We start from the raw sequence: 72089 nt of genomic DNA on the forward strand, positions 1-72089 counted from the left end.
AGCTGGATGCGTGAGGGAGAACCAGAGCGGACAGTGTGTCATTTCCTCCAACACAAATAGATCCCCTTCTGCCTGGCCAAACTCCCTCCTATGGGTAGAGCCTCCATTCCCTGGGCCTCAGCCCCTGTCTCAACAGGATGTCTGCTCCCTGATTGAGTTGCCCGGGGATGTAGACTGCTCTGAAAGACAGGGAACTTTCCCTGAGCCCACAGGAGGATCAGGTGCAGCAGCCTGCAAAGGGGGCACTCAAAACTGCTCCCCAGCCCATGAGGGCAATGACAAGGAGCCCCCAATATCGGGCCTTGAGACAGGAACCAAGGTTTCTTTCGCATGTCTAAGGCACGTAAACATCGCCATGTGACCTTGATCATGCAAATCAGGTTCCCCCTCTTTAGAGGAGAAAGCACACTTTTCTTGGCATTGAGCCATAACCCCATCTCCTTCATATGGGCGAGGATGACATCTCAATGCCAAGCTGCCATTTGCTCTGACTGAGCTAATATCAACCAATCGTCAATGTAATTCAGTATGCAGATGCCCTGGAGTCGCAACGGCGCCAGGGCAGCATCCACACACTTGGTGAAAGTGTGGGGTGAGACTGACAGGCCGAACGGAAGAACCTGATACTGGCAAGCTTCACCCTCGAAAGCAAACCTTAGGAACCCCCTGTGTTGAGAAAGGATGGATACATGGAAGTATGCATCCTTGAGATCTATCGTAACAAACCAGTTAACAAATCAGACCTGATATCAGACACAATCTGTTTGATAGTGAGCATCTTGAACCAAAACTCTTTAATAGCGTGGTTCAACCCATTGTGAGACATTTGGCAGAAGTTTCCATGCTGTCAGAAAGTCTACTAAGGGAACAAGTCTCTCAAGACTGGCCTCTGGTTTGGTTAGAGGAGCCACTTTAGATCCCTGAAGTGGATGACTGTCAGGGAACGACCAACATGACCACTCTAGCGTCCTCACTTGAGGGGACGAGCTTCCCTGTGCCGTACCATCGCCGATCAGCAGCTGTGAAATTCGCTCCTCGGGGCTCACTGATCGGTGGCAGGGGTAACAGTGAAGCTCCCTGAGGGCACTGAGGAGGATTGGGTACCGTATCCCGAGGTGTGTACCTCTCCTCCCCTGGGTGGGCTGCCCTCGGGGTCCTGACGATGGAATTGTCAGGACCGTTTGGCCGAGGTCCTCTTTGACAGAATAATGGTCTGCAGATCTGCTTTCTGCTTTGAGGACCCCGATCAAGAGCGCCACCCTGCCCGCCCCCTGCTCTTTCTGCTGCTTGGGGGGTGTAAAGGTTGCGACTCTCTGTTTCTGGGTCTGGCAATATGAGGAGCAGGGAGGCTGGGACTGCTCCTGCTCAGCAGAAGCCTGCTTCTTCACCTCCTGAAACCTCTCAACGACAGTATCTACTGTGCTGCCAAAGAATCTCAATCAGCCAGTGGGTCTGAAGAGTCGGGACAAATATGGTTTCTCTCATGATCTTGATATCTCAGCATGGAGACCAGGAAAAAATGGAAGGCCCCGTCATGAAGGCTGTGATTTTGCTTTAAGGAAACACTCGTCCAGTTTGCTTTTGGGACAAGAGTCCTGTTTCTCGGCTGGCCACTTGATATTAAATTTGGCTACAGTGAGAGTCACAACCTCCATGAGCTCCTCACACACGAGGGACTGTGGTGGCGAGTCCACAGTCTCCTCCCTGTCGATGCTCATCATGTAAAACTCTTCAGAGAAAGACAGATGAAGCATCTGGCTCTTTCTCCGGGGGGGGATGGGGGGGCTTCTGATCCTTGAGAGGGAGCCGTAGATCTAGGATCGCGAACCTGTCCACTTTCATCGAAGGCGGCCAGGTGGGAGCACGTGGAGTGGGAGAAGCTCACAATCATGAAAGTCAGCCCCATCGAAAGTTGACTGTGCATGCGCTACTCCCAAACAGATGGCGCACAATGCATGTGTATCCCCACCCGAGATATAGCATGGGAACACACGACTTGAAATGCTGTCTGCTCGCTACATATTTGGATTTACACTTTGACATTTTCTCATTTTCTAACAGAGATATATCTGACTGAGTGCTTTGCATACACACACATACACAGATGCGCTTGCTCAAGAGCAGAAGCTAACGTGCACTTGCTGGATGCACTTTTATGCTTCCTGGTTTCTCACGTCACCCCGCTCGTGACATCACGCTTCTCTATTGGACTAATTTCATACATGCTTCAGAACATGGTATCGCCGGGTCATTCTCGAATCATTTCGACGCAGCTTGAGTTCCTGAAGGGAAACTATATATTGTCAAGTGGTACTCACTGCAGAGTCCAATGACTGCCAGCTCCTCCTTTCTAGATGTCATAATAAGAAAGCAATTAAGACATAACATATTTGCATAATGTGCATGAGTGTGCCCTCCGGCTTCCAGTATGAATAAAAAAACATACACTGCATGGGAGTGTTTAGCTCTCCATAATGTTCACATCACCTCAAGGTTTTTTCACAAAAAATGTCAATTTAATTAATTTGTTTGTTTGTCTAATTGGCAGGTTTTATTAATTGTAGTTTTTTCTTATCTATTATTTTTAAATTTGCTAAGGAATCAAATACATTGCTGGACAATAAACAATCATTTATATTCTATAATATTTTTCATATATTTTCCTAATGACAACTTTATGATTGGTTTATACACTACAAACATTTTTTTCCCTTTTTTATCACAGAATATGGTAGAAAATATATTTTAGAGTTTCTATAGTATGCTATAGAATGCTGTTGGAAATATAGTGATTTCTAGCACATAATGAATTATTACTTATATGAGTCCATTTTGGACTTTCAGTGCAAGTGCACCCTCCAGCTTCGAGTATGAATGAAACACACACTGCATGAAAGTGTTTCTAGCACATCATAATGCTCACATTGCCTCATTTTGCATACAAATGAAGACATGCCTGGTCCTCATTCACAGACATATAGGCACAGAGTCTGGTGTTGGGTGAGGGGGTTTGTGATTGTTTGTTAATCTAATGAATAATTGATTTGTTAAATCTAATTAACAGTTGTGTGTCTGATTGGTCCAAATGCTACATAATCAACACATTTCTAGACAATAGCGGCCCCACAGCTGATTAGCAGAACTGTAACGTGAGTTAGCTGGAGACCTGCAGTTGCTCTGATTTTATACACAACAAAACTACATATGTTGCATGCTCAAGAGAACATTAAAGCAACAATTATATATCATAGTTACAGGTTGTAATTCGGAAGAGCAAGCTGATCCAAACAAACTGGCACTGACTCATCTTTCAAGGACAACCGTTTTACGAATCCCGCATTAAATTCGCAGAGATTGGGAAAACAGCCGTCAGTGAAATGACAGGAACACAGCAAAAATTTGGGATTATGCTGCTATGGTATTGTGGTAAAGATTTATTTTAACCACTGATTCTTCACAGCCTCGTCCTTTGGAAGTGAAAATAAACAAAAAAAATTGTCACAGTACAGAGCACATTGTCTTGTTGGCATGTTTTCCACACAAATGAGCTACAGCGTTTGAGGGGGGTTCAAGTTTTCATGGGATGTCCACACAGAACGTAGGCGGGCATTATGCAAATATAGTAATTTATGATGTGTGAACTTTGCAGAAATGGGATTCAAATTTAAAACAACTCGTTTAAGCAATTCAGAGTCGACTCATTCTTTTGAAAGACAATAATTTTATTTATGATGCACTTTCATCTTACATTCATATACAACTACATTACACACTGCATGAAAGGTGATTTTTAAAAATCCATAATAGGGGCACTTTAAAATGAGCATGTCACCCAAATTGTAGTAAGTGTTACCAAGACTTCCAATCTTTTTGCCAAAGTTCTTCTTTCAATCAGTTAACAGGCTGCTGTCGTCTTTTATATGGGCAGGTAAAACAAGGATGGAGGCCTTACTTTCCAGATTTTAATAAATTATTATTGGGCAGCAAACTTACAAAAAAGTAATTTGGTTCCTCCACACACAGACTGGTGTGCAGCAGAGGCCAAATCATGTAATTCAATATCACTTGCTTGTGCTGATTACAATGAATTTACCATTCTCGACTTCACAATTTTCAAAACAGTCCAGTGGTAATCTGTCACGGTTGATGGATTCATTGACTCGCCCTCGCTATGTGAGTGCACGTGGGTTGAATGGGTGCGGCTCAGTGTCCCGCTGATGAGCTGATCAGCGCCAGCTGTGTTGAATGAGAACGTCCTATATATTGTGTGTCACTTCGTCTTGTCTTTGTCAGATGGTTGTGGAGGTTCTCGGGGCGATACTCACCGTCATTTCTCCTCGCTCCAGTTCCTGGGTTCCGTTGGGATTTCCGCCTTGTTCAGAGGATCGTGTTTCTGTTCTCCAGCTTGCTGTCTGCCCCCTGAGTCCTGCGTTGCCGAGCCTGGTATTCATCTGCCTGCTGTTATTGGACCTACACTACCTCTATGCTATTTTGTGTCAATAAACACATGTTCACTTGCTATTAAATCCTTGACTGTTCTTTCGAGCCATGACAGAACCATCTGACCAAACCATGGATTCAGTGAGTGCAGCCTGTTTCGAACAGATGTTCACCGCTAACCACGCCCGCATGGATCATGCGGCGGCGGGCTTTGTGTTTACATCAATGACGCGTGGTGCCTCGATGCTGTTGTGATCTGCAAACACTGCTCACCCCTGGTGGAGTTTATGATTATTAAGTGCCGGCTGTTCTATCTGCCGAGGGAATATACTGCCATACTGCTCGTTTCGGTTTACATTCCCCCGAACAACAACAACAGCAACAGGAACGATGCACTAAATGAACTGCACCAGCACATCAGTGAGCAACAGACAGCACACCCTGATGCTTTTCTCATCATAGCTGGGGATTTCAACCATGCTTACTTAACCCTCTGGAGTCTAAGGGTATTTTTGGGGCCTGGAGAAGTTTTGTCATGCCCTGACATTTGTGCTTTTTTCAGTTTCTTATAAATATCTAAATGGGTAAAGTCTAATCTCACTGTAATCAGCACAAACTGGGCTATAATAATATGTAAGCAGCATGTATGTACATGATTGTGATTTTGAGAAAAAAAAAAGTTATGCGTGGTTAGTGAAAAACCAAAAATGTTAAATCACTTGAATAAGGCAATAAAACACATACAGAAAATTGGTTCCCGTGACTTTTGAGAACTGGAGCTTGTAGTATAGAATTTTTTTTTTCTAAATGATGTGAAAATCATCTTGTTTATTCACTTACAGAAAACAATATATTGATTTAAATTTTCTAAGACACTTTTTGTTGGTAAAAGTCATTTGCGAGTAGGCGTCAACTATCATGAATTCACACCTGAGAAGACAAAGGCCTGCATAATGAGCTGCATAATGAGCCATTCAGTCAGCTGTGTGACTGAGAGGGATGAGTTACAAGAAAGAATGTGAGGACAAAATAAATGTATATAATTTTATGTTTGTAGTTTATTTAGAATATATTTAATTATCCCACAGCATAATTTAATATTCACTTGTGAGTGCAGTTAAACAGTTTATTAGGAACAATCAAAGCTGACTTTCAAACTGAAATTTTTTTGCATCATTACTCGTCACACAATCCTTCAGAAATCCTTTTAACAATCTTATTTTCTACAAAAAAACATTTATTGTTATTATTATCATTATTATTATTATTATTATTATTATTATTATTAATGTTGAAAAGAGCTGAGAATATTTTTTTCAGGTTTTTTAGGGGGGATAAATTGAAAGAACAGCATTGTTTATTACATTTGTTACAGTTACATTTATTGGTACATTTATATTTATTTACATCAAGCTTTTGAATGGTATAGTAGTGTATATTGTTATTGAAATTTCATAATATTTCACTTGATTATACATTTAGTCTGGAATTATAGTTTGGAAAATGTCTTTGGAAAAAGTCTAACTAGTAAAATGTTTACACGTGATGTGAAAACTAGTACAAGTATATAAATAAATAAGAGACTTACTCATGTTTATGATATCTGCTGGATAAAGTGCTTCATTCTTTTTTTCTGAGGAAATCCAAATCTCAAATCCTCAACCACATCACATCTTTTTGGGGTGAATTATGTCTTATTCCTCTCATCGCGAAGCAAACGGTAAAATAAAAAATACTTGAAGAATAATCTCGCTGCGTTGTCTTCTGTTGTGTGGGCGTATTCAAGCCGCGCGCTTCAGTGAAGCATTTGAATCTCAAAAGCGCGTTCAGCGCGGGGGCGTGGTCGCATTAGACGATAATGAAGGGAGACGTGAAAAACGGACATCGCGTTGTTTTCCTATGGATTACTTTATCACAGAATATTTGTTTTCGGCAGCACTTGTTTAGATTAAAAGTAGACATGTCAGGCTTTCTATAGATATATCTCTCATGTCTCTGTGTTGAGTATTCACTGAGTTACAGTTCATTTTAATGACACGTTTGTAATTGAAGATAAGCGCAGACAAAGGCTGCAGACAGCACTCCTTGTTTGTTATCTTTATTTTATAAGTGCACAAAGTTTTGTTGTTATTATGTCTGTATACAAAAAAAAAGTAGACCCTTTACAGATTCGATTGATGTATTGCTCTTATCAGTACGATCAAAACTGAAAGTGTAATTTAAGTTATTTTCGGTTATAACAAGAAAAAACCCCAAAAAAACTATAATACTCAATAAACTACATAAGATTAAAAAATATTTTTCCAAAAAAAATACACCAACACATTAACTTTCCAACAAGAGGTAATAACATTTTAGACTTTGTTTACACCACACAGAGAGGAGCTTACAAAAGAGGATGTAACAGTGAGGATGTAACAGTCACAAAAACCATCACTGTCCGGGCCAACCAGAAGCCGTGGATGACAGGGGAGGTCTACAGACTCCTGGAGACGCGGAACGCTGCCTTCAGAGCTGGAGATAAGGTGGGCCTGAGAACAGCCAGGGCCAACCTATCCCGAGGCATCAGAGAGGCTAAGAGACAGTACTCCAGGAGGATAGCCCATCAATTCAGTGACAGCAGAGACACTCGGAGCCTGTGGCAGGGGATTCAGACCATTATGGACTACAAGCCCCCACAGCGGACCTGTGACAGCAACATCTCTCGGCTGAACGAGCTGAACACCTTCTTCGCTCGCTTTGAGGCACAAAACAGCACAACTGCACAGAAGACTCCACCTCCTCCCAGTGACCAGGTGATGATGCTGACCCTGGACAGCGTGAGGAGATCCTTCAGCAGGATCAATGCATGCAAAGCTCCGGGTCCTGACAACATTCCTGGGCGTGTACTGAGAAACTGTGCAGCAGAACTCACTGATGTCTTCACAGACATTTTCAACATCTCACTTAGTCAGGCTGTTGTTCCCACCTGCTTCAAAGCTACCACCATCATTCCAGTCCCGAAGAAGCCATCTCCATCCTGCTTCAATGACTACCGTCCTGTTGCACTTACTCCCATCCTCATGAAGTGCTTCGAACGGCTAGTCATGCACCACATCAAGTCTGCCCTCCCCCCCTCCCCCCCTCCCTGGACCCATTCCAGTTTGCATATCGTTCCAAACGGTCGACCAATGATGCCATCTCAACTACCCTCCACTCAGCACTCACACATCTAGAGAAAAAAAGACTCATACGTCAGAATGCTGTTCATAGACTTCAGTTCAGCATTCAACACAATCATCCCTCAATAGCTCATTCACAAACTGGTCGAGCTGGGGCTCAACACTTCGCTGTGCAACTGGCTGTTGGACTTTCTGACTGGAAGACCTCAGGCAGTACGTGTCGGCAGCAACACATCCAGCACCATCACACTGAACACTGGGGCCCCCCAAGGATGTGTGCTGAGCCCCCTCCTCTTCACTCTGCTGACCCACGACTGCACACCGTCACACAACTCCAACCTCTTCATTAAGTTTGCGGATGACACGACTGTAGTGGGTCTCATTAGCAACAGAGATGAGACAAAGTGACAGTGACAACAATCTCTCTCTGAACGTGGAGAAGACGAAGGAGATTGTTGTTGATTTCAGGAGAGCGCACACTCAGCATGTTCCTCTGACCATCAACGGTGCGACTGTGGAGAGAGTGAGCAGCACCAAGTTCCTGGGTGTGACAGCACTGGCCAAGAAATCAAATCACCCCCCAACTACACCACTGGCCAAGAAATCACAGCAGCGTCTCTACTTCCTCCGCAAAAACTGAGGAGAGCCAGAGACCCACCCCCCATCATGTACACCTTCTACAGAGGCACCATCGAGAGCATTCTGACTAGCTGCATCACTGTGTGGTATGGCACCTGCAACGCGTCCTGCCGGAAGACTCTGCAACGCATAGTGAGAGCAGCTGAGAAGATCATTGGTGTCTCTCTCCCCTCCCTCCAGGACATTTATGGAACCCGTCTCACTCGCAAAACCCTCTGCATTGCAGGTGATCCCACTCACCCGTCACACAGCTTCTTCAGTCTGCTGCCATCAGGGAGGAGACTGCGGAGTCTCCAGGCCAGGACCAGCAGACTGAAGGACAGCTTCATCCATCAGGCTGTCAGGAAGCTGAACTCGCTCCCGAACTCGCTCCCGAACTTGCCCCCCCGTCCCTCTTCTGCCCCAGGCACCACTGAACTATGAACCCCAACACCCCCCAGATCCCACATCTCCAGGTCCTTCCACCCCCCCTCCCTCTAACATACGATGACATGCACCAGTCACTTTGTGCAGCAATGGTCTGCTTACTACCTCATTCATCATGGAACTGACACCATTCTACCACCTCATCAGTCAGCCTAAATAAAATAACTGCTCTTGAGCCCTTTGTCACTTTAATCAGACTGAATAAGCTTTTTTATGCACTAAAAATATTTTTATCTGTACTGTTTGTTCACTGGTTTGCACTCTATCTGCCATGTGCCTTGCGCTGCTTTTATTTAACCTTATTTTTATTTTAATTTTTCTATTATGTCTTTTTTTACATTCCCTTATTGTAAAAAATATTGTATAATGTAATGATAAAAATTAAACTTTCATATATTTTAGATTCGTTGGACACCAACTGAAATATTTCAGGTCTTTTATTGTTTCAATACTGATGATTTTGGCATACAGCTCATGAAAACCCAAAATTCCTATCTCAAAAAATTAGCATATCATGAAAAGGTTCTCTAAACGAGCTATTAACCTAATCATCTGAATCAACTAATTAACTCTAAACACCTGCAAAAGATTCCTGAGGCTTTTAAAAACTCCCAGCCTGGTTCATTACTCAAAACCGCAATCATGGGTAAGACTGCCGACCTGACTGCTGTCCAGAAGGCCATCATTGACACCCTCAAGCGAGAGGGTAAGACACAGAAAGAAATTTCTGAACGAATAGGCTGTTCCCAGAGTGCTGTATCAAGGCACCTCAGTGGGAAGTCTGTGGGAAGGAAAAAGTGTGGCAAAAAACGCTGCACAAATAGAAGAGGTGACCGGACCCTGAGGAAGATTGTGGAGAAGGACCGATTCCAGACCTTGGGGGACCTGCGGAAGCAGTGGACTGAGTCTGGAGTAGAAATATCCAGAGCCACCATGCACAGGCGTGTGCTTTTGAACCAGAAACAGTGGCAGAAGCGCCTGACCTGGGCTACAGAGAAGCAGCACTGGACTGTTGCTCAGTGGTCCAAAGTACTTTTTTCGGATGAAAGCAAATTTTGCATGTCATTCGGAAATCAAGGTGCCAGAGTCTGGAGGAAGACTGGGGAGAAAGAAATGCCAAAATGCCTGAAGTCCAGTGTCAAGTACCCACAGTCAGTGATGGTCTGGGGTGCCATGTCAGCTGCTGGTGTTGGTCCACTGTGTTTTATCAAGGGCAGGGTCAATGCAGCTAGCTATCAGGAGATTTTGGAGCACTTCATGCTTCCATCTGCTGAAAAGCTTTATGGAGATGAAGATTTCGTTTTTTCAGCACGAGCTGGCACCTGCTCACAGTGCCAAAACCACTGGTAAATGGTTTACTGACCATGGTATTACTGTGCTCAATTGGCCTGCCAACTCTCCTGACCTGAACCCCATAGAGAATCTGTGGGATATTGTGAAGAGAAAGTTGAGAGATGCAAGACCCAACACTCTGGATGAGCTTAAGGCCGCTATCGAAGCATCCTGGGCCTCCATAACACCTCAGCAGTGCCACAGGCTGATTGCCTCCATGCCACGCCGCATTGAAGCAGTCATTTCTGCAAAAGGATTCCCGACCAAGTATTGAGTGCATAACTGAACATAATTATTTGAAGGTTGACTTTTTTCTGTATTAAAAACACTTTTCTTTTATTGGTCGGATTAAATATGCTAATTTTTTGAGATAGGAATTTTAGGTTTTCATGAGCTGTATGCCAAAATCATCAGTATTAAAACAATAAAAGACCTGAAATATTTCAGTTGGTGTGCAATGAATCTAAAATATATGAAAGTTTAATTTTTATCATTACATTATGGAAAATAATGAACTTTGTCACAATATGCTAATTTTTTGAGAAGGACCTGTATTTTATATTTGATCTAGATTTTTAGGCTCTACTGTTAGTGTTATCTGTATGCACCGGGGGTCTGAGAGTAACGCAATATCGATTCTCTGTATGTATGTACTGTACATGTGGAAGAATTGACAATAAAGCAGACTTGACTTGACTTGTCAGGATGAACAGATCGGAGCCTCGGGTCATGCGATACAGGCTCTGGTAATGCAGGTGACCGAGCTCACCTCTCAATTACAACGTCTGAGAGGTCCCACTGCGCCAGCACCGTCCCCACTTGTTTCCCCGGAGAATTCCAACTTCAACCGGCCGGAGCTGCGCATCCCCACGCCTGAGAGGTATTCAGGTGAACCGAATTTGTGCAGAGCCTTTTTAACCAAGTGTTCGATTTACTTCTCTCTGCAGCCCATGACATTTTCTTCCGAGGAGAGTAAGGTGGCACTAGTTATGACGCTGCTGTCTGGACGCGCGGCTCTGTGGGGAACAGCGGTGTGACAAAATCAACACGACTGCTGCTTCTCGTTCCAAGCACTCAGTCAGGAGATGGGGCGCGTGTTCGACCGCGGAGTCGCCAGACGCGAGGCAGCCCGCCAACTTGCTGATCTCCGACAGAATAACAACTCTGTTTCCGACTATTCCATCGAGTTTCGGACGTTGTCCGCCGAGTGCAAATGGAATGAGGAGGCGCAGTGGGACATGTTCCTGCATGGGTTGGCTGACCGTGTTCAAAAGGAGATTTACACGTTGGAGTTACCCAAGACACTTGATGGACTGGTCGAACTGGCACTACGAATTGATGCACGTCTACAACAGAGAGAGACTCGACCGTACCAGACTCCTGTGGGTGAATTCGCGGAGTTCTCTGGTTAAAGGAGAGTGAACATGGTCAGCCCCTCTAACGATCCTGAACCCATGCAGGTAGGTCGAGCTCGGCTCTCCCGGTAGGAGAGAGAACATCGCCACTCGAGGGGTCTGTGTCTCTACTGTGAGGAGGCCGGCCATTTCATTTCTACCTGTCCTTTAAAAGGCCAAGCCCGGCGGTAGGATGGAGGATACTGTCGGGCAGCCTTTCCATGACTAGACCCTTGAACGCCACCCTCCTCCCGGTGAGACTCCAGTGGGCAGGCAGCTCTTTCAACGGCCAGGTGCTGGTGGATTCGGGAGCGGAGGGTAACTTGATGGACTTTTCATTGGCTCACAAACTGCACCTCCCCATCACAGCGCTGGAACACCCCATCACCATCCACGCACTAAATGGACAAGAACTCCCGGGGATTACTCACACTACTGGGCTCCTCACACTTATCACCTCGGGTAACCACACTGAGAGGACATCACTCTACCTCACCCAGTCACCTCACGCCCCCATCGTCCTGGGTCATCCGTGGTTGGCTAAACACGGACCCAGGATAGAGTGGGGTCAGAGCTCCGTGTCCAGTTGGAGCAATCAATGTTATGCCTCATGTCTTTCATCTGCTGTTCCGTCTGTTTCTTGTTCTGCTTCTCTTCATCCGCATCGTCCCTATGACTGTGCTATAGATTTACTGCCAGGTACGTCTCCTCCTAAGGGCAAGTTGTATTCACTTTCTGCTCCAGAAAGGAGGTTATGGAGAAATGATGGTGAGTTATCGCCCCGAGAACCTCCACAACCATCTGACAAAGACAAGATGAAGTGACACACAATATATACAGTAGGTAGACAACCAAAATGGGTAATACCGCCGCAGCGTTAACTGCAAGTCAGTCGCGTGTTAAAATCATTAGCTATACTACCGCCAGGTGGCGCAAAGGGACGGATTGCGAACTGAATGTAATTGTAAAATGAAAGGAAGACGTTAAACAACAATAACATTATAATATACATTATAACATCCTTAAAAGCCATTTAAAAAATAGGAAAGTCTTAGGCTACAGTCTACTCATCAAAAATTTAAAGAAAGACCTTTACACAAGGGCTCTTATGCATGCTATATTTATTAAACAGTCATTACAAAGGCTACATATATATATATATATACACGGATTAAAAGCTAAATGTTTTCATTTCGGTTCATAAATGATAAAAAAAAAACAAAAACAAATAATATATATATATAGGCCTATATATATTTAATATATATAATAATAATCTTCAGGTTCCATTTGCAGAGCGAAATGAGAACGGTCCAGCATTTACAAATAATTCTTATTAACTCTGTTATTATTCTTGACGTTTAAAATTGCTAACACTTGGCATTTTTGAATTATGCCTTTACTGTGTGACCAAAAATTGTGAATTGTGACTTTGATAGCGCTAGTGCCTCACGCGCACATATTCACTGGAAACAGCAGTCGTTCACCGAGCCATGTGGTGCGAGCAACGGTCGACTTTGACTACCTCATGAATAAGAGTTTAGCTTCAAATGGGCAACATGTTTGGATTTGTCTCAAATGAGAGAGATAAGCCCAACCTTACCTTATGTATCACTTTAAATTATTTATTATTATTATTATTATTATTATTTTGTTTATAAGCCTATATTATTATATACTGCAATTATATTTATCCATTAGAATTATATATTTGTAATTCTTGTTCTGTTCTGATAGATTTGTTGTAAAGTGAAGGGAACTAAAAACAAACTACTATTAAAATAAACAATAACAGTGGTTTTCAACCTGTGGGCCGCGGCCCCCTAGTGGGTCGCGATGGTATTGCAGGTGGGCCGCCAATTACTATTAAAATAAATAATAATATTGTTAATATATGTAAAAATGTCTAGTTCAAAAATTGCCCGTTCATTCTAGGGCTGTGCAATAGAAATTGTCATAAAATCACGATTTGAGCGTGCGCGATTTCTAAATCGCTTTACAGCACGATTTTCCGCGGCCCTGACCTCCCGCAGTATGCCATCCGATCTAATCAGAATGCAACGCGCTTAGCGCGAGAACAGAACAGACTGGGAATATGCCTATAACTCCAGGTTCACACACTGTCTGTGATGCGCCTTTTTTCCGAAGCCATGTTAACGGATCAGAGCGTTCACACTGCACGCGGTACCCAGCTAACAGGGAACGTTCCCAGAACATTCACTAACGTTCTTTAAAAGTTGTGTAAATGTTAGTACAAAACGTTATTAAAATAATGTTTTCGGAACGTTCTTATAACGTTGTTAATGTTCTTGTAAGGTTGCTACGTTCTTGTAAGGGAACAACATTCTCGGAACGTCTTTAGGACGTTATTTGTAATTGATGAATGTTCTTACAAGGTTGACAGAAAACGTTCTCGGAACGTCTTTAGGACGTTATTTGTAATTGATGAATGTTCTTCCCAGCTAACAATTTTACGTTCTGGGAACGTTCTCGGAACGTTAGTTTTTGGTTCCCAGAACGTTTCCAGAACGTTCCCTATTGGTTATCCAGGAAAGTTTTCTTAACGTATATAGAACGTTCCCTTAAGGTTAGGGGAACGTTCCGGGAACATTCCCTTTAGGTTATAAAAATATAACCTAAAAATAACCTACAGGGAACGTTCCCAGAACGTTCTCCATAGGTTATAAAATTAAACCTAAAAATAACTTACAGGGAACGTTCCTAGAACGTTCTTGTTTGGTTCCCAAAAAATAACCAAATGGGAACCATACGGGAACGTTAGGGGAACGTTCTGTGTTTGCTGGGTTACAAGGTTGACAGAAAACATTCTTAGAACAACGTTCTCGGAACGTCTTTAGGACGTTATTTGTTCTTGATGAATGTTCTTGTAAGGTTGACAGAAAGCGTTCTTAGAACAACGTTCTCTGAACGTCTTTAGGACGTTATTTGTAATTGATGAATGTTCTTACAAGGTTGATAGAAAACGTTCTTAGAACAACGTTCTCGGAACGTCTTTAGGACGTTATTTGTACTTGATGAATGTTCTTACAAGGTTGATAGAAAACGTTCTTAGAACAACGTTCTCGGAACGTCTTTAGGACGTTATTTGTACTTGATGAATGTTCTTACAAGGTTGATAGAAAACGTTCTTAGAACAACGTTCTCGGAACGTCTTTAGGACGTTATTTGTTCTTGATGAATGTTCTTACAAGGTTGACAGAAAACGTTCTTAGAACAACGTTCTCGGAACGTCTTTAGGACGTTATTTGTACTTGATGAATGTTCTTACAAGGTTGATAGAAAACGTTCTTAGAACAACGTTCTCGGAACGTCTTTAGGACGTTATTTGTAATTGATGAATGTTCTTGTAACGTTGATAGATAACGTTCTTAGCACAACGTTCTCGGAACGTCTTTAGGACGTTATTTGTAATTGATGAATGTTCTTATAAGGTTGATAGAAAACATTCTTAGAACAATGTTCTCGGAACGTCTTTAGGACGTTATTTGTACTTGATGAATGTTCTTATAAGGTTGATAGAAAACGTTCTTAGAACAACGTTCTCGGAACGTCTTTAGGACGTGATTTGTACTTGAATGTTCTTATAACGTTGTTAATGTTCTTGTAAGATTGATAGAAAACGTTCTTCACACAATGATCTCGGAACGTCTTTAGGATGTTATTTGTACTCAATGAATGTTCTCATAATGTTGAGAGAAAACATTTTTAGAACAACATTCTTAGAGCATTCAATTTTATTTAATGTACTTTCTAAATTAATTAATTGCTAAATGTTATTATGGTGTTATCCTAAAACATTCTGATAACAGCATGTCCTTATAGTTGCAGGCTACTTTATGAACGTTATCATAATGTTGGGAGAAACTTCTTTCTTATAGGCTATATAAAACCTATGAATAGAATAGAATAATAAAAAAAATAGAATATGGTAGAAAAATAAATGTATTTAAATATGAAACTACAACCTGGAGTAGGTGGTGGCTAATCGCCTGAATGTAATTTATAATTATTAATTATATATATTTTATAATTTATTTAAGTCACTTAGGCATATTAAGTGAATTGCAATCACTGTAAAAGTGAAATTTGCTAAATTAAGTTAATTCATTTAAGTCAAAAAATTAAAAAGATTATTTCAACTTAATTTGTGATTTGAACTAGGTTAAGCAGAACTCAAGCTAAATAAATTACTATAAATTAATTTAATCTACCATACAATCTATGATTTTTACGTATAAATGGCTGACCACAAAATATTTAAAAGAAAAATGAGCATAATTCATGATTTCAAACATGATAAAAGTAATTAATTTTACTCGACAAAATATTATCTGGGTGTTTTTCAAAAACCGCGCGCATTTTTCAGTCAGTCGCGTCCACACTCCACTCATCCCCAGAGAGACCGCGCTCACTCGCTCACTCACACTGATCACAGCAGGACTACTGGCGACGCGGTCACGGAAAATAACAGGTAACGTTAAGCATTTCGAGCTTCTTTATTCCTATTTAAAGCACTTTTGAACGTTTGTGTTTTACTGTCAACTTTAACTGAAGATTAACCAGCTTAACGTTAGTTATCACAATGTGTGTAACTTTAGCTAAGGTTAGCAAGGAGCTAACGCACCATTACATCAACGTTATCAATGGCAAGTGTTAAATATGCAGTGTTATACACAACAGTTCGTAAGTGGTAAATTAATAAGTATTTTTGGTGTTTATCACAGCCGGACACAGACAAACGAGTCCCGCAAAGTGTATTTTTAAGCTTATGTTAGAGAGACGGCTGACAGAGCATCTTCGTCATCTCTAACCGTCACTCCCGCCACAGATCTGAAGCGAGGTAATGCCAACACACATTCAGTGTATTAAAACACCTTTAAACTTCTTGTTAATTTTTATTGATTATCTGTAAGTTTCATCTAGAATGTCTATGTGATGCTGATCAAGTTTACTAAATCCACCGAACGGTGTACAAACTGGCTGAAGAGCTTTATAATGGCTGTTTAAACTTAGTTAACATTTTACACTGTTATTTGCTCCTCACGTTGTCTTATTTAAAATTCATATTATCAAATTGTTGTCATACTTTGAAATCAATGTTTTCAGTGCAAAGGCAGAGAGGGGCGGTGTGATGTCATTGGCAGCAAGAAGGCTGCAATACTAATATGGGCCTGAAATGAAGTAAGTAGAATTCACATTAAACAAATTGATGGGCTTTAGTGTTGTACCAGATGTTATTTGTCACGTTATAAACAGTTATGTAAATACATCGTTCTTCAGTTTTTATTTTTTGATGATTTGCCATAAATGCAGATGTAATGATGACCAGAAATGACAAGCAGCACAAATGTTAAGTCTTCTGAAGCAATACTATACATTTGTTTTGTGAATATTAGATTAATCAAATACACAGTGAATACACAGATGAAAAATAACAAACCTCAACTAACATCCCACAAGAGTAACATCATGACATCTAAGAACTAGTCATGTGTAATTCAGACTAGGGCTGGGCGATATATGAAAAAAAAAATTATATCTCAATATTGTCACATTTTTTACGATATTCGATATATATCTTGATATGTTTGCATTTGCATTTAGATAATAAAAATAAAAAAATTGGGGGAAATAGTTAAACTGGGATAAGAATTTTTATTTTATTTTTTTAAACAAGTTTTTAGCTAAGAACACTAGTCTGTCTACTGTCTCTGGTTTAAGAGAAGCTCTGTGGCATGAAACTATGTTCCCACTGCCATTAAAAACCCTCTCAGATGGGGAGCTATTTGCTGAAGCTTAAATAGTATATAGGATATATATATATAGAATATATATTCTTAAATATATTATTTATATATATATATATATATATATATATATATTATATATATATATATATATATATATTTACTTTATATATTATATATATATATATATATATATATATATATATAGACCAAAGACTATATACACTCTCTGTCTATATTGTGAAAACTGGTAAAACAAATGAAAAATATTATAAAAGTTAAATTCCTATAAGTAATTCCACATTGCCATATTTTTACACATGATTCATAAAAATAAGCTGTCCATAAATGTTGCTTAATTGTGAGTTAAATTTCTCTAATTTTGTGTTTTGTGTTTCAGGAACAATATTAGTCATTCAAGCTATGATCCTGGCAGATCTACTATCTGAAAAAAAAGACTCAGCAGATTTTTTTCAAGACACACAAGGTAGGACACAGTTCAGAACTTTATATTTACTTGGCAACATTTTTCTGAGATCAGCAGAAATTACTGAATAGTTGATCTAGGGACGTTCATTTTAACCGGTTAACCATTAACCGACCGTTAAGAATTTTGACAGATTAAAACAATCAGTTAAACGGTTTAAAAAGTCATTTATTTATTTTCAGTAATTTATCAAAATATTTAAAAAGGTTTGCTGCATGGTTAAAATATGATACGCGTATACATGTTTTTAGTTTTTTAGAGAAAAAAAAAACACAAGTCCCATTTTATTATTTAATTCAGAAATAGGTCTGATGCCGACACGAAATGTTTAAAATCATTATAATAAACTGTAAACATAGCTAGACTATTTTAGTTCCCCTCACTCCACAACAAATCATTTCAATTAACTGTATTTAGAAAAATAACAAGAAATAGGCCTTTCAGAAGTTATAGCAATATAAACAACAAGCCAAAAGGAATTAATTTAGGATAAAACGAAACTGAAACCAGCGTTGGGTCTCTCATTCGACACAAATTAAAATGTTTCCGTATTCACGATGTATTTGAATGCCAAATTATAATATACAATGTACTTCATTCGCGTTCCAATATCAAATATGTTTTGCATAACATTACGGTACGGTGATAACACTTAACAGCACTGATTTTACTGCATATTTAAACTGAGCAGTTTGGTTTTTCCCCCATGTTTGAGTGAATGTATTATTTATGATGATGAACAGGCTGCATTGTCAAAGTAGCAAAGCTTAACTGTGAGCGTGCATGCAGCGCCAGTGCAATCACTTGAGTTTTTCCTCAGTGAAAGCAACTACTCATTTTAGTCGTAAAGATAATCGGAATTGTAAACTGTTTGCCTTTATTTGTGTAGATTCACCATAAAAACAAATCTTTTTGTGTAAAATAAGCCTAAAGAAAAATAGGATGCCGCTTTCTGCTGTCTGTTTCCTTTTTGAACCGAAACTGCATAATTACCGAAACTGCAATTTTTCATTAATTTTCATAATATATTAAGTAAAAATATATTTCTCGTATAGGCCTATTTGTTGTGTTATATATATATATATATATATATAATATATATATATACACACAGTGTTTCCCACAGCCTTACACTCTATTTGTGGCGGCACTCCCCCGCCCCCATATATACACATATATGCAAAGTCATTTTCATCTGCCAGCAGGAGGCACTTTAAGAGCGGGAGAGATACAGGATTCTCCGGTAACGGCTGCGAAGCAGTGCTGAGCTCACAAACGCTGCCTTATCAACCATTATATATGCAAAATGAAATAAAATGAAATCGAAATTTTTTCTAAATACAGTCGGTTTCCTTTTTGAAATACAGTGATATAAAAACACCCCCGCATTGGTTTTTGATTTTTGAAACGTGGAGTGCTCATGTTTATTCAATGAAGTCAAAGCCTTTTGGAAAATCTATTTGTGGCGGTCAGTTTTGATATTGTGGCGGCCCGCCACAAATAAATCAATGTGTGGGAAACCCTGATATATATATAGAGCCTAGCTTTATTATGTTTTTCTCCTCCCGCAGAAGCGCTGCAGGTGTGTGATGTGATTTGAAGACCATGTGAATCCTCATGTTCTGTTGTTAGCGGCTTTTTGCACATGTAAAATTAATACAAATGTTAGTATTTTTAACGGGTCACAGACACTGATCCTTTCAAATTTAATTAAATTCTAATTTAAAATAATCTTGTCGGTTAACGGTTAATAATCGGTTAACGACCGTTGGTTGTCGGTTAGGAAAAATAACTAAAATGAACATCCCTAAGTTGAACATAGTTGAACCACTAAAAAATTAAAATTCTGTCATGGTTTACTCACCCCTCATGTTGTTCAAACCCATTTTGAATTAATTGTATTAATCTTTAGACAATTATTATTATTTTTTATAATCTTTCATCATTTTTGTCTTTCCATTGGAAGTCTAGGCAGTAGACTTATTATTTCATAGGAATTTTGTAATAACACAGTTTGTAACATCAGCCAATCTGTTTACTTTACAGATGGAGTGTGGAGAGACCGGACAGTTCCCACAGTGCTAGTTTTTTTCAGCACCCACACCCCACACACAAATTCACATAGAAGTTTTCAATAATAAAAAGTTTATATGATAGTTTCTATTTAGCTATGAAGTTATAGTTCATTGTCATAAATATTAAACTAAATATTAAAGTCCCCCTGTAGTGAAAATCAAGTTTTTATGCTGTTTATTTGTCTTTGTGGTTTTAAATATTGCTACATTACAATCCAATAACCAATCACATTAAAGAATCAATTCCTATCATTAGAATGCAAAATATACCAATACCAGCACAAAACTAAAAATACATTATAGCAAAAAAAAAAAAAAAAAAAAAACCATTAAGCTGTGGTTTAATGTGAATTAAGATACAATTTTGACTACGGGCGACTTAAATTTTTTTTACATGATATGCAATTTTCACCAGTCTGTTCAATGTGTTAATGAGATTTTTAAAAAGTGATTATCTTTGATTATTCAGATACCTGTTGAAATGCACATGTAATTATATGCTTGCTCGTATCTTGAATGTTGTGTTAATAAACATTATGTTGAAAGAATGTTGCAACAGTGCTAACCTGAAAATAACATTTTATTAAGCTACACTTTGTAATGTTCAAATGAATGTTTATAGAATGTTTTATTTTTAATAAATTGTAAGTGGAAAGAACATTGTAGGAACATTCTGGTAACCATAAAATAATGTTCCAGCAACGTTAAGCAAACTGGACATTTTAACGTTCCCGGAATGTTCCAGATAAACGTTCATAGAATGTTATATTTTTTATGAAATGTAAGTTTCAAGAACGTTGTAGGAACGTTATGCTGACCATAAAATAACATTCTGGGAACGTTAAGCAAACTGGACATTTTAACGTTTTTGGAACGGTCTAAATAAACGTTCATAGAACGTTATATTTTTTATGAAATTTAGGTTTCAAGAACGTTGTAGGAACGTTATGCTAACCATAAAATAACGTTCTGGGAACATTAAGCAAACTGGACATTTTAACGTTTTTGGAATGTTCTAAATAAACGTTCATAGAAAGTTATTTTTTATGAAATTTAGGTTTCAAGAACGTTTTAGGAACGTTATGCTAACCATAAAATAACGTCCTGGGAACATTAAGCAAACTGGACATTTTAACGTTTTTGGAACGTTCTAAATAAACGTTCATAGAACGTTATATTTTTTATGAAATTTAGGTTTCAAGAACGTTTTATAGGAACGTTATGCTAACCATAAAATAACGTTCTAGGAACATTAAACAAACTGGACATTTCCACATTTTTGGAACGTTCAAAATAACGTTCCCACAACCAAAAGGGAACGTTAGGAAAACGTTCTCAGAACATAAATTTGTTAGCTGGGTAAAAGGCTAGAAATAAAAACGTGCGAAAAGAATTAATATCTAGCACATGAGCATAGAGAGAGTTGTGAGTGCACAGGACACAGTTTGAGCGAGAGAAGACACGTTTTAAGTGCGCGCACTTTCTCCGGGCGAGAGCAGCGTGTATCTGAGCAAGCGTGTCTGGTTTTGTGACAGAGCAAAAGAAATCTGCGTGCGTGGGGACAGATTCGCGCTCGCACATTAATTTAATGTGCTTTCGCATTACATTAATGTGCTCTCGCTGCTGCACCGCATACACATACTGTATACGCACTGCAGACGGAGTAGCCTACGTGTGAACCTGTATAATGTATAACAAATCTATTTCAACATTTGAGGCACCCCTACAATTAATGAGCTCTATGAACAGTGCATGGCAAAAAACAAAAAAAAGTCCCTGGACACAGGATTTATTTATTTATATATATATTTTTTTTTTTTGCCATAAGTCTAGAAATTTTTTACACCTTTACTATAGCCTAGTGATTATTTTGACTTATGTCTGTTCTAGAGATGTTACAACTTTTTGATGAAGCTCTAATTGGTTTTCTTTTGGAAATATGTTTCAAATTCATCCTGAATGCATTCATGACTGTAAAGCATATCTGTGTGTGTCAAAATTGTGATTAAAATCGAAATCGCAAAATTGATCGAAATCGCGATGGGTTTTTTTTTTTGTCCATATCGCACAGCCCTAGTTCATTCAATAAATACAGTTAACAATCTAGCTTCTGAGTACTAAGTTATTAACCCAACAATAGCGAGGTCAGTTAATTTTTTTTGCAGTGGGCCACGCAAACATATGTGTTTGGTTGTGTGGGCCGCGAGTTGAAAAAGGTTGGGAACCACTGGCCTATAGCATTATAAGGCCTGACATTATTATTTCTGAATGTAATAAAATGCAACTCTCACAAACTTAATTTATTTTTTAGCGTGTTTTCGTGTATATTTTTATCCAGCTTTATTTTTCCATTGCATCTAAAAATGACTTTATTCACATTCACTCCGCACGTTCAATCTGCCTCTCGCGTTGTTCAGCTGTGGACGATTTCAAAATGTTTGATATAAAGGTTGCTGTCACATTTTATACAGGAATTGTTCATTTAAAAAAAAAAAAAAATCTAATTATATTGTTAGTTTCATGGTAACATTCAATCAAGTCTTCGGATACTATATAAGACACAAGTTCATTTAGACTATTTAACATGCACTGTGATATTTTACCGTTTCAACTTAAGATTTTAAAGTCAGTTTAATAGTATTGAAATTCAAGTTGAATCTAGTATTAAAAAAGGTTTTAATTGCTTTAATTATTTCTATGAATTAATAAGTTAACATGACTTTTTCATCATAGCATATTTTTACGAGTTTTCTGAAACCAAGCACCCACTTTTTTAAATCTATTAATCGCTCGCATATCTCCTACAACCTACAAATAAGGGCTAATAGAGGTTCTTTCTTTTATTATTTATTTATAATGTTTATTCTTGAAAAAAAAAAAACGTTTTTATTCTTTAATAAAATAAGGGACAGAATAAGGGACGATCGAAATATTTGTAATGTACAATAATATAGGCCTATATCTGCCTGCAGTTCAAAAGTTATATTTGTTTTGATTCATCCATTTATGTAGGATACAATTATTCTAAAAATAAAAATAAATAATGTCATACCATTAAATAAATTTTACCATTATAGAATTGGGGTAGTAATTTAGGAGGTGAAAATACAGTGAAATTACAAATGGCATGGGATTTTAAAGCATGACAACTGAAGGTCTATGAAACGTTTCTATGATGCATTTTTTTTTAAACAGTGGCACTTAAAGTTTTCAACTAAAATATTATTTCAACCATATAGCCTGTGAATAAATAAAATGCATACTTTTCAATGAAAGAACACTGAGAGTGTAAGTTGCTTCTGGTGTTTGGATTTGTACTTCAATATAATGAGCTCCAAGTTTAAGAATAGCCTACACTAGGTTTTTTTTTTTTTAATCTCTATTTAACAGCATTAGCTCAATGAAATACGCCTTTCTTAAGGTGGACTGAATGTTTTCCTGCCTTGCTAAATGTTGGGCTCATGATCAGTAAGTTGTATTCGCTCAAACTGATTTAGTAAAATCAAACCGCGGACGGTGAAGCTGGGTCAGTTAGAGCTCGCGCTTGCTGTGAGGCGGGAGCAGCTGACAGAGGATTCCGCTTGGTCTTAAAGCCTTCCTCAAACGTCTACGTTCACAAATAACAATGATTTTCGCAAAAATAATGATTAATTATCAATTGATATATAAATCGATTTTTTTGCCTCCCTACTTAAAATCAATTTTCAAATGACAAAGAAATTTTTCAAGACAAGTTTTAATATAATTCTTTATCATTTACCAGTCAAATTTATAACTGAGACAAGATGATCAATAAAAATCAGAAACGTTAATACCTTAATGCTGGAAAGACCTTTAGTTTATTTATTTATTTATTTTATTTTTTTAATACTAGCCCATCATGCAATCTTACAATTTCCCCTCCGCGCTCCGAGCATTTAATAATCACTCCGCTTCGCGTTCATTGAAACCAGAAACACCGCTCCGCCTTCACTCAGTGGCTAAAGTTGAAATGTTATTTTCATAATGTAGCCTATAAAAATAAAATAAAAATAAATAAAGAAATAAAATTACAGGACAGTTTCAAAGGGGATTAGGCTATTGTGTGCAAACTTTTTGTCCTACCAAACGCCAAACTAATAACATTGTCAGGATTAAAAGGTATAATTGCTGCTTTCTGCTGTGCAAATTTTGTTTGTGTTGAAAATAACAGTACATTTTCAGTTATTTTATCTACAGATTGATGCATTTCTTACAGATTTCTGCTCATTCAAAATCAGATACAGATGAAGTACTGTAAGATTACTTTTGTTTGAATGCATTATTGCAACAGCGATTACGTGTGAATGTGCTGTATCTGTTTAAATCATGCAACCTTCACAGATTACATAATGCTTTCGTTTTAAATTGATTAGTTTAAAAGACATTTCAAGCTTTCTGTAGATATATTTCTCATGTATGTGAGACACCCAGATTTTCAGTTATTTCATTATTAGTGAAAAAAATCACGTGATCGAGAGGGGGCCTCCCTGTCATGCCATTAATAATTTTCGCACAAACACTTGAATATGAATAATAATTCACATTTTGCATATGCATTACAAAGTAATTAAAAAAAAAATGCAATTATCCAAAATAAAACCAAACAAGATTTGTAATGAAGATAAAATGTAGACAAATAAGACTAAATGCTGCACGTGCACTCAGCATCATGCGCGCCGAGTAAATCTTGCACTCTGACATTTTACAGACTATTGTACAAACCTGCATTTAAATGCGGCTACAATTTTTTTATTTCATTTATTTATTTATTTTTACTTAAATTATATGAAAGCAAGTAAAGAATACTCCATTTAAAATCACTGAAGTTGTCAATTAATGAAGCTCTTTTTTTACATCGTGTGCATTTTGTTTATTATAATGAGAGAACTTAAGTTTAAACGTGAGGACGTTTTATTAATTAGTCCATTCTTTAGAGTTTCAGTGATTTAGCTAAATCGTGCAGGTTTAATTTAGTCGCAGAGGCGGCAGTGGCCGCTCGGAAAGAGCCAGAGGCGAAGGTGTCCGCTCACGATCCCGGTTTTGCCCTGGGTTCCCACTCCATCGGCTCTGCCTCAGTCACCTGGTCCCCCTCCAGCACACGGACCTCTCCTCTGGGTGGGGGGCCGCTGGAACGTCTGGAATCCGTTCCTTAGAGGGGGGGTCCTGTCATTGAGTCCGGACCCGGGGGTTCCTCCTTCTCACCACCAGAGGGCGCCACTTCCATTCTCCCGGACTCATTACCTTCAGTCTGCACACCTGGTTTACTCGACACACCTGTTTCACCCACTCACACGCACACACCTGGTGCCTATTGTCACGGACTATATAGTTTTGTCTCACCCACCACTCTGCCTGGCTGTATTGTTTATTATTAATTGTTATTTGTTAAGTGCTCATGGTATTGTGTTTCCAAATCCCACCCCGTGTCTGCTCTTGTCCCCGTGATCGGTTTCTGTTTTGTTCTGCCTTGTTGGCTTTTTATTTATTAAAAAGTAAGTTTTCCCCTGCGTTTGGACCCAGACCCTGTTTCTTCCACGGCGCGCTCTACCGCGCCGTGACACCCGTATACTCACGTTTTACTAAAATAAAGAAAATAATTTATAAAACACGCAAGCCTAGCTCACAATAGGCTACCACTCTTAATGCTCCGATCCAAAGTAAACCACAATTTATTTTGAATAATATAACACATAATTCATATTATATAAATAATACTGCACACTATTTAAATGTGTCAAATCTAAAATATGGTGTAGAGAAAATATAAGCACAGGCTCATAGGCTTGACATTTATCCTGCTTGAATTCGTTCTAAGAAACGCACATATCTTCATAAGGACTAAACTTTCATCTGTGAATATTAAATATTTTAACTAGCCTAAAGTGTTTTCCTTTCATTTTCCCCGACTGCAGTCAAATGTAACTCATCGGTGAGGCAAAGCTGACATCTATTCGCGAAAAGGTGCTTTGATGCGCTTGTTTGAAAACTTGTGATTAAAGCGCCACTCAGCGGACAAAAGCTGCAAATGCACTTTGCAGACGCCGCGGCGGCGGTACGAGCGGCGGTAAAACCAACGTTTTGGATGGCCACCTACTGTAGGACATTCTCATTCAACACAGCTGGTGCTGATCAGCTCATCAGCGGGACACAGAGCCGCGCTGATGAGCCACACCCACTCAACCAACGTGCACTCACATAGCGAGGGCGAGTCAATGAATCCATCAACCGTGACAGTACCCCCCCTCCTAGGAACGCCGCGTGGCGTTCCCAGACATCCTTACCTGTTGATTGTAAACATCGATAAGGGAGTGATCCAGGATGTCCCTAGCAGGAACCCAACTCCTCTCCTCCAGACCGCAACCTTCCTCCAGCATACAGGAGAGTTCATCCTGTTTTTCATGTGTCAAAAATAAAGCCTGTATTTCATTCTCACTTTAATCCGCCTGCCCCGGTCCCCCACCCGCCACGACTCATAGATGGGGAACCTACATTGTCGGTTAATCGCATACTGGACTTGAGATGGAGGGGACGCGGATTCCAGTACCTGGTGGACTGGGAAGGTTACGGTCCAGAGGAGAGGAGTTATGTTCCTGCTAGGGACATCCTGGATCACTCCCTTATCGATGATTACAATCGACAGGTAAGGGTGTCTGGGAACGCCAGGCGGCGTTCCTAGGAGGGGGGTACTGTCATGGTTGATGGATTCATTGACTCGCCCTCGCTAGGTGAGTGCACGTGGGTTGAATGGGTGCGGCTCATCAGCGTGGCTCGGGTGTCCCACTGATGAGCTGATCAGCAGCAGCTGTGTTGAATGAGAATGTCCTATATATTGTGTGTCACTTCGTCTTGTCTTTGTCAGATGGTTGTAGAGGTTCTCGGGGCGATACTCACCGTCATTTCTCCTCGCTCCAGTTCCTGGGTTCCGTTGGGATTTCCGCCTTGTTCAGAGGATCGTGTTTCTGGTCTCCAGCTTGCTGTCTGCCCCCTGAGTCCTGCGTTGCCGAGCCTGGTATTCATCTGCCTGCTGTTATTGGACCTACACTACCTCTATGCTCTTTTGTGTCAATAAACACCAGTTCACTTGCTATTGAATCCTTGACTGTTCTTTCGAGCCATGACATAATCTTAACAAAATATATAATCATTTTAGGCAAGTATTCCAACTCAAATGTATATTTATTTATTTATTTTTTTCTTGGAAAACGCCATATGTGACAATTATCTTTTTCTGGCTACTAAACTAGACTCTACGTTTAAGCAATGGCGAGTCCTGGGACTTGTTAAACATAGTGACTTTTTTTTATTGATGATACTTTTGCTAATGATAGTAATCTTGTTAAAAAATCTCATCTTTAAAAATCAATTTCTTTTTTCCCATTATCTTAAGGTTGGGCACTTCATCCAAGCTCAGTACTCTCTTTCCACAAAGGCCTCTTGTCACAGTTAGACTGCTTTTTGCAGATTCTTTCTCACCATCTATTTCCAAAATATACGGGTGCTGGTCATATAATTAGAATATCATCAACAAGTTGATTTATTTCACTAAATCCATTCAAAAAGTGAAACTTGTATATTATATTCATTCATTACACACAGACTGATATATTTCAAATGTTTATTTTCAAATTCAAATTCCCAATTTCAGATTGTCCTTTGTTTTTCTTGGAGAGAAGTGGCTTCTTTGGTGCCCTTCTTGACACCAGGCCATTGTCCAAAAGTCTTCGCCTCACTGTGCATGCAGATGCTCTCACATGCTGCCATTCCTGAGAAAGCTCTGCACTGATGGTGACACGATTCCGTAGCTCACTCCTCAGTAGGAGACGGTCCTGGCACTTGCAATATTCCTTATGGCTAAGTGACCTAATGATGTTTCTTAAAAATAAATAAATAAATAAATAAATCAGGGGAACAAATACAAATGTAAAAAATATATTGGACCCCTTAATAATTTAGTACTAAAAAAAGAAATAAATAACCCCCTCCTTTTTATTTTATTGTTTTATATTTATTTTATTCTCCCTCTTTCTTTTCCTAATTTACATTTCAGTGTTCTTATTATGTGAATGCCCATTTCTACTGAGTTCATGTCAGGTGAATTTGGAGGCCAAGTCATATTACAGAAATTCACTATTACGTTCCTTGAACCACTACTTGATGATTCTGGCAGTGTGGCATGGCCCATAATCCTGTTAGTAATGACCATCAACAGGGCCATACAGAGACCTTTTGAGGGGCAGGTGCTCAAAGTATAAAAGGGGCACATGGAATACAGATTTTAATAGGGCTGTGCTCCTTATTGATATGTGTATCGAAATGGATACTTCTGTTTTGATACAGCAGCAAATGCCATGACGCAGTTTTGAAAGAGTAACACAGAACAGAAAAGACCATTTTATGTTTAAAAGTTAAATATTTTTTTTTCTTTGCATCACTGAATTACTCTGGAATTGGAAACTGAATTATAGTATTATTATTGTTATTGTTATTATTATTATCATTATTATTATTATTATTATTGTTGTTGAGTTTACAGGGCATGGTGGTTTTGCTGTTGTAAACAATACTGTTGTTGTAGTAGAAATAGAATTCTATTTTTAGTTTTAACGACATTCAATGATGCTGCGCTGAACTCACTGTTCTGGATCAGGGCAAATTTCTATCATCCCGTCGACCTCCCAGACACCTCTGGACTGAGCTGGAGGGAAGCCATTATCCGGTGTCTGGAGAACGTCTATCCCCAATCCAGAGCACAGCCAGACCCAGAGCCCAGCCCACCATCTCCCCACTGCATGGAGCTCAAGCCAGAGCCCACTGCTGATGGAGAGCCAGAGCCTGTCACGAGTGACGAGCCATCGCATTGGAGTGCGACAGAGCTGAGCATCACCAGGGAGCCAGAGCCTCACGGATTGTCAGACCAGGTGTGAGAGTCGGCTACACCGCCTGCCATCAGGGAGAAAGCCATGGACAGAGAGAGCGCGGAGAGGAGCTCCACCCCCTGCACCATGGCTAAGGGTGAGCTGAAAAGGAATTTCGGAGAATGCAAAGCGGAGGAAAACTTGTCTTGTTTACCCACCTGCCCCCTTTCCTTTCTTCTCTGATGGTGAACTCTGTCCCTCCCGTTCCTGAGTTTAGCCCAGAGAAGGCTCCTGTTCCCATGTCCAGCTCTAAGAGGGCTCCTGGTCCCAAGTTAAGCACGGGCACTCACAAATGCCCAGGCACCCACCCTCTCCTGCCTCCTCCACCACTGTCGTCTGGCAGCCCCTTTGCTCGCCCTCAACCCACCATAAATACGGTGCGAGCTCCCCGCAGAGCTGCCATCCTCCTTCATCACAGTGGCTGCAGAATCCCTGGTCTCCGCCTCCAGCCCCTGAGACCCAGACTCCACCTCGGCCCATTGACCAAGAAGTTCCACCATGGCTCCTATCTTCCTCCTTTCCACCGTGGCCCATCAGTCCACTGGCTCCACTGGGCTCCCTCGTCCCTCTGGCTCCGCCATTGTCTGTTGTCGAGCATCTGTTGCCTTGGGAATCCAGTCCTCTAACTACGCCTCATCCCCCCGTTCCTCCAACTCTGTCAGGCTCCTCCATCCCTTTGGCTCCTCCTCGATCCTCTCTCACTCCAGCTCCACCATGGCTTTCTGGATCCCTGCCTTCACCTCAGTCACCGGAGCCCTCTGCTCCACCTCTGGATCCTCCCTGTTGCCCTGCCTCATCGGCTCTCCGTCTCGGGCTCCTCCGCCACCAGTTATGCCACCTTTGGTCGGCCACCTGGAGTTGTCAGCCCTTCCAACCTCCATGGCTCCTCCCTCCATTGGCTGCACCATGGGTCACCATTATGGCTGTTGCCTGGGTCCCACCTAGCACCGCATGCTCCAAGTCCCTCCTGTCATCTCCCTGGCTCCTTCCTCCGTCTGTTCCGCCCTGGCTCCTCCCATTTCCTCCTTGGCTCCTCCCTCCATCGTCACCTCCCTGGACTCTGTCTGCCGGCCCACTCCTGGGTGTCCGCCCTCCTCCTGAGCCTCCTCCCAGTTCCCACCCATCCCTCCTTCTGTTGGTTCTATGGCGTGTCCCCATGAATGGGGGGTGGGGGTTAGGGGGTGAAATGTCATTATTGGACTGTCTTTGTTGTGTTTCTCCTTCATGTGCCCTTATTTGGTTGTTCCTGTTCCTGTCCTCGTTGTCTCTTAATTAGTCATTCTGTTCACCTGAGAGAGAGTATAGTGTGACTTGTCTAAAATTTGATTGATGAGGGTCATAAAAGACATCTGTTTTGTACACCTGTTTGGACCCCCCTCCCCTTCCTGTACAGCCCCCGTGTGTGACCTTTTTATGAACCTAAAAAGAATTTGGAGGAAGGGAAAAGTGTTTTTGTGTGTGGGAACTATGTGCTTTTAACCTTTAAAATGCGAAAACGTGAAAATGGTATAAGGGAAGTTTTTATTAAGGTTTTACATACACAATGCATTTCAAGAAAAAGGTTATAAACATAGAGAAAGGTGTTAAAGTTGTTACAAATTAAATAAAAAGAAAACTAGGTTACTGGTTATTTATCTAAAACAACCAAACAAGTCAAAAACTATCAGATACGTTCGTTAAACAACACGTGAGAGTCCCAAGCTTGTAGCATTACAATTTAAAAAGGTGTTAGAGTTTTACAACATATAAAAAAAAAAAATATTACACAGATTATATAATTCATAACTAACCTAAAAAAAAAAAAAAAAAAAAAAAAAAAGGGAACGTAAAGCAATGTTAGAAACCAGGAAAGTTGCCGTTTGTCACGCCTGGTGAAAAGTTAAAACAAGAAAAAAGAGGTATGCATTTAGCGGATCTAAAAGAAAATGCATCAGACGCCGTCGTTAAAACACCAGCACAAGATACAAACAAACAAACTAGGGCACAAACACAACATACAAACATAAACATACTGTACAAACAAGCATACAAACGTAAACCACAAACACAAACATACAAATGCAAACATACAAAAATACAAACTAAAATTACAAACAAACACAAATATACACCCCCAAACTCAAACAAGTACACAAACATACAAAAAACAAACTAGGTCACAAACACAAACATACACGCAAAAACAAACGCTTACACAAACACATACACAAAAACAATACATACTGTACAAACAAGCATACAAACATAAACCACAAACACAAACATACAAATGCAAACATACAAAGATACAAACTAAAAATTACAAACAAGCATACAAACGTAAACCACAAACATACAAATGCAAACATACAAACTAAAAATTACAAACAAACATACAAATGTAAACAGCAAACAAAAACATACAAAAGCAAACATACTGTACAAACAAACATAAAAACTAAAACTTACAAACAAACACAAATATACACTCCAAACTCAAACAAGTACACAAACAAACATACAAAACAAACAAACTAGGGCACAAACACAACATACAAACATAAACACACTGTAAAAACAAGCATACAAACGTAAACCACAAACACAAACATACAAATGCAAACATACAGAAAACATGAACATGCAAGCAAACAAACACAAATATACCTACAAACCCAAACAAGTACATAAATATACAAACAAACAAACTAGGTCACAAACACAAATATATTAGATTGAAAATCAGTTGTCATAAGGTTTCTTTGAAACCAAAAGTGCTTCTTATAAAAGTTGCTACAAATGTCTCACAGAACTTTTATAACAGATTAGACTTTCTTTCTCACTTTACAATTGGCGTTGTTAACCATGCTGTTTAAAATAGTTTAAAAAAGTATTCTTTTTAGCTTTCAAGTAGGATTCATGTCCGCACTCAAGTGTTTTTAGTAAGAGTTCTGAGACAAGTAAAAATAGATGTGTGAAAAGACTTTTCTCTTTAAGATGTTTTTAATGACAGACTAAATGCTTTAGATTGTTTAAAACAATTGAGTTTATGCATTTCTCTTGAATATGTATACAGTGACCTATGAGTACATGAAGCAGAATACATACATAACCTCATAAATGCATTGTGGTTGATGTTAATCAAAAAAAAAAAAAGACTTAATTGATATATCATATCTTACTATCTTTTCAAAACACAATAAACATTCTTATGATTCTTTAACTGCGAACAACCGGTTTTGTTGGAAATTAAAATAAAATAAAATAAATAGATGAATAAAAACATAGTGTTATGTTTCTCAGTTAGAATGCTTATAGTTTGTAGTAAAATCATATATATAAGCTAAAACATTTTTCTTTCAAACACTTTCATGCACCACGCAGTTTTCACAGACACTCCTCACAAACTGCCAACAAGGTCCTTGAGTTTTGTTTTAACATTTAGCTGTAGCTGAGACCCTGATGGAATTATTTTACACACAGTTTTGGGAAGGTTACTATGGACTTGTAATAGGTTATAGATCACAAATTACCCTATTTAAAATCTAAAAGGTCTCTTCATTCGAGACGTTTACTTAACATCATTATATTAGCCTAGTTTATATCAGCTATAAGATACAAGATCGTTTCTTATTAATTATTATTAAATTGTTAAACAAACAAAAAAAGTTTCTGAACTCAGAGAACAGAATAACAATCTTTTATTTCAACACTATATTGTTGAATATACATGCATACATCGAAGTAGTGAAGAAAATGATAAAATTGCCATTAAAAACAAACTTATGGCACTTATGGCATTACAGACAATCTAGCCAGAATAGAAAATCTCTGCAGATTAACATGGTTTGCTCCAATATAAAATCAATCAACAATGCAACAATTTCACATGTCATAGAATCACAATGTTTCGAAGCCAACAGCACACATTAATCTGTTGCAGATGTACACAGATAGAGAACATCATTAATGTCCATTTCATCTTCACATTAATACATCACTTTCAGAATTTTTCTTGTAGTGATATGCACTGGTGCTCTCCCAGTTAAACATGCTCATCAAATCAGGCCATGTATATTTCAGGCTTCTTACAAGTTTAATTTTGGTTACTGAGATTTTTTTCCTGTTTGCTATCACCCGTATAATCGTGATTTGGGTTGCATGCCGCCGTGATGATCTTATGCATCAGACCGATCATTTGTCCTCTGTAGTGTAGTTTAAAAACAGGGTCGACAATGTCTTTTACAAAACAGGTTTTTCCCACGGCGCACCCCAGTTCTTCGACCTCAGCAGCGCCACTCCATTTACCCTCCATGGTGCATTTGTGCAGTGTCAGACGACTTTTTCAGAATTTGATTCTTTCCAAGACATAAACTTTGTCCCCTAATCGATATAGAATGTTGTCGCCGTTACCTAGAATGCGGATGTACTGTTTTAATCCACGACGGTCCAGTGGCATTCGGTTTCAATTTCCGGTTTATTGATTTATTGTATTGTTTATTGTTCGCAGCGCAGCAACTGTAGCGTTTATCAGCCGGTCGTTGTTGGTTTTAGCGATGGGACCCCATGTATGATGTACAGGGCCGGGAGTTGTCATCAGGAAGTCATAAACATTGGTCACGCCTAAGATAAGTTTCACTCAAGTCAGTCATGATATTTTAGTTTATGATTAAAAGCTTGGATAATAATTAATAAGAAAGATCTTGTATCTTATATCTTATATCTTATATAAACTAGGCTAATATAATGATGTTAAGTAAACGTCTTGAATGAAGACAAGGTTTAAATCAATATTTTAATAACCAAATTCATGGAAATTTTGACTTGTATGAACAAAGAGGCCCACTAAGGTGACAGCAAAAACTAGGAAACAAAACGTGTAAGGCCCTAAGAGTAAGACCAAACAATTACAATTAGGTGGGAAAATAAGATAAGAATGGTGAAACTGCGGTAAACAAATTCAAACAGAAAGAGCTAACAAAGTTATGGAAACATATCGTTCTGGTTTCAAAGTGTAATGCTATGAAAAACATTGTGGTTTATATCTCACAACTCTAGCAGTTTAGGTGTACTTAGCAGCCCATACGGAAAGGTAATATATACACATATATGTGAAGCACTGTTAAATATATTGAAATATATTTTGAAAATCTATTTTAAAAATACATATGTTACGTGTGTGTGTTACATTATATTCATGCCTCAAATAACTTTTAATCAATGTGTTTTTGCAGTGCAGCAATACATTTTGTTTCTACACTGTTTACCATTTTTAAAGCTATTAATATATTATATTATATTATATTATATTATATTATATTATATTATATTATATTATATTATATTATATTATAATTATATTTAGGCCTACTATCAACTTAAACAATATGTTATCAAGTGTCAGGACAAGTTTATAATTTTATGTACTATGTAAACGCTGTGTAATGTGTTTGATGGACGCGCGCGTTGAACATTCCAGGCACATTTAAACTGTGGCGGGATGTTGCCATGGAAACGGGCGCGGCAAACTCAGCTGACAAGTAGCAAATCTCTCCGTCTCTCACTGTTGTTTTTTACTGCTTTCAGGTAAGTTTAGTCCCTAAAATTACACAATTAATACATACAACTTTTCCTGACACTTTCTTACATGTAATTGACACGCTTCTGTTGAATATTTACTTTACAGAAATGGTTCAGTGTCATGGGAATAAGTCCGTTAGCATCACAACCGTGAGCTAACAGAGGACTAACTATAAGAGGTAAGCTAGCTATAGTTTTGAGCTCTTATTTATGAAAGTTTGGGATTTTAATCACATATTTTGTGTAGATGAGTTTTTTTTTATAGCTTTGTAAATGTTTTGTTGGCAATTTGTTAATGGATGTTAATTAAAAAAAGCTAATTAATTTAACCTATAAGTATGCACTGTTAGGGTTGCCCACCGTTCCGTATAATATGGAATCGTCCTGTATTTAAGGCGTCAAAGAAGCATTATGAAAGCTATATGGAACGCAGTTGGTCCCGTATTTAAGGCATATGCCGTATGACCACCTAGACCATACAAATACCAAACTCTAAGCGGAGAATCAGTTATTCTTTTTTTTGACAGGTGTTTGATTTGTGAGCATAGCCGTTCGAGGGAGGCTTTAAGACTAAGCGGAATCCTCTGCTGGCTGCTCGCTCCCGCTTCACAGCGAGCTGGACTCGCGCTTACGGAGTTAGGTTTTTTAACGTCCGCGTTTCGACTTCAGCTAATCAGTTTGGGAGAATGCAAACAACATGATTCCAACATCCAGCCATGCAAGAAAACGTGCATTTTACCTGTGGGAAGACAGAATCAATAAGGAAAGTCGTCTTTCTTTAATGTAGGTAATGTTGTTAAATACCTAGATGAAACAATTTATAACTTACAGCGTACTCTTAACCTTGAATATCATTCTTAAACAACAAAACGACCAAAGAAGTGTCAAGCACCCAAAGCAGTCCATTAATTCTATAAGTTATCTTTAATTGAAAAATAAGCATTTCCATTTGTACTGTAATAGGCCTACTGTATAGCTACACACACGCAAATCAGAGTCAGAAAGAGCTTTATTGTCAAGTATGTTTGCACATAGAAGGAATTTGTTTTAGTGTCACAAGCTTCCAGAACACAGAGACAACAACAACACACAGATAATAAAAAATAAGATGTGAACAGATAATTAAAAATTTGATAAAATAAAGTAAAAACTGTAATTTTGTGAAATAGACTTTCATTGCATTTTAACATAACAGTTTTATATTTTAATATACTTTAAAATATAATTGATTCCTGTAAAGCCATGCTAAATTTTCAGCATCATTATGATCCTTCAGAAATCATTAAATTATGCTGATTTATTATCAGTATAAAAAACAGTATTTATTCAAAATAATTTTTTTGGGACCTGTGATATTATTTAAGGATTCTTTGATAAATAAAAAGTATAAATAACAGTATTTATTCAAAATATATTTGTGTGTGTGTGTGTGTGTGTGTGTGTGTGTTAAATATACACTACTAATGTCAGTACATTTCTTTTTTTTAAAGAAACTTTTAGAATACTTTTATTCAGCAAGGATTAAGGTGTTAAATGGATAAAAAGTGATACTGTTAGAATATTGTCAAAATTTCTATTTTGAATAAATTCTGTTGTTTTTAACTTTATTTTATTTATGGAACACAGGTTCCAAAAAATATTAAGCAGCACAACAGTTGATAATATTATCAACACTGATAATAACTCAGCATATTAGAATGATGTTCTGAGTAATGATGCTGAAAATACAGTGCTGCGTCACAGAAGTAAATTAATAAAAATGATATTTAAAAGTATAATAAGAAAGGAAACCAATATTAGATATTGCAATAATATTTCACAATATTACTATTTTTCTGTATTTTTGATCAACTAAATACAACCTTGATGAGCATAAGAGACTCCATTAAAAACATTACAAATCTAAACGATATATACCCGAAAACGTAAATTCTCTCAATATATCTCACCTATATCATCAAGCATCTTTAAAACCTAAAAACGTAAATTCTCTTTTCTTAAGATTTTTTGTATGTTCTGTACATTATTCTTTCTCTTTTCTGCATTTCACCTCTGCTGTAGTTTATTTCTAATAAATCTGACATTGTATACTACGTATTGTTGGCTCTGTGACACATTGTTTATTTTCCTATATTCTTCCATGCTGATGACCGTGCAGCAGAGTTGGAGTGGACCTCTTGTTGAAGAACTTCTCCAGGCACCATGAAACATCTGACTAGTAAGAAAAACCTCAAACATTAAGAAGTTTATCAGATATTAAAAATATATGTCAAATAAATATCAAATATTTTTTGAGTCCTGTATGTCTTACAAGCCCATCCTGTTTAACACTGCACTGAGGACACTACAACCAGAGACGTACAACATAATTCAAAATGAGACACAGATGATAATAAAAAAAAGTGCTTTGAAATGAAAATTAATACTGGTAATACAGAACCGAGTACTGTGACTGTGCCTCACTTCAAAGTGAAACAGTCTGTAATGGTCATCTGCCATGCCAGATCGATAGTGAAGGTAGGAATTATAAGTAAGATTTTCTAAACTTTAAATGTAGTAAAGTGTTTGTTCAAGTAGACTATGTTGCTTGTGGAAACCTCACACAAGCCTGAAAGGTGCTTTAAACTTAAAATCTTATTTGCACTCTTGAAAACTGTTCACCAAAGACTAACTTTCAGTCCAGCAGAATTTTCTGCACACTTCACCACCAAGATCAAAATGAGCATTGTGAATGTTAAAGCTTCACATTACATTTATAACAACCATTGTTAATATTTGAATTATATTGAATTATATTATGCCTTGAAAGTGGACAATACCGGATTTTTTGACCAAACATATTTAGGGTTCAGATCGTGCTATACGTGGAGAATAATGCACATAAAAAAAAAAAAAAGGCATTTATCAGTTTTTGCAAATTAACTTTTCACACTTGCCATACTCCAACAGGGTGAACGCACTGACCAAACAAAACAAAATTGGTGGCAGTGTGAAATGACCATAATGCTGTATGTTAGGTGTGGAGATTCATTAAACTTGGTTTGCTATAATACATCTATTCAGAAGTGCACCAGTGTGAATCATAATTTCCCCCACATTTGCTGTATATCCATAAAGTTATATCTATTGCCGCGTTTCCACCGAAATTACCCGGAACAATTGTACCAGGAACTTTTTTGCCCAAGAACTATTTTCCCCCACAGACCTGTTGCTTTCAGCATTTCCACCGCGGTCTAAAGTACCGTGAAGATTAGGCAAATAGTCTGGTGACGTAAGCCTGCGCGTGTTTCTCAATACAGAGTACGCAAATTTCGGACTTGCACCCTCGGTAGTTCGTAGTGATGGGAAGTTCTGCTCTTTTCACTTCCGGGTCTGTTGTGAGCGCGACTGCTGTGACTGTTGACGTGTGATGCTGCTGACGTGTTTTCTGGTGCGCCCAATAACAAAGATAACACGTCAGCAGCGTCGTACATCAACAGTCACAGCAGTCGCGCTCATAACAGACCCGGAAGAGAAGACAATGCTGAATAAAGTCATCATTTTTGTTATTTTTGGAGCAAAATGTATTTTTGATGCTTCAATAAATTCTAACGGACCCTCTGATGTCACATGGACTACTTTGATGATGTTTTCATTACCTTTCTGGACGTGGACAGTATACCGTACATACATTTTCAATGGAGGTACAGAAAGCTCTCGGACTAAATCTAAAATATCTTAAACTGTGTTCTGAAGATGAACGGAGGTCTTACGGGTTTGGAACGACATGAGGGTGAGTCATTAATGACATAATTTTCATTTTTCAGTGAACTAACCCTTTAACATATAGATCAATTGAATGAAGACCAAAGATTACCTGTTAGATTTACACAAAACTAATTATATTTTAAGTTTAACCACTAAAGAGACATCAGAGCCAGCGGCACATATCAGAAGGACTAGCCAAGTTGAGACTGCTCTAGGAGGATACATAAGCTCTGAGCTTCCGTTGATAGCGTGGAGCTGACCGTCTCCAAAATCGGCGAAACACATTTTTAAATAGGCGCCATCTTTATAAATAAACCACAGATTTGAGTTTTAAACAACTACATTCTTGCCTGAAATACTTTTAAAACTACATTTCATGATACAATAACAGTAATATTTTGAAAATTATCTGAATAAATGGTGGTTGAAATCACAATGCTGCATGAACTCAACCAATCAGCATGTTTAGCGGTCAAGTCCTGCCCCCAAAAGTTACGGACCTTTGAAAAAGTACTACCTCGTGAGCAGGGACTTTCTGAGGGGCATTTTTCTACCCGGAACTTTATTTAGATCCTGGTTCCTGCGGTGGAAACACACCGAGTACCAGCCCAAAGTCCCTAGTTCCTGGGTAAAGTTCCAGCGGTGGAAACGCGGCTTATGTCCTAGTCTTCTTTCAGTGGTTAAGATCCAATATTTTTTTATGACAAATTTCGGAGGCATTGTGTAAATGTGATTGACACAACGTGAGGTTGTATTTATTTTTTAATGTGTGAAAATATCTGACTATAGTGTGCAGTGACCTTAAGGGTTAAGGGTACAAACACTTGACCAGAATCATGTCAAGTAACAACTGACTAATCCAAATGTTTTTTATCTTCTTTTCTTGTTTTGTTTTGTTTTGCAGATGCTGTCATGAAATGCCATGAAAAGGCAACTGCTGGACACCTGGGACAGGCCATCAATTCCAAGTTGGCGTCAATTCCCTGTTAGAGTTTAGAGTTCTCTAATAGAGAGGGTGAAGGAAGAACATCCAAACCCTGCCCCTGCTTACTTCAAGATTTTTTATGGATTTATATAATGGTGTTTTTTTCGTAAAGTAAAGACTGTGGCAAAATTAACATGACACTACTTTGATGTTTTGTTCTACAAATTAAACTACACACACACACTCCAAAAACACCAATTTTGATACAATTTGCATTTGCAAGAAAAAAAAATCAAAGTATTGTCATGTTAATTTTGCCACTGCCTTTACTTTACAAAAAAAACATTATATAAATCCATAAAATCTTGAAGGAATCAGGGCAGGGTTTGGATGTTCTTCTTTATTGTTTTAATACTGCTGATTTTGGCCTGAAATGCTTTTAAAACTACATTTCAGGATACAATAACAGTAATATTTTGAAAATTATCTGAATAAAGACTGGTTAGGTTGAAATACACAATGCTGCTATTTATGAACTCAACCACATCAGCATGTTTAGACGGTCAAGTCCTGCCCCCAAAAAGCTTTATTTAGATCCTGGTTCCTACTACCTAAAGAGCAGGGACTTTCTGAGTTACATTTATCTAACCTTAACTTTATATATATCCTTAGAAGTTAGGGTTAGACACACCGTAGTCCAGCCCAAACGTCCCTAGTTCCTGGGGTAAAAAGTTCCAGCGGTGGATAAACGCGCGCGGCTTAGGTCCTAGTCTTCTTTCAGTGGGTTAAGATCCAATATTTTTTTATGACAAATTTCGGATGTGCAGGCATTGTGTAAATGTGATTGACACAAGTTGAGGCTTGTAATTTATTTTTTAATGTGTGAAAAAATATCTGACTATAGTGTGCAGTGACCCTAAGGGTTAAGGGGTACAAACACTTGACCAGTCAATCATGTCAAGTAACAATCTGACTAATCCAAATGTTTTTATCTTCTTTTCTGGTTTTGTTTTGTTTTGCAGATGCTGTCATGAAATGCCATGAAAAGGCAACTGCTGGACACCTGGGGCACAGGCCATCAATTCCAAGTTGGCGTCAATTCCCTGTTAAGAGTTTAGAGTTCTCTAATAGAGAGGGTGAAGGAAGAACATCCAAACCCTGCCCCTGCTTACTTCAAGATTTTTTATGGATTTATATAATGGTGTTTTTTTCGTAACAAAGTAAAGACTGTGGCAAAATTAACATTGACACTACTTTGATGCTTTTGGTCGTACCAATTTAAATACACACACCACACTCCAAAAACACCAATTTTTGATACAATTTGCATTGCCAAGAAAAAAAATATCAAAGTTTGTCATGTTAATTTTGCCACTGCCTTTACTTTACAAAAAAAACACCATTATATAAATCCATAAAATCTGAAGGAATCAGGGGCAGGGTTTGGATGTTCTTCTTTCACCCTCTCTATTAGACAACTCTAATTTTTTTTTTTTTTAAACAGACTTTATTTCATTAATTAAAAAAAAAATAAAAATTCTCTTCAAGAATTACTTTTCAGGTTTTAGCATCATCCTTTAGTATTCATAATAGCAATTTCAGTAAAGTTGCTGGTTTGATTTATGTTTTAATTGTGCAGTTTATGTGCACTCTGTTCTTTTGTCAATGTCAATAAAATTCTTATTTTTTCTATAGTAGGTGTTATGTCATCTGAATATACTGCTCATTTTTGCAAGTGAATTTATACTGTCACAGTTTTTAAGTTGCATTGTCTGGGGATTTTTACATTTTTCAGTCTCCAATTTCTGTTCAGTATTTGAATGTTTAAATTCATATATATATATTTACATGTACTGAAATGTAATATGTTAACAAATATTAGAAATTAATACATAGACATATATTGCAAATTAATATATTTACATAGTCTGATATCTCAATGTATTTACATATATGGGAAATAAAAATTTGTAAATATTTACAATATAAAATATATTTACATATATATAAATGTAATATATTTACATGTACTGAAATGTAATATGTTAACAAATGTTAGAAATTAATATATAGACATATATTCCAAATGAATATATTTACATAGTCGGATATCTAAATGTATTTACATATATGGAAAAAAAATATATGTAAATATTTCCAATAAAAATATATTTACATATGTTTAATATGTGTGGAAAATATTAAAAAGCTGCCAAAATCAAATATTTAAATATATTTTTGTAATATATTTTAAAATATATTTACATATATTTTATAAAACATATTTTATTCTATTTAAATTTAAGATATTTCAATATATAAAAATGTATTTTAAATATTTCGATCTATGTGACTTCTGTATGGGAGGTCTATTGTGTTGTTAGGCTATATTGTACTTATTGTCATTATGAATATTTGTACACTTATTTTCATTTCAGGATCTTAATGAACACTAACATAATTTGTCTTAGTGTCTTTTGATGGTATATTTTATTAAAAGATGACACAGTGGACTGTTTGAGTAGCTAACGCACTCGTCTGTCACATTTACTGTCATATTTAAGTTTTCACCACTTACAGGCACCCAAATACCCAAAACCTGTAACTCTATCATAATTAGTTAAAAATACAAATAAACTTAATACCTGACACTTTTGTAACTGACTAAAAACAAAATGTGTTCACAAAACAAACAACAAAGGATCGGTGCATAAAACTGTGACCATAAACATCATTAACTTAAATGAACAAAAGTCAATGAACACCAAAATGTGTTCACACAGTTAACTTTATTTAAATGATTCACTGATATAAAATGACACTGAGTTGTTAGAAGAAAAAATGTGTACTGACATAACTGCCAGATGACTTAAGGAGCCTATGAATCGGTTGATTGAACCGAACTGTCCAAATGAATCGTTTTGCAGAAGTGAATTGGACTTTGCATCACTAAAACGGTGCACAAAAATGGGTTTGTAACATCACAACATGGAAGGAGCATATACACTACAAAAAGTGTGGAATGTGCGTCTTTTTATATAGGTTATCTGAACATGCGTTTAATCAGAAGACCAATGATTTAGAGCGCTGCCATGTACAGTATGAGTAATTTGGGTTACGGATCCACGAGGGCCATGTTTGAAGTCTGAGGTGTATGCTGGGTATTGTAGTTCCCTGACCTGAAGGTCTACAGCGCTTGAATGAGGTATTAGTTAAACGTGTTCAATTGAACCCCGCCTTTGTAAAAAAAAAAAATAAAAAATATTTAAAACATATTTAGACTAGATGATTATATTCAAGAATAATACGATATAACATGTGCTAAAACAGGATTGAAGTGTTGGCTATGTTGTAATAGAACAACCGTTGTTATGTTATCTTGTGAAGCATTAGGCGTTAGGATTCGTGTGTTCCTGAAACCAAATAATTTTCTTTGGTCTTGCTTGTTTTATGAGCAAACCCTTGTTTGCCAAACTAGTGTTAAGTGATATTGTCCACATGTTTAACGGTAAAGAGGTTAATGAACTCTTTCACCATCTATTATTGTAATAATGCATAAACAGTGTTAGGGGGCAACTAGTTACATATAGCTAAATTATGTAATTTGATTACAAATAAATGTAATTGTAATCAGTTACAGTTACTGAGAAAAAAATTATAATTAAATCGCAGTTAATTATGAAAATGTTACATCTGATTATTTTTTCACACACATGCAGATTTAATTGATATATTTCATAAACTGCATTGACTGCTCTAAAATATGAGACACAGATGTTTCAGGAGTTAAGGACACATGCTTATTTCCTATTTGGGTGATGGATATTTATTTATTAAGTTGAACTGTTTAACCAACCCGTTGTTAGATGCCGGGGGCTTTCCCCATCATAGCTATGCAAAAACTTGATTTCAAAACAGTATCATAGCTATTAAACTATCTTGTTGTGTTTTTAAATATGTATTTAATCTCAGAACAATCTCAGAGCACATCTGATTTTGTGGTGTTTGTGCTTTAAAATGAAATTATCACAATCCTAATTTAAGTGATGAAGGATTTTAAAAGTCTGACAGTCATTAGTTGTTGGGTCCTACTGTAATGTTAACCCTGGCCGGTTTACATGTTTCAAAAGATTAATGGTTAAAAACATTGCATATTTAGAAAAGTCTTAAAACATGTAATCAAACGTAATCAGTTACACTTTTTTAAAGAAATTGAAATAGTTACACTACCTTTTAGATTTTAAATAGGGTAATTTGTGATCTATAACCTATTACAAGTGCATAGTAACCTTCCCAAAACTGCATAAAATAATTCCATCAGGGTCTCAGCTACAGCTAAATGTTAAAACAAAACTTAAGGACCTTGTTGGCAGTTTGTGAGGAGTGTCTGTGAAAACTGCGTGGTGCATGAGAGTGTTTGAAAGAAAAATGTTTTAGCTTATATATGTGATTTTACTACAAACTATAAGCATTCTAACTGAGAAACATAACTGTTTTTATTCATCTATTTATTTTATTTTATTTTAATTTCCAACAAAACCGATTGTTCGCAGTTAAAAAATCATAAGAATGTTTATTGTGTTTTGAAAAGATAGTAAGATATGATATATCAGTTAAGTCTTTTTTTTTTTTTTTTTTTGATTAACATCAACCACAATGCATTTATGAGGTTATGTGTATTCTGCTTTATGTACTCATCGGTCACTGTATACATATTCAAGAGAAATGCATAAACTCAATTGTTTTAAACAATCTAAAGCATTTAGTCTGTCATTAAAAACATCTTAAAGAGAAAGAGTCTTTTCACGCATCTATTTCACTTGTCTCAGGACTCTTACTAAAAACACTTGAGTGCAGACATGAATCCTACTTGAAAGCTAAAAAGAATACTTTTTTAAACTATTTTAAACAGCATGGTTAACAACACCAATTGTAAAGTGAGAAATAAAGTCTTATCTGTTGTAAAAGTTCTGTGAGACATTTGTAGCAACTTGTATAAGAAGCACTTTTGGTTTCAAAGAAACCTTATGACAACTAATTTTCAATCTAATATAGGTCTTTTTGTGTTTGTGACCTAGTTTGTTTGTTTGTATATTTATGTACTTGTTTGAGTTTGGGGGTATATTTGTGTTTGTTTGCTTGCATGTTCATGTTTTCAGTATGTTTGCATTTGTTTGTGTAGCGTGAACCAGACAAATTAAAGATTCGATCAGGAGCCTGGTTGAAACATGAGCCGAATTCCACAGAAAGGCAGGATGTTGTAAATCAACTCCTAGCACCACAGTCTGATAACCAACCAACTCTTTCAGAGAACAGCTTTCAACATTAACACCATTAAAACAATTATTGACAATTTCAATTCGAAGAAGAGGCTAATTTGGGGCAAGTAATCGAAGAGATGGACAGTCTGACCCTCACATGTCAAGCCGTGAGAGTAAACAAGATCTTTGGATTGACTTCCCCCCACCTAGCAAAACCAGACTGAAATTCCTAAGGAGACCTGTTAACCCCTCTGGTCTTCACAGGACATATCCTTACTCCCCAGAATGGCACAGAGCATGCCTTCCAATGCATATATGCACCAAAATGAACTCAAAAAAGACTTCTAAATGGATATCAGTCCAATTGCTCAACTCCATATCATTTATGTAACCCACACATTTGACTTTAATGTTTCTAATCACTTATTGTGTATGTTTTTTTTAAATAACTCTTGAATAGCTTAAGGGATCATATTCATGTTTAGTATGTGTGTGTTCGAATCTTCTTGCTTGAAACGTTTCTGACGTTTATACCCTGCAAGAGCGGGAAAATTCGGACCTCGTGCTTGATAAGATAACATATGATTTATGAATGGGTGGGACAAACAATGCAACACCACGAGAAAAGACAATATCTAATTGGTCAAGACAACATTTTGAGGTGTGGCCAAAATGCCAGTTTAAATACTCAGGACACCATCAAATTTTGCTTTTAGCTTTTAGCTCTCGTTTAGCTTTTGCTATCAGTCATGCCGGCTTTTAGCCTGCTTTTAGCTTTGCTTGTAGTTTAAGCTTTTAGTCATGCCTTGTCATCACTTTTAGCGTTCTTCGAGCGCCGTTCCAGCGTGCTTTGGCCTGCACGCCTGCTGCTACTTAGCCACGATGAGAAGAAACACCACCTAGTCTCGTCAAACTTTACTTCTGTTCTTTTACTTTAGTTTCTTTTCTTTTCCGTTTGAGAGTTTCGTGTTCTGAGTTAAGTTTTGTAACGCCGTGTCTCCAAGTGTGACCTCGAGTGCCCATCTGAAACTTCAACCAGCCCACAACTCTGCATCGTCAGCCAACACCCAACCACGGGCTTCCCAAGACGTCACTTCAACGACTACTGAACTTCCAGCCAATCAGCAACTTCGGGAAACCCCCTTTTCATCGACAACAAAGGGAACCCCGTTAAACAGGCAACGCAAGTAACCTCCAGACTCACATCTGTACTGGTGTTATCTAATATAATTTTAACCTAATTGATGAACTCAATGCGAGGGTTAATTAAGTGATTGATGGTTGTTCATGTCTATGCAATTTCATGTATTGCTGTAAACTTGGGATTTCACATTTTTCATTCTTTTAAACTCATTCTTTCCTAACGTTCTATCCTCCTGCAACTTGTGTGAATGTGTGAGTGCGTGTGATTATGTGTTAGATTAGTTTATATGTCTTAGATTTATCTAATACAGCCTTATTTATATTGAAAAGAGAAGTATCTTGTTTTTTGTGCTTACAAGTTAATGTCTTAAACTGCCGATCTTGTTACTGTGCTAATTAATAGTGTTGTCACTATACTTCTGATATTAATATCCAGCGCAGATTTGATGTTAAACGGCTCGTTCAGTGAATCGCTGGCCGTTTCAGTGATCAGCCGTGAAACAGTGATTCTGTTCAAATTCCCTTCAAAATCTTAAATGATTCCCTTTGAGCTAAATTGACCTGTTTCCCTTACATTTGTTTGTGTTTGTGGTTTACGTTTGTATGCTTGTTTGTACAGTATGTTTATGTTTGTATGATGTGTTTGTGCCCTAGTTTGTTTGTTTTGTATGTTTGTTTGTGTACTTGTTTGAGTTTGGAGTGTATATTTGTGTTTGTATGTTTTAGTTTTTATGTTTGTTTGTACAGTATGTTTGCATTTGTATGTTTGTGTTTGCTGTTTACGTTTGTATGCTTGTTTGTAATTTTTAGTTTGTATGTTTGCATTTGTATGTTTGTGGTTTACGTTTGTATGCTTGTTTGTAATTTTTAGTTTGTATCTTTGTATGTTTGCATTTGTATGTTTGTGTTTGTGGTTTACGTTTGTATGCTTGTTTGTACAGTATGTTTGTGTTTTTGTGTATGTGTTTGTGTAAGTGTTTGTTTTTGCATGTATGTTTGTGTTTGTGACCTAGTTTGTTTTTTGTATGTTTGTGTACTTGTTTGAGTTTGGGGGTGTATATTTGTGTTTGTTTGTAATTTTAGTTTGTATCTTTGTATGTTTGCATTTCTATGTTTGTGTTTGTGGTTTACATTGTATGCTTGTTTGTACAGTATGTTTATGTTTGTATGTTGTGTTTGTGCTCTAGTTTGTTTGTTTTGCATGTTTGTTTGTGTACTTGTTTGAGTTTGGAGTGTATATTTGTGTTTGTTTGTAAGTTTTAGTTTGTATGTTTGTTTGTACAGTATGTTTGCATTTGTATGTTTGTGTTTGCTGTTTACGTTTGTATGCTTGTTTGTAATTTTTAGTTTGTATGTTTGCACTTGTATGCTTGTGTTTGTGTACTTGTTTGCATTTGCAGTGTATGTTTGTATTGAGGCTTGAAAAATCAAGGTGTGAATAAAAATAATAAATGTAACTAAATAAACTAAATTAACTCAAATTAAACAACATTTTCCTACAGCCTAGACTGTCTTGTTAAAACAATCATAGATCTCACATCCTTTTGACCAGTAAATGAACTTTCAGCTAACCTCACGCTCACAGGTCTACATCATAAATAGTTTAAATTGTCACCCTTTGATCACTGAACGCAAAATGCTGAGCTTTAGCTGATCCGCAGCACCACCATTTACAATGCCAGACCCCCTCAAAACTAATTAGTTTACAATTGAGTTGCAAACCACGAAAACCTTTAGATGTTTTACAATCTTTCAAAATACCTTTCGCTGATATGGTTGTACCAGTAATCACACAGTCCCCAGACACCAGACGTGTTTCGATGCACTACTTGAGATGAAATATTTAGCCTTTCGTGTAATGTTGTAAAAGTTCAGACATTCTACATCTATTTCAACTGATAACAAGTCTTATGGCAAGAAAATCCCATCTTGATTTTACCACATTCATTCCTGTTTAATATTTGTATGCGTATACAGGTTTTAACTGATATAGCAATGGGTAATGTTGTAAAAGTTTAGACAGTCTATGTTTATTTCAACTGATAACAAGTCTTATGGCAAGAAAATCAAAGACTTTCCAAAACATTTCATTCCAGTTAGCTTTTTGTATGCCTATACGTATGTTTTAACTGATATAGCAATGCCGGAAGTTAATATTGACAAAATAAAAGACATATTAAAGGATTCAGGCTAATAAAGTAAGTGTGAGTGGCTTATTAAAATAAAAGAAAACAACACTTTTTTTCAATAAGAACTTTTGTTTAGACGAAAAAAAAAAATCGTATAGGTTAACCTAATTTTAAAAGTAAAAACATCGGTCTAATGTTAAAAACAGGTAGAATGTTTTCATCAATTATGAACTGATGTCGATTTATTAAAAACATTACTTTGTTTAATTCTTTTAACATACATTTAAATCTATCTTTGCGGCCTGCGTTATTAGGGAGGTGTTGGGGGGACTGTTAGTGGGTGTGTTTTTTTTGTTTTTATTCAATGCTTTGAACATTAACACAGAAAGACATACATTACTGGTAGATTTACAAATACTGACTGAGATTACACTCAATTTCCGTTCACACTCTGTACATCATAAAACAAAATAAATGTAAAATAAATAAAAAAACAACACTGAAAAAAAAAATAGATATAAAGAAAAAGTAGGGGAGTAACAGAATTTCACATTAAGAAACCAAAGCCCTTAAAAGCACGACATACTCATGGATCGATTACAAAACTATACAGCTATCCAAGGGCAGGCTTTAAAATGGTTTCGATCCTACCTGTCCGATTGCTACCACTTTGTGTATTTAAATGTGGAGTCATCTCATTTATCACCAGTAAAATATGGAGTGCCACAAGGATCTGTCATAGGTCCTCTGCTATTTTCAATATACATGTTGCCCCTTGGTAATACCATTAGAAAATACGGGATAAGTTTCCACTGTTGTGCTGATGATACTCAACTATATATCTCAACGAGACCAGATGAAACTTCTAAATTATCTAAGCTAACAGAGTGTGTTAAAAATGTAAAAGATTGGATGACCAATAATTTTCTCCTTTTAAATTCAGATAAGAAAGAGATATTACTTATTGGACCAAAAACATTACACACAATCTCGTAGATTACAATTTGCAACTAGACGGATGTACTGTTACTTCCTCTACAGTCAAAAATCTGGGTGTTATATAAGACTTGTTATAAAGCAACTTGTCTTTTGAAAATCATATTTCCTATGTTACAAAAACAGCATTCTTCCATCTTAGAAACATTGCCAAGCTATGAAACATTTATGACCTCTAGACTGGACTATTGTAATGCACTTCTAGGTGGTTGTCCTGCATCTTCAATAAACAAGCTACAAGTAGTCCATAATGCAGCAGCTAGAGTCCTTACTAGGTCAAGAAAATATGATCATATGGCTACCTATTAAGTTCCGTATCAGTTACAAAATATTATTACTTACTTATAAGGCCCTTAATGGTTTAGCTCCTGTGTACCTAACTAGTCTTCTACCACGCTACAATCCATCACGCTCCCTAAGGTCACAAAATGCTGGACTTTTGATAGTACCTAGGATAGCAAATCCACTAAAGGAGGTAGAGCTTTTTTTGCATTTGGCTCCCAAGCTCTGGAATAGCCTTCCTGATAATGTTTGGGGTTTAGACACACTTTCTCTGTTTAAATCTAGATTAAAAACACATCTCTTTGGCCAAGCATTCAAATAATACATCTCATAATTTTGGACTGCAGTTTTATCTGATCAAATGCGCATTATTATTCTTTAGCTTGGTTTAAACTAATTAATTTTAATTGGAACAGCAGCTACGCTAATAATGTCTCTATTTGTTTCTCTGTTTTGCGTAACTAGGATTTACACAAGCTCCAGTCTGGATCCAGAACACCTGAGAAGAGATGATGCTAACCCCTCAAAGGACCTCAGATGATGCTAACCCTGAGACAACATACAGAACGACCACATTTTGCTATAAGTTTGATTGTATAATTGCTGTTAATAGTGTATATCGTCTGTTTGTTTAGGTCTTTTATTGATTTTTCTGAACATTTCTGCCGTATGCACATAAACTGACAGTCATCACTGATAAGCTACTAGTAAATATTGTAAAAACTTAATTTTCTGTAAAGTTGCTTTGCAATGATTTGTATCGTAAAAAGCACTATACAAATAAACTTGAATTGAATCTATAAAATGAAGATAGAGTTAAACCAAAAAGTTGAAATCAAGCATAGCGCTAGTTCTGTCAGGTCACGTTTGTCATGTATACATTATCTGAATCTCAGCTGACCATCATCTGCCTAAAGGAATATGATGCCTATCACATCATCCCAGGGCTCTACCCTCATTGATTGAGGTGCCCCTCTTGAACACACCAGCACCCCTACCCCCAATTCCCACTCCCCACTCCCCACTGAACAATCCTTTAACGGATTTGAATTATAGAAATATGACAGTGTATTATGTGTATGCCAGGTTAAAGAGATGGGTCTTTAATCTAGATTTAAAGTAACAGAGTGTGTCTGTCTCCCAAACAATGCTAGGTAGATTTTTCCAGAGCTTGGGCGCTAAATAGGAAAAGGATCTGCCGCCCACAATTGATTTTGATATTCTAGGTATTATCAAATGGCCAGTGTTTTGAGATTGCAGCAGACATGAAGGAAAATAATGCGATATGAGCTCGCTCAAGCACTGAGGAGCTAAACTATTCAGGGCTTTGTAAGTTATTAGCAAGATTTTAAAATCAATGTTCAATAGGGAGCCAGTGGAGAATTGACAGAACCAGGCTAATATGGTCATACTTCCTGGTTCTAGTAAAAACTCTAGCTGCTGCATTTTGTACCAGCAGGAGTTTGTTTATTAAGCGTGCAGATCAACCAACCAATAAAGCCTTACAATAATCTAACCTTCAGGTCATGAACACATGTATTAACGTTTCTGCATTTGACATTGAAAGCATGGGTCGTAATTTACATATATTTTTAAGATGGAAAAAAGTGGTTTTACAAATGCTAGAAACAAGGTTTTCAAAGGAAAGATTACTATCAAACAGCACACTTAGGTTCCTAACTGATGACAAAGAATTAACAGAGCAGCCATCAAGTGTTAAGCATGATTCGCATATACGCCATCTGCAGTACGTGTGCGGTGTGTATTTTTTTTTTTCCGCACCAATGTTAACAGATTAGCGCTTTCCAGAGCCGGACAAATTACACAATTTCATTACTTCAGTGAAAGTACAGATACTTTTGGTCAAATACTACTCCACTATAAGTGAAAGTTGTAAAGACAGGTTTTTACTTAAGTAAAAGTACGAACGTACATGCTTTTAAAAGTACTCAAGTATCAAAAGTAAAAAATAAATGCATTGTTTTATTGTCACGTTGTATACTTTCAAAACTGTATGCCACTAATGCAACTTACTGAATACACTATTTAGCTTGTATTATATTTGGAATGAAGAGCTTTTATGTTACCAAACCTATAGAAATGGAACAACTGAATGAAGATAATCATCTTTGTTTTCTATTTAACACTCCTACAGCTACATTGAACTCATTTTAATACTTGTTTAAAAGTTAAAAAGTTATTTTACAAAGATATATTGAAGGATATGATATGGTTCATTTTAGGCAAATAAAGCAAATATTGAAAAGAAAATAAATCTTTAGTCTTTTCAGAAAACTAGAAAATACTCTCTCAGTATGGTCATGGGTATGCACGTTGTGCCAAAGAACCATCTTTTTGAATTTTGCCATCAACTGATCAATGTTCATAAAATGCTTATAAATCAGTGAATTTCACAACATGTGGCTAGGGTTGGATATTGTTTGAATTTTGATTCTGCTTATTGATTTCATTTCTTATCGATTCCCAGTTTAGATTCCAAATTTGTAAAAAAAAAAAACAAAAAAACAACAACAACAACATTTTTTCCTGTTTGATCATTTAACCTACTTATTGATCATTTGTTTGCAAAAAATATATATGTATTTATGTGCATTGTTTTGACAATAAAATAATGTTCAGATTTATATACTTCCTTGATCAGTTTTTACAATTTACCAGTAGGCCTGAGTAGTAAGGTTAGTATTAATAGCAGCCATTTTTGACGGATTTGTGGTTACTGTAGTTTTACTACAAATAGCATAATTATGGTTACTATAGTGAGAGGATGGTAAATTTGTGAAAACTGTGATTTTACTTCAAATACCATAGTTAACTAGTTACTATAGTAAAAACATGATTAATTTTCCAAAGAGCTTTAATGAATTAACACATACACATTTGAGTTCACACAGAATAAAGACCATACATTTTCTTTGTCGCGTAGATCAAGGTGTAGGTAATTTTTATTTACCGTATGCCGATCATTATCTTCTATGATTTTTGATCGTAGCACTTGGCCTACGTAAGGCATCACATACAGTTGTCTTTAAAATCAATGTGGTCAACACACAGATGATCACACCACTTTTTCATCTATTATTATCTTATTTGCCTTTTTAGAGCATGCTGTGCAGTAGTGCAGATGTTTAGTTTAGGAGGGGAAGGTCCTGAGGTTGCCAGATTTGCCTAAAAAAAATAAGCCAAACATCCATTCAAAGCTACCACTGCATGAAAAGGTGCGTTTCCGGACTATTCACGTCAGCGCACAAACCCGTAAATGGAACGTTTGTGGCAGTTTCCGTGTATGTGCTCTGGCGTTTCTGACTTCTGGACACTGTCAGAAATGGACTGTTTTGTGTGCGGCAGTTTTCCAGTCCACTCACTAACGCGATAAACTCCCAGACACGGACGGAAATGTTTACTCACTCACCGGTAAATCCACGTACATCCCTGTGCATGACAATAGTCTCCGCAAAATCCAGGCAGTTAAATCTCCATAAACGGACACTCGTGTCTCAGTTAATGTCTATAAATTACTGTACACGTAATGTGTTTTAAATGCTATGGGCCTTCTATACAAAAAAGCGACATATGCGCTAATAAAAACTGTCAACAAAGCCACAAACACAGCAAGGCATCAACAAAACTCAATTTTTATTTTTCAGCAAATGCAAGGCTGCAAACATTTAACAGGACTGCAAATATTATTAAACAAACTCAGCAGGACTGCAACATCATTTAGATTGAGAAAAATATTTTAAATATTTTGCAAACAAAGACACTTCAAGTAAATCATTAAACGGATTGAAAAATAAAATAATGTATACTAACCAAAACACAAACACAATAATGAATACACTTGCAATGGACACTGCAAAGTCAGAACAGTGATTACGGCTCTCACAATCAGACAGTCACACACACACACATTCTACAACTCTAATGGCACCATCAGGATCATGCCATATTTTTTCATTTAATTCTTCCTTTCAGAAGCTAAAGAAGATACTGTTATGCTCATAAGTTTACATACCACCAGCACAGAGATGAGCAAACTCTGTCCTGGAGGGCCACAGTCCTGCAGAGTTCAGCTCCAACCCTGATCAAACTCACCTGCCTGTATCCTTCTAGTAATCCTGAAGACCTTGATTAGCTTCAGGTCTGTTTAATTAGGGTCGGAGTGAAACTCTGCAGGACAGTAGCCCTCCAGGACTGAGTTTGCCCATCTCTGCCCTAGCAGAATATACAATCATTATAACAAAATAAGAGAGATCATAATGTATGCTATTTATATTTAGTACCGTCATGAATAAGCAGTTTTGCATAATAGATATTTACATTTACTGATTTAAAAAAAAGGCAAAGTTTACATACACTGGATGACCCACAGCTGTTTTTGTTTTGGGATAGTTTTTCATGAGTCCAGAGCAATTCAACTGCCTGCTGTTCTTCAGAAAAATCCTCCAAGTCCCACAAATTCTTTGGTTTTTCAGCATCTTTGGCCCCTGTCCAACAATGACTAATATTTTTGAGATCAATCTTTTCACTCTGAGGAAAAATGAAGGACTCATACACAACTATTATAAAAGGTGAAAACATTCTCTGATGCTCCAGAAGGAAACACACTGCATTAAGCGTTGGGGGTGTACATTTTGAACAGGATGATAAGTAAATTTTTCTAGTTTTGTTTAAAGATCATATCTGTTCATTTAGTACTGCCCTTCAGAAGTGACATACTTTTTAATACTGATTTTCAGAAAAAAATTGAAGTTTTCCCTGATCACCCAGTTCAAGTAGTTCACACCCTGTCTCTCTTAATAAATTGTCTTGCTTTCTTGAAAATCAATAAATGCGTTTACCTTTTGAAATATTTGTGTATGAGTCCCTCAATTGTCCTCAGTGTAAAAGAATGGATCTGAAATCATATATTCATTGCTGGAAAGGGTTCAAATATGCAAAAGATGCTGGAAAACCTGAGAAAGTGAAGGATCTGGAGGATTTTTCTGAAGAAAAGCGGCCATTTAAACTGTTCAGGACAAAGGACTTGTGAACCACTATTCCAAAACAAACATGAAACACTATTTATTTTTATTTAATCAGCTATAATTCTGACTAGCAGACTGTAAGGTTCCACCCACTAGCTCAATGACGGCATCTAGTGGTCTGGTCGAAGGTTTTCTGCGTGTAAGTCCTCTGGCACTTCTGGAAAAATCATCTTAATTTAATACAATTTTTTGTCGAATTAAATCTGACTCCATGAATAATTTTAGTCTGACTCCAATTATAAGTGACTCTTAGTTTCACAATGTAGCTGATCATATAATTAATTGTTTTTAAATTTTGGATCTTAGATTTTTCTGATTGTCTTATATTTTCAATTATTCATTCACTGCAGACCCGGTATCGCTTTAGAAGTAACATTTCGGCCGATTGAATGCTCTTCCCGGACACAAACTCGTCAGTTCTGATCTTAAACATTGGATGCAGGGTAAATATTTACCTTTAAGTTAGTGATAGTCAGAAATCGAAATGGACTCAATTGATGTGCCCCATGCTCCATCTATTAAACCTTTCGTATGAACAATCCTGAACACAAATTTGAGGTAATACCTTCGCTTTAATCTACTAGAAATAATGAATTAAGAATAATGCAGAATAAATCAAGAATAACATTTATTGATTTACCAGGTAGGATTAAACATGAATTAAAGAAATCAAAAAGAATTCATCACACAACTGATCAGCAAAAAATACATAATGCAATGAAAAACATAATATTAGAAAGAGTTTCAAAGAGTCAGCATACCTGGCAAATAGAGAGATACACACAGCAATTTGTGCTGGAAGTTCTGACTACAGATTCTTCCCTGAGTGGTTTGCCAAATCCCTTTAAATACCCAAATCTTAACAAAAGGACAGTAAACATTAAGCACCCAAATATTTCTGCAGCTTTTGTTGGACCCTTTCTCGTGCCCCAAAGGGTCACACGCCTGGTTTTGAGGACAAACAGATGGTTAATAAAGATCTTTATTGGGGCATCTCCCACACCAGGAGAACAGGTTTTGATTTCTTTATTCTTGTTTGTTCTATTGATGTGGGAGTGAAACCATCTTACCAGCCGCACCAGAAGTATTCATATTGATGTCACTTAAAACAACCAAGATATCAGATTTGTGAGGTTTGCATGGCCTGAAGGGAAGGAGAGGGTGCGAGGAGTCAGGAACTCAGTATGGGGGGGACGAGAGGAGGTCGAGCCAGGTGTTGTCCTGAGCTCTTTTTCGCAGATTCTCACTTGAGATTGGAGAGTTTTATTGTTTTATTACAGGATAGGAATCTTGAATTCAGTCTTGGTGAAATCCATCCTTACAGTTTCCGCCCTTGGCCACTTGGTGCAGATCCAGAGCAGTCCTTAAGGGGCCACTATCAATGGATTTCTTGCAGCTTGCTTACGGTTGTAGCTTCTGTAAGGCTGGTACCCGTAGTGGACTGAGCGTGATGGCCATATTAGTTGAAGTGCGCATCGCACGGAGGAGACATCTGAAGTAGCAGCACTGGATGAGAGTGAATAAGAAGATGAGCACACTGGCGATGGCACATCCCCAAAACATCCAGTCCCACCAGGTGTAAGCATACCAAGCTGAGCGGGTAGAGGAACTAGACATGATCTCTGCAGTTCTTTTTGCCAGGTTCGCTTCCACTTGTGCTTGGTTGAGGTGGTATTCAGTCTGTAAAAGAATCCCTTGAACTAAGTCCATCGTGTTGACCAACGCTTGTGTGCCTTGCTCATAAAAAGTGTCCTCCCACCATGGGGAAACGTCTACGTCTAGCGGTACCTTTCCCAGGATGTTTATTTGGCCCATTGAAAAGTCCTCTTTCACTTCCAAGCAGAAAGTGTGATTTGCAGGGCAGGTCAGACCTCCATAGGTGAAGGAATTCATCTCTCTCACGACGCACCACTGAGTATGAGACACTTGGACAGCATCCGAATGGCCATGCAAAGACTGCACATTAATGAGCTTAGAATCATTAGCAGAAAAAGGCTGTAAAGTATTGCAGGTACAGATAACGTAACTAGATGTTTCATGACAACAGGTGCGAGTGGTAAAAAAGGTTTCAGTGCCCTTCAAAGTCATATACCCCATAAGATGGTCCCATTTAATGATCTGATCCTTCACTACAACGGCAATAGACCGTATGGTAGTGGAATTTAGGTAGACTTGATCTGGGTGAATTAGAGGGAAAGTGGCAAAAAACCCGATACAACCAATACATTCATTTCCATTATACATCATTAATGTTGACAATAATTCAGAATAGTTGATGTTCTTCATTTTTTCTGAAGTAAGCCATCTATGCAGATCTAAAATTTCTATAAGATCTTTTAAAAACATGTCTAGGTGTTTTATGAAGACAAAGATCTAAAATTTCTTGTCTTGCTGCAGTAAACAAATCTTGTGCATACAATCTACAGGCTAAGTCATGCTCAATGGTACGGGTCTGATTGAAAATTGTTTGACTGGCCATCAGAAGCGTCTGCGCTTCAGATCTGACCGCTTTGATTATATTTTCATTACTATTGGTGATGTGTTGGAAACCAGTGGCCACCTGATTTGCCAACCATGTTGAAAATTGAGATTGACCTGCTATTTTGTAAGTGTTGGATATAGAATTAACTATTAATTAAAAAGGCCTGCTATATTCCCAAATAGGTCTCGCTTAGTACGAGCAGGTGGAATTTGGACTGCAAGTCTGTTTTTGTAATCAGAAACTAAATCATCGATGCGTGAATGTAGCCATGTATCAGATGGTAGACAACCAAAATGAGTAATACCGCCGCTGCAGGGCCGCGGCGTTAACTGCAAATCAGTCGCGTGTTAAATTCATTCGCGAAACTACCGCCAGGTGGTGCAAAGAGACGGATTGCGAACTGAATGTAATTGTAAAATGAGATAAAAGGAGGAGGTAAAACAATAACATTATGATATAATATTGTACCATCTTTAAAAACCATTAAAAAATGTACAGTGAGTTAATTTCAAAATGTAGGATAGTCTTAGGCTACAGTCTACTCATCAAAAATTAAAAGAAAGACCTTTACACAAAGGATCTTATGCTTGCTATTGTAATTAAACAGTCATTAAATAAGGCCTATATATACGGATAAAAAGCTAAATGTTTTCATTTCGGTTCATTCTTGGTTTAAAAAAAATCCTTCAGGTTCCATTTGCAGACGGTCCAGCATTTAGCAATAATTATTATTAATTCTGTTATTATTCTTGATTTTTCAAACTGCTAACACTTTGCATTTTTGAATTATGCCTTTACTGTGTGACCCAAAATTTAGTATTTTCTGTTTCAGCTGTTTGATCGCGCTGGTGCCTCGCGCACATTCATTGGAAACAGTATCTGTTCACCGTGCCATTCCGTGCAAGCAGCGGTCCACTTTGGCATATTTTTGCTAATTATGATTTATTATTCGGTTAAAATTTGTTACTGTTGGGTAATTATAATTATTATATACTTAGGAACAGAGTCTGGGCCTAATCTAGGTTATCCAGGGTTTTTTATTTTTTTTATTTTCATTGCATCTGAAAATGACTTTGTGGAGCACATTCACTTCGCACGCTCAACCTGCCTCGCACGTTGCTCAGTTGTAGACGATTTAAAAATGTGTGATATAAAGGTTGCTGTCCCATGTTATACAGGAATTGTTGATTTAAAAATGGAATTATATTGTTAGTTCTAATTATATTGTTAACACAAGTTCATTTAGGCTATTTAACATGCACTGTGACATTTTACCCTTTTTAACTTATAAACTCCTTGAGATTTTAAAGTCAGTTTAATAGTATTGAAGTTCAAGTTTTTTAAAAAAGGTTTTAAATGCTCAAATTATTTCTATGAATTAATAATATGTTATCAGGTTTTAATTGCTTAAATTATTTCTATGAATTAATAATATGTTATCATGTTTATTCTTGTAGAAAATAAGTGTTTATTCTTTAAGAAAATAAGGGAAAAAATAAGGGACGATCCAAATATTATTCATATTTGTTTTGCTTCACCTATTTATGTAAGCTACAATTATTCTAAAAAAAAAAAAAAAAACACATAATGTATTTAAAAGTGCCATCGGCCTGAGTAAATTTTACCATTAGCCTATAGAATTGTGACTTTAAAGGTTAGTGATTTAGGAGGTGAAAATACTGTGAAATTACAAATGTTATGGGATTTTAAAGCATTACAACTGAAGGTCTATGAAACGTTAGCCAATAAAGCATTTTTTTTAAACAATGGCACTTAAAGTTTTGAACTAAAATATTATTTCAACCATATAGCCTCTAAATAAACACAATACATACTTTTCAATGAAAGAACACTGAGAGTTTGCTTCTGGTGTTTGGATTTGTACTTCAATATAATGAGCTCCAAGCTTAGGAATAGCCAACACGGTTTTTTTTTTCTCTCTCTCTCTCTCTATCTCTATCTCTATCTCTCTCTCTCTCTCTCTCTCTCTCTCTCTCTCTCTCTATTAACAACATTAACTTACAATGAAATACATCTTCCTTCAGGTAGACTGAATGTTTTCCTGCCTTGCTAAATATTGGGCTCATGATCAGTAAGTTGTATTCGCTCAAACTGATTTAGTTAAATCAAAACTTGCGGACTTTGAAGTTGGGTGCAGTTAGCGCGAGTCCCGCACGCTGTGAAGCGGGAGCAGCTGATAGAGGATTCCGATTGGTCTTAAAGCCTTCCGCAAACGCTACGTTAACAAATAACAATGATAATTTTAGAATTTCGTAAAATAATGATTAATTATCAATTGATAATTTGTTATTAGTATGGTCTTGTGAAAACAATAATATGGGCTGTGGGAAAATAATGAATAAAAAGAGTAGGGCTGCTGTGAGTGCAGGCATGTTTCAACCCAGTAACATGAGAACACACCGCTCCTCACAGCCAAAAAACAGACCGAGCACAGTTCAGCTGGAGGGGGTTGGGGTAGTTCTGTATAGCTTGTGGGGGTCGAGATAAAGGTGTGAATCTCTTGGTCTTTCATATGGACAGTGTCTTCTGAGGGTATCAAACTTGCAGAACAGGTTTAGATAGGACGATTACCTCGTCATTTTGGTTTTAGGGCAACTTTGAAGAAAGGTTTTGATCCACTTCAAATGTTGACTACTAGCGCAATATAGTTTATTGTTATTATAACTTAATTTCAGAGTTTCTAGACTAAAAAAAAAAAAATAAATAAATAAATAAATAAATAAATAAATTCGCAAACTGTTGCGTTAATTTTATTTTGTTTCGTCTAAACAATATTTTTTAGACTATGAAATATAAATTCGCACAGAATGTAGCCTTTTCATAACCATTATATTGAACCATCTCTTTGTTTTTCTAAATCACAAACAGAGTCCAGACATCAGTATGATGCGTCTATGATGTTTTATAGGCTTTTTTAGATTTGGGAATACACATGCGTATACAGACATGACAAAAAACATTTTGGAGTTTTTGTAGACATTATTATTATTATTATTATTATTATTATTATTATTATTATTGTAGCCTATTTACAATGCACAAACCAGAAGCAACAATATCTGTAGAGAAGGACTGGCCATTCTCAAAACATAAAATATTTTTAGTTTTTGTGTTTCAGAGGAAAAATCTGTGTTAAGGCATCTCTCCATTACAGACAGTTCTGAAAGAAGAATTTATGCAAACGCGTATAAAATGCTTTAAAAACTTTAACAGAGATGTCTAGAGGGTATTTAATAGGCCTGCCTCCCATGTAAGATTTTTCTAGTTACTAGTCGTTCATTCGTCATTATTCAGCTAATCGCAGGTTTATATTAAATTTACAACTATAATCCATAATGAGCCTTAATATATTCCGCGCTCAAGAACATGCATTAAGTTTGCCCCAAAGCACAGGCAGAAGTAGCCTAATAATTGTGAAAAAGGAGACATTTTAATTATTTATTAATAAACAAATGTTTTCTTGTCGGCTGCAAGATGAAATTCACAGTGCTGACTCTCTCCACATGGACGCCCCTTTAACCTTCACAGATTACATAATGCTTTCATTCTGAATTGATTCGTTTAAAAGACATTTCAAGCTTTCTGTAGATATATTTCTCATGTATGTGAGACACCACAATTTTAAGTTAATTCATTATCAGGAAAAAATTCAAGTGATCTAGAGGGCGCCTCCCTGTCCTGCATGCGCATTAATAATTATCGCACAAACACTTAAATATAAATAATTATTCACATTTTGCATATGCATTACAACGTAAAATATTTTTTACATGCAATTATCCAAAATAAAACCAAACAAGATTTGTAATGAAGATAAAACAAATAAGAATAAATGCTGCACGTGCACTCAGCATCACTCGCGCCGCGCAAATCTTGCACGCAGACATTTTACACACCTGCGTTTAAATGCGGCTGCATTTTTATTATTTTTTTCACTTAAATTCTATGTAAGCAAGTAACGGCGGCTCCCTTTAAAATCACTGAAGTTGTCTATTAATGAAGCTCTTTTTTTACATCATTTGCACTTTGGTGATTATAATGAGAGAACTTGAGTTTAATCGTGAAGACGTTTTATTAATCAGTCCATTCTTTAGAATTTCAATGATTTAGCTAAATCGTGCAGGTTTAATTTATTCGTTTCTTGTTTTAATTAGGCCTAAATAATGGGAACGAAATTATACAGTGCCTCACGTTTTACTAAAATAAAGAAAATAATTTATAAAACACGCAACAATTTCTTAATCAGTGTACAAACAAATATATTTTCCCAAGAAGTTGTCTGTAAAAATAAAGGACAGGTAACGAATAACAAAAATGCATGTTGTTTTGTTAAAGGAATTTTAAAATATAAATTAAAATATAGGCCTAATATATGAGAATATTGACATTTTGCATATAATTCCATGTAGCCTAGCTCACTAAAATAGGCTACCACTTTTAATGCTACGACGCAAAGTAAACCACAATTTATTTTGAATAATATAACACATAATTCATATTATATAAATTATACCGCACACCTATTAAATGTGTCAAATCTAAAATATGGTGTAATACTGTGTAGCTTACAGAGCATGTGAGCGGAGTGGAGCGGTGAGAATCTCCGCTCATCGCTCACAGAACTGTTCACCCCTCCGCTCCCCCGCTCAAAGCTACATCAGGCCGCTCCGCTCATTATCGCTCAGCGCTCAACGCAGTTTGCTTCGCGCTCCACTCAAATCGCCTCCCGCTCGCTCCAAAAAAGAAAAAAAAAATCTATATATGACTTTTAGCTTAGACCACAGTCTTACCTCCTAAAGAACTAATGAGCAACAACAACATTTTTCAAATAGAAATGTTTTATTTCAAATTACAAATGACAAATTAGTCACAAAAATTCCTGTAAAATGAAACGAATAAATGGGCCTAATAATATAAATAAAAATTATATAAACAAAAATATACATAAACGTTTTAAAAGTAAATTAACTATTAGGCCAACATTCTTATAACTGAACTTTTGCGCAGCGCGCAGGATTAAAATTTAAATTGGCTTATATCAATTGTACAAAAAAAAAAAAAAAAAACTGCTGTAAAATTAAACGAACAAATGGGCCTAATAATATAAATAAAAATTATATAAACAAAAATATACATAAACGTTTTAAAAGTAAATTAACTATTAGGCCAACATTCTTATAAATGAACTTTTGCGCAGTGCACAGGATTAAATTTTAAATTGGCTTATATCAATTGTACAAAAAAAAATTGCTGTAAAATTAAACGAATTAATGGGCCTAATTATATAAATAAATCACTGTTAGTTCGTTTTTTAATAGTACACCTGTATGATTTCTCGTGTTCTTTTTTGAAGTACTTTTTGAACTCCATTATTGAGCCGAGTTTTGGAATGAAAATAGTCTGTTGATGACAGTAAAAGACAGATGGATTCTGGGTCAGGCTTGACTGAGCATGCTTCAGACTCGTGGTGAGCAGAGCAAAATTGGAGCGGGAAATAGAGCGACGCTCCATCCTTTTAAAAATGCCGCTCTGCGCTCAGTCTAAGACCCGCCCGCTCACGCTCCGCGCTCGCTCCCGCTCCACTCCGCTCACATGCTCTGCTTGCTTAGCGAAAATATAAGCACAGGCTCAGGCACAGGCTTGATATTTATACTGCTTGAATTCGTTCTAAGAAATGCACATAACTTCATAATTACCAAACTTTCATCTGTGAATATTAAATATTTTAACTATAGTGTTTTTCTTTCATTTTCCCTGACTGCAGCCGTCAAATGTAACACATCAGCGAGGCAAAACTGACGTCTATTTGCGAAAATGTGCTTTGATGCGGCGGCGGTACGAGCGGCGGTAGAAGCAACGTTTTGGATGTCCACCTACTGTATCATATCCATGCGTGAAGTCTTAAAGAGCCAGGAGCCTAAATAAACCTGCTACTGTCAGTGTCATTAATGTTAATCAAACAACATAAGAGAGTAGTGTTGTCAAAGGTATCGACTTCGGTATCAGTTGTTATTGAAATTTTTTAAATATTACGATACCAGCAATTTCCTGCGAACATTTTGTGGACTTTTGAGCAGATTAAAGCATTTCTGATTGGCCATTGTTTTCATGTGCTCAACAGATATGTCTGTGATTGGGTACAGTGATCACTGATTCATGCTCTTCACTGAGCGCTTACACAGACACATGGGAGCATTTGAAGCCACATCTATCAGCAGATCTGTCAGCGGATCCCTAATATATCTGATCATAGACAGATCCTCTGCGATGCAGCTTTCAAAATCTCCTGTGTATATCTGTGTAAGTGCTCCGTGAGGAGGGTGAAGCGATGATTGTTGTAGTTAATCAGACATATGTTAAATGCGTGAACTCAAGTGCTGGAAATGCTGGTATCGCCACATTTTGGGTATTGGAAATGCGCTATATAAGTGAAAGTGAAAATGACTTATATATAAATAAAAATAATAATAATTATTAAAATTATTACTATTATTAAAAAAAAGAAAGAGAAAATCTAAAATGAACTTCATGTTCTGAGATCACTGCAGGTGAACTGATTTATGCATATCATCTACAAATAATTAGGGCCCGAGCACCGATGGTGTGAAGACCCTCTTGTATCTGCTTTGTTTATTCTTATTAGGGCCCGAGCACCGATGGTGTGAGGACCCTATTGGAATTGCTTTGTTTATTATTAGGGCCCGAGCACCGATGGTGTGAGGACCCTCTTGTATCTGCTTTGTTTATTATTCTTCTTCTTCTTCTTCTTCTCCAAAATGAATCGCATTTTTGAGGGCCTAAACATGCTCGAAAAGTCCTGAAACTTTGCACACACGTCAGACCTGGTGAAAATTTACGTCTGATATAGGTTTCAGAAAAGGGTGTGGCAAAATGGCTCGACAGCGCCACCTATCCCAAAAAAATCAACAGCCCTCCTGCTGTGTTTCACGTACATGCACGAAAATTGGCACACATATGTAAAGCATCAGTACCTAAAAAAAAGACTCTTGGAGCAATATCCGAAACCCAACAGGAAGTCGGTTATTTTTAATTTTATGAGCAAATTTTGCATCATTTTTGTCATTTGCATGCCTTGTATTTTAACGAACTCCTCCTAGAGATTTATTCAGATCAACACCAAAATTTGGTATGCCTAATCTAAAGGCCTTTGCGATGTTAAATTGCGAAGATCTTGAGTTTTCGTTGAAGGGCGTGTCCGTGGCGGCCTGACAAATTTCGATGATTCGCCATGAAAAATGAAGTTGCTATAACTCAGACATACAATGTCCAAACTGCCCCAAACTTCACATGTTTGATAAGACTCCTGACCTGAACAGATTGATATGCCCATATTCAGTTATAGTCATAGCGCCACCTACTGGCAACAGGAAGTGACATATTTTACGCTGTAACAAACTACCCCCAAGAAATTTTATGACATTTTTTTTTTTTTTCAGTCACTCTATTCTAAAGGCCTGTTTGATGTTAAATTGTGAAGATCTTGAGTTTTCGTTAAAGGGCGTGTCCATGGCGCCATCACAAAGTTCGATGTCTCGCCATGGGAATAAAAATTATTGTAACTCAGGCATAAAATGTCCGATCTTGACCAAACTTTATATGTTTGATAAGAGTCCTGGCCTGAACACATCTGAAGGCCAATATTCCATTGGGTGTGGCAAAATGCCTCGATAGCACCACCTATACATTTTCAACGGAGTGCACCTCGAGCTACATTTCACGTACATGTACAAAAATCGGTACACACATGCAACACACCAATACCTACAAAAAAGTCTCTTGGTACGAAATTCGAATCCCAACACGAAGTCAGTTATTTTGAATTTTCTCTGCAAAATTTGTGTGTCGTTTTTGCCATTTTCAGGGGTTGTACTTTAATGAACTCCTCCTAGAGATTTATTCAGATCAACACCAAACTTTGTAAGTGTAATCTAAAGGCCTTTGCGATGTTAAATTGCGAAGAACTTGAGGTTTCGTTTAAGGGTGTGTCTGTGGCGGCCTTACAAATTTCGATGTTTCGCCATGAGAAAGGAAGTTGCTATAACTCAGACATACAATGTCCAATCTGCCCCAAACTTCACATGTTTGAGAACACTCCTGACCTGAATATATCTACATGCCAATATTCAGATATCGCTATAGCGCCACCTGCTGGCAACAGGAAGTGACATGTTTTACACCGTAACAAACTACTCCTAGAAATTTTATGACATTTTATAATTTTTTTTGGTCAGTCTAATCTAAAGGCCTTTGCGATGTTAAATTGTTAACATCTAAATGTTTCATTAAAGGGTGTGGCAATGGCACCGTGACAAAATTCGATGTCTCGCCATGGGAATAGAAGTTGTTGTAACTCAGGCATAAGATGTCCGATCTTCCCCAAACTTCACATGTTCGAAAAGAGTCTTGGCCTGAACACATCTGAAGGTCATTATTCCACTATAATCATAGCGCCACCTGCTGACAACAGAAAATGGCTTGTTTTACACTAACTTAAACATGCAATGTCCAATCTGCACCAAACTTCAAATATTTGATAAGAGTCATGGCCTGAAGATATGTAAAGGCCAATGTTCAGTTATAATCATAGCGCCACCTGTTGGCAATAGGACACAACAAGCTTTATACTAACTCAAACATTCCATGTTCAATCTGGACTAAATTTCATATGCTTGATAAAAGTGCTGGACTGAAGAAATCTACATGACAAAATCCAGTTATAATCATAGCGCCACCAGCTGGCAGCAGGAAGATTGGCACATATAAATTACTTTTACATATTCCTCTTATATTTACCACATTAAAAGCATATTTCTCGCGCCGTTCGCTGTTTTACAAAAGCCACCCTTTGTTCGCGACACCCATCACGGCTGTTGCGCTATATTGCAATTTAAAATAATATTAAAGTGTGTTTGTACTTAGATTGCAAAGGTAGCAGATATTGGTGGTTCTTCACTGGATGATGCTACGAGGAGGATGATGAGATTCCTGATTTCAAATGAATTGGCGATCCAGTACAATCTCTTTGGCCGTCATGGCAAGAAAAGATTTCGAGATCTGTGCCTCTTTGACATCATATGTGGTAAATGTGTTTTAATGTTTAACTACTCATGCAGATTTATGTTTAAAGCACTTTTCACAATACACACTAACGGATACTACAATTCTCAATATAATATTGAACCATTCGTTTGTGACGGCCCTTGTGTGATTGTTATTTACAAAATGGGGGCTCATCTCGGTCTTAGAATTCGGGCAATTTAATAAGATATCAATGTTTAATACGTAGGCCTATGTATGAGGATCTAGTTGTTGGGAGCATGGCAGCCCGGGGGAATGGTAAGAAGTTTGGTTTACTTTGGTAATTGTTTGTTTGCTTGTTTGTTCATTTGGGGTAGTGCTGTGGTGATGGGTTTGTTGGTTGAGTAGGGTAAGTGAAGGTTTGTTTTGGCATTTGAAAAATTGTAGGTGTTTCTTTTTTTTTTCAAATTATTTATTGTTGTTGCTACAGTCAACAGATAATCCAGGTGACTGTTGTGGGTCCTTGTGTGCATATTGTTGTCAAAAGCGGTTGGAGTTTTCTCTTGTAGGCTGTAGCGACGGTCCACTTTTGGGCTTGTTGTGCGGGTCCTTGGTAGTGTTGTGGCGAACGTGGGTGAAGCATTTAGCTTGGGAGCATGTCCGTGGTTTTGGGAGGGTCGTTAGTGTGCTAGTTGCTTTTCCAAGCCAGCGGTCATTAGTGCATAAATACCCACCACAAGTAGCTGCATGAAGACTAGGGATGAGTTAGTTAGCTGGGTTGATCAAGATAGCGGGAAAACTCCATACCACATGAGGTTTGGTCCTTTTAGTACGCACGAGGAAGCTACACTGTCTTGCTGGGTCTGTTGCTGTGGTTTTGATGTGCCAATTGTAATTAGGTGTAATGGCAGATTGTGATGCATTTATTGCAGCTCCATCTGAAGAGGCGTTGGAGCGTTGTACTAGAGAGCAGCTACTGAAGATTGCAGAGCACTTCTCTATAGTGGTAGGGGACAAACGCCTTAAAGAGAACATTAAGGTAGTTTTGAAGTCTGAGTTGAAGGAGAAGGGTGTGTTGGCTGTAGACGAGAAAGATGATTCTCCAGTTTCTCCTGGTGTACTTATCCAGACTCAGGGCTTAACGTTTGACCAACAAAAGGAACTGTTGTTGATTCAGCTTGATCATGACAAATGTAAACATGAGTTGCAAATTAAAAAGCAGATTGAGGTGGAGAGGATTCGGCAAGAAATAGAGAAGGCCAAATTAGATCTGGAAGGGCACCGCTTATCTTTGGCAAATAGTAAGGGGTCCACTGAAGATCAGAGCGGGCAGTTGTCTAGAGCTATGTGTTCCTTTGATATTAATAATTTAAGACTACTGCCACAGTTTAATGAAAAGGACCCGGATACTTTTTTATATTATTTGATCGTGTTGCTAAAGCTAGAGGTTGGCCTGATGCAGATTGTGCTTTGATGCTTCAGTGTGTGCTGACAGGAGGAGCGCAGGAAGCTTATTCATCCTTGAGCGCAGAAGATAGCTCTAGCTTTGTAAAAATCAAGTTTGCTGTGTTAAAGGCGTATGAGCTGGTACCAGAAGCGTATCGCCAACGTTTTAGGTCCTGGGAAAGTCGCACTGGTCAAACTTATATGGAGTTTGCTCGGGACGTAACTGGTCATTTTAAACGTTGGTTGGATGCGCTGGAGGTCACTACTTTTGGGCATCTGTGTGACCTTGTTGTGTTGGAGCAGTTCAAAAACATGCTTCCTGGCTACATTGCAACATATGTTAGTGAGAGAAAGTGCGTCACGGCGGCAGTTGTGGCTTCATTAGCAGATGAGTATTTGTTACTCCATAAAGGGAGTTTTAGAGAGCGTGCTATAACACGTGAGCGTTCTTGGAGAGCTGATGCACCGAAGTTAGAAGCCGTATCGCGAGGTAATATTGACACTAACTGTAACTACTGTCATGAAGAGGGTCACTGGAAGGCTGATTGTCCGCTGCTGCATTTTAGAAATAAAAAAGTACTATCTAAGGTTAATCCTGTGGCAGCAGCTGCACCGGTTGTTACGGACTGTGTGTCTGAGTTACTTACAGCGGAGCTTGAACCGGATATCTTGGCAGCTTATGCCCCTTTTATTAGAGATGGGTTTGTGTCACTGGTAGGAAGTGAGGTTAGGGATCCAGTAAAAATTCTGAGGGACACAGGGGCCTATGACTCTTATATTGTGGGATCTGTGTTGTCGTTGTCAGAAGAAACTGATACGGGTGACTGCATACTAAGTCGTGGCATGGGTTTAACTGTTTTGCCCATACCGTTACATAAGTTGATCTTGGACTGTTGAACTGGTAAAAGGAGAGTTAGCGGTAGGAGTGCGTCCAGCGTTGCCCATTGAGGGGATTCATTTCATTCTGGGTAACAGGCTGGCCGGTAGCCATGTTTGGGCTGACACTACTCCCTTGCCCTTGACTCTTCCCTTAAAGAAATGTTTAATTGTGGTGTATCTGCTAAGGAGATCAATAGTGTAGCAAGTGGGTATTTTGTACAAAAAGGCTTGTTGCTTAGGAAATGGTTGATTCTGGGTACTGACTTTGTTGGGGATGCTATCGTTCAGTTGGTGGTACCGACTAAATTTCGTCCCCTTGTCTTAAAAGTCGCTCATGATGAGAGTGGGCACTTTGGTGTGAAAAAGACTTATCTTAGTGTCTTGAAGCATTTCTTTTGGCCACGGTTGAAAAAAGAGGTTGCAGCATACATTAAGACATGTCACGTGTGTCAGTTAACGGGTAAGCCCAATCAGTATGTTAAACCTGCTCTATTACAACCCATTTTGGTTAGGAATGAGCCATTTGAACACCTGATTGTGTACTGTGTGGGTCCGTTACCATGCTCTAAGTCTGGCTGTAAATACCTGCTGTCTGTTATGTGTCAGAATACTCTGTATCCTGCTGCGTATCCATTGAGGGCAATTGCCACTAAGGCGGTAGTGAAAGCTCTAAGTCAGTTCATTTCGGTCTTTGGCATTCCGAAGGTCATCCAGAGCGATCAGGGGTCCAATTTTTCTTCGCACATGTTTGGTCAAATTTTGAAGTTGTTGCGTGTCCGTCATAACCAGTCATCAGCCTATCATGCACAGAGTCAGGGGGCCTTGGAAAGATTCCATCAGACTTTGAAGTCTCTCCTGCGTGCATATTGCACAGAGCTGGATAGAGACTGGGAGAAGGGTCTTCCCTGGCTTATGTTGGCTGCAAGAGAAGCTGTTCAGGAAAGTATAGGTTTTAGTCCTAATGACTTGGTTTTTGGACACAAAGTGCGTGGCCCCTTGGCTGTTTTAAAGGATGGTCTGGTGGAGGCAGAACCGCCCCAGAAATTTGGTTGATTGTCAATGGCTTTAAACATCGTCTGTTTGTAGCAGGTGAAATGGCGAGGGAGAAATTGCAAGTGTCACAGAGTAAGATGAAAAATATCTATGATCGCCGTGCGGAGCATCAAGAGTTTAGTCCGGGAGATCAAGTGCATGCACTGATGCCTGTTGTGAGCTCACCATTTCAGGCTAAATATTCTGGTCCTTATACAGTTGTTGAGAGAAGGTCTGACCTGAATTATATAATAGCAACACCAGGACGGAAAAAGTCAACACAATTATGTCATGTCAACCTTCTCAAACCATATTATAAACGTGAGGCTGAGGTAAGCCAGACAGTAAGAGACCAGGTGCATCCGGTTCTGCTTGTGAGTTCGGTGTAAGAATCACAGGAGGTAGATGGAGTGCCAGAACCAGATGACAGTTTGTTATATGGTCGTCTAAAAAATTCTGAGAACACTTCGTAACCTTGATAGTCTGTTGTTGCATTTGACTGAATCTAAGCGTGGTGAGTTGTCAGATTTGATACAGAAATATCCATGTATGTTTGATGTTCCTAAATGCACAAATTGGATCGAACATGATGTTGATGTTGGAAACGCACAACCAATTAAACAGCGTTTTTACCGCATGTCTCCAGAGAAACTTAAATATCTAGACTCTGAAGTTGCTTACATGTTGGAAAATAATAATGCAATCCCGTCACCTTCTAGTTGGTTTTCACCGTGTATTTTGGTTCCAAAGGCTGATAAATCGCCTAGATTTTGCACAGACTTCAGAAAGGTAAACTCAGTCACTAAACCAGATTCCTTTCCGTTGCCACGTATGGACGACTGTATAGATCAGGTTGGTTCTGCCAAATTTGTTAGCAAATTTGACTTGCTTAAAGGATATTGGCAGGTTCCGCTGTCTGCGCGTGCTCAGGAGGTGTCGGCATTTGTTACACCATCTGGACTCTATTCTTATAGAGTCATGCCGTTTGGTTTGAGGAACGCTCCAGCGACATTCCAACGTTTGATGAATCGCGTTGTGTCAGGTTTAGAAGGTTGTTCCGTTTATCTAGATGATCTGGTTATTTATAGTGACACATGGCATGCTCATCTTAAACGCATTCGAGCTTTGTTTGACAGGTTGTCTGAGGCACGTTTGACTGTAAATTTGGCCAAGTGTGAGTTTGCGAGGGGCAACGGTGACATATTTGGGACGTGTAGTGGGGCAGGGCCATGTAGCTCCGGTCCAGGCCAAAGTCAGGGCAGTAGAACATTTTTCCTAGGCCTACAACTAAAAAAAGAGTTATAACGATTTTTTTTTGGTCTCGTTGGATACTACAGGAGTTTCTGTAAGAACTTCTCTACAGTTGTTTTTCATATGACAGTTGTTAAAAGCTAAGGTAAAGTTTGTGTGGTCTAATGAGTGTCAGCAAGCCTTTGAGAATATTAAGTCCCTGATGTGTTCGTCTCCTGTGTTGATAGCGCCACAGTTTGATAAAACATTCATGCTCCAAGTAGATGCAAGTCAGGTGGGTGCAGGTGCTGTTTTGTTACAGGAGGATGATCAGGGAATGGTGAGACCAGTTAGCTTCTTTTCCAAAAAATTCAACAGTTATCAGCTCAATTATTCAGTGATAGAGAAAGAAGCGCTGGCAACTTGTTTGGGCTTTGCAGCACTTTGAGGTGTACACTGGAGGAGGGCGGCCACTTGTTGTGTACACAGATCACAATCCGTTGACATTTTTACAGTCACTGAAGTGTCCCAATCAGAGACACATGAGGTGGTCGTTGTTTTTGCAAGCCTACGCACTGGAGATTAGACATATTAAAGGTGTAGACAACGTAATAGCAGACGCGTTATCATGTGCCCCTATGCTTTGAGTGTTGATGCCGCTTGTTGTCTTAAGACCTGTTTTTCCTGTGCCTGTTTTCTTAATTTGATTCCCAGGTCGGGGTTGCTGAAGATGGAATGGAGGGAAGCAGTAGTTTAAACGCAAGTTGAAGTTTAATGTATATTTCGGCTGTGTATATATTCGGCAATTTATTGTGTTGTGGTAATTTTGTAATATTTAATGATTTAGATTATATTGGGTTATGGGGGGGTGTGACTGCCCTTGTGTGATTGTTAATTATCTATGTTCTGTTGAGGTGATTGCTGATTGGGTGCACCTGGAACCTGTGAGTGGTGCACCTGGAACCTATGAACCAGTGGAGATAAAGCTCCACTTGGTCAAACTACTGGGGCAGTCTCTTCTCTGCAATCCAGACGTCATCCATGGCCTGATCACTCCGACTACTATTTTGTTTTTGGTTTATTTGTGTTATAGAGACTTACCACCTGCATTTAAATGGTTATGTTTGGTGACTCTTTTGTTAAATAAATCACCTTTTGATTATTTATGCTGCCTCGTTCCCTCTTTTGTCATGACCCTTGAGCCAGGTTGTGACACGTTAAAACATCCATGTATCAATAACAATCATAATGCCAGGTTTACATTACTCAGTTTGCAGTGTGTATGCGGTGCATTAATGGATTAAAGAGTTCACACTGCACACAGTTGCAGTCTGGTGTGCATTCCAGGAGCGGTGCATCTGAAGCTGTGCAGAGATCATTTCTCCACCCCCGATCCCATTTTTGCTGCGACGTGAGCAAAAAAAGAAATTCCCTTCAGTGTTTGTGGTAAATATAAACATGGATTCACATGAAAATGTATTCATTACAATATAAATGCATATAATTAAACCCTCCTGTGTTTCATAGTCAACACAGACAATGGATTTTTTTGCTAGGTTTAAAGGAACAGAGCAATTTTAGATAAGGCAATAATAGATGGCACTCGTGGAGGTAGGAAAACAAAGATCTTTTTGAACAGCAGGATTGCTTGAAACAGAAAATTAAATGCAAAAGAAAAGGCAGTAGAGCTGACTGTTTCTGTCAATGCTAAGTTTTAATTTAGAATGTTTGTGAAAATTTAAGTAGTTTAAATGTTTTGCTGCTTATTTGAGCAACTTAATATATCAATCTAGAAGTAAATGCAAAAGTAAAAATCATTGAATGTTTCTTTCATTTCATTTTACACGTCTATGAAAGATTGTATTGCTGTACTGTACAAATAATAAAAAAAAGAATCACAAAGCTGAAAAAAGCATTTTCAGTAACAATGTTTGGATTTGAATTTAAAATAATGGATAAATGTAGTGTCTGTAGTAAACAGCCACGGATCAGTTGCAGACTCCTGTGCGAAAGCAGAAGGAGAGTCTGTGCTGCTTCTGCACAACTTACATACTGCACATAGACTGCATACACTGTAAACAGTATGTGTGAACCTGGTGTAACACTGCCTCACATACAGCTCATGAAATCAGGCTTGTGCTGTCTGTAAGCTATTGTGCAACAATTTCACGAATGTCAAAACAAAAATGCAGTTCATGATCAGACATTTAGGTGA

General features: G+C 37.6%; 1 long non-coding RNA gene and 1 pseudogene across 2 annotated transcripts; one reads left to right on the forward strand and one right to left on the reverse strand.

Annotated features, from left to right (window-relative positions):
- The first annotated feature begins 15792 nt into the window (after positions 1 to 15792).
- Positions 15793 to 17898, forward strand: LOC109112510. 2 transcript variants are annotated; one of them, XR_006159236.1, is made up of 4 exons: positions 15793 to 15884; positions 16138 to 16253; positions 16520 to 16594; positions 17561 to 17898. It is a non-coding gene; the product is annotated as an uncharacterized LOC109112510 (long non-coding RNA). The 2 variants fall into 2 exon arrangements; XR_006159237.1 differs by lacking the exon at positions 17561 to 17898 and adding an exon at positions 16727 to 16773.
- Positions 17899 to 54560: 36662 nt separating this feature from the next.
- On the reverse strand, positions 54561 to 56490 carry LOC122143584 (annotated as a pseudogene).
- Between the last annotated feature and the right edge of the window lie 15599 nt (positions 56491 to 72089).

The sequence above is a fragment of the Cyprinus carpio genome, unplaced genomic scaffold (assembly GCF_018340385.1).
Source record: "Cyprinus carpio isolate SPL01 unplaced genomic scaffold, ASM1834038v1 S000006456, whole genome shotgun sequence".
NCBI classification, from domain to species: domain Eukaryota; kingdom Metazoa; phylum Chordata; class Actinopteri; order Cypriniformes; family Cyprinidae; genus Cyprinus; species Cyprinus carpio.